Source organism: Polypterus senegalus, chromosome 13, assembly GCF_016835505.1.
Source record: "Polypterus senegalus isolate Bchr_013 chromosome 13, ASM1683550v1, whole genome shotgun sequence".
NCBI classification, from domain to species: Eukaryota; Metazoa; Chordata; class Cladistia; order Polypteriformes; family Polypteridae; genus Polypterus; species Polypterus senegalus.
The window spans coordinates 39,208,789-39,280,877 of record NC_053166.1 but is presented as its reverse complement, the minus strand read 5'-3'; the positions used below and the strand labels follow the sequence as shown (position 1 = coordinate 39,280,877).

Genomic DNA, 72,089 nt, shown 5'->3' with positions numbered 1-72,089 from the left:
ACCTCAGTGATTTTGACCGTGGCATGATTATTGGTGCAAGATGGGCTGGTTTTGAGTATTTATTTACCTAACTGCAGATCTCCTGGGATTTTCATGCACAACAGTCTCTAGCGTTTACTCGGAATGATGCAAAAACAAAAAACATTCAGTTAGAGGCAAGTTCCGTGAAGGAAAATGCACAGTTAATGAGAAAGGTCTGGGAAGAATGGTCAGACTGATTCAAGCTGACATAAAGGCTGCATAACTCAGATAACCATCTGTACAAATGTGGTGAGAAGAAAAGCATCACAGAATGCATGACACGTTCAACCTTGAGGTGCATGGGCTACAACTACAGAAGACCATGGTGGGTTCACCTCCTGTCAGCCAAGAACAGAATGCTGAGGCTGCAGTGGGCACGGGCTAACCAAAACTTGACAGTTTGGAGACTGGAAAAATGTAGCCTGGTCTGATGAATCTGAATTTCTGCTGAGGCACATAGATGGTAGGGGCAGAATTTGGCACCAATGGCATTAATCCATGAACCCAACCTGCTCAGTCCGTCAGCGTTTGCTTGTCACCCTTTGATCCCAATCATCATTTGAACACCACGGACTATCTGAATGTTGTTGCTGACCATGTGCATCCCTTCACAGACACAATTTACCCATCTTTTAGTGGTTACTTCAAGAATGATAATGCACCATATGTCACAAAGCAAAAGTCATTCCAAACTGGTTTCATGAGCATGACAATGAGCTCAGAGCACTTAAGTAGCCTTCCCAGTCACCAGATCTGAATCCAACAGAACACCTTTAGGATGTGGTAGAACTGGAGATTTGTAGCATAAACGTGCACATGAAATTGTAAGATGCAATCATGTCATCATGGACTGGAATCTCAAAGGAATACTTCCACCATCTTGTGGAATTTATACCATGAGGTTGTTTTGAGATTAAAAGGAGACCCCACCTAGTACTAGTATAGTGGTCCTAAGAATGTGGTCAGTAAGAGCATATGGAATACAATTAACAATTGTAATACAATTGATGTAGGCCATAAATATGATTAGTTATTTGCTGCTGGTGTATTTTTAGATCTGAATGGAAATGCAAAATATAGTCATTGGACTTACACACAGGAAGAGGGAAGTTCCATGATAAAAAATAAATAATTGTACAATAATGCTTTGAATTTACTCCAATCAGATATGGCAAACTGAAAATAATAAACATAGCCCACTCCAAAAAGGTGGCTGCAGCACAGTTGCTGTCTTTAAATGATGAGTGACCATCAATAAAAACCTTTTTAGTCTCATAAAGACACATCAATTATTGGGATATCACAATGATAACTAATGATAACAAGTTGTTAAATTAATTTCAACTTTATGTAAATGGGGAATAACTTTATCTCTCTATTATAATAAAAAAATCTTGGGACGAGACGTGACTTTCTCAGAGAGACACTTTCATGTCCCGTGAGATGAGACTTTGTGCAAGAGATTTAACCACGCCTGGGGCTGGAAATAAAAGACAAAGAGTAGATGACAAAGAAGAACGTCGTAAAGAATTCAAAAACGTTGGCGCGATACACATGCAGAGCAAGTTAGAAATAATGGAAGTACGGAAATTCGAAAGTGTCAAAAAAATTATAGTAAAGATCGCATTAGCACAAACAAACAGAAATTATTACTCAGTGAAATAAGGGAATAGCAAAAAGAGATCAAATATATTGTTTGGATTTAAACTTTAAGTCGAAGACTTGTAATCCGTCTAATTCATGTGGCCATCAGGGAAAAGTAGTGTTTCTTCCCAAAGAAGAGGCTTATCCACGAGAATTAAAAGATTTGTTGTTTGGTGAAAGTGAAATCCCGTGAGGCAAGACTTTATGCAAAGAGATTTGGACAAGTCATGTCCACATCTAAAACATTTACAACCACACACACAATTCAATCATTTCTCATTTGTGTGAATGCTATTGTCAGACTCAGTTTGTGTAGAGAGAAAGAAACGATATTCACTCATGGGCAGTTGTACGTTGCATTGTCACGATGTAATTCCAAACACGGAATCAAAATGTTGACGAAAAGGTAAAAGAGATCGAATTTATGGACATAGGCCAGTAGTTCTCAACCCCTAGGGGGGTGCAAAGTAACAAAAAGGGGGGCACAAAGATGTGAAAAAAAGAAAACAAGAATCAAAAATATGAAAAAAAACATCTGTTGAAACCAAAACAAATGAACATAAATTACATTCTGATACTAGAACAATAAATATAGAGTTAGATAAATGTCGATACAATTAAGTAGGTATAATAAAATATACATCTACATTTCAAAAAAATGTTGGGGGGGGTGCAATTAAAACTGTTATGAAAACTCGGGTCGCAAATACTTAAAAGTTGAGAAATGCTGACATAGGTGATAGGACAGAAGTATGTAGATATTGTTTCACTTTAAACTTTATGTTGGAGACTTGTAGATCGTCTAATTTGTGTTGCCATCAGGCAAAAGTAGTGTTTCTTCCCAATGAAAAGGCCTATACGCGAGAATTACAAGTTTTGTTGTTTGGTGAAAGTGAAATCCACATACGGGAGTGACAGAGACGTGAAGTTGCTGGCGCGTAGTTCAGGCAGGGGGGTTGGCGAGTGAAGTGAGCAGGGGACGGAGCCCCCTAGTTTTTCAAAAAAACAAATACTATATTTAAAAATAGGAAAACCTCAGATGGTAGAAAATAGTTTAAACAGTGTGCTGCTTATCAAAATACTTCTTAAAATGTGATAAAGCTCAAAGTTTTAATTTCAAAAACACATTGCTTGACAATACTAGTATCACAGTAATATATTTTAGATCATACAGCACTGTCTTTTTTTATTGTGAAAGAAACTCCAAGGCAATTTCCACGTATAGATAAATTACTGTAAATATATAAATATATATATATATATATAAATATGTAAATACATATATTACTCACTGTTGGAGCACAGACAAGACAATTGTCTCTCTTGGGATCACACAGTAGCATAGATAAGGAAATAAGGAAATTGAACTGGCTGTTGTATGGTTTAACATCCAGTTTCTTACTTGCTACAGCAGACTGTCAGCCTTTAGGCACCATCTTCTCACTTTCAGCAGCCTATAATAATTTATAATTGAGGCAGTCTGGACTGCAGAGTATAAAACTCATAATTCAGGCTTCACCAGTGACTCACTCTGCAGTGAAACAACTATATCTTTTTGATTTGTGAGTCGATGTGGATAAAAGTTAAAATATGTATACTCTCACACTACCTAGGACATTTGCATTTCTTAGATGAAGTCTTAAAGCATTTAAATTTTATTTTTGTCATTGATCAAAGCAAACAGACGCTAAATCTTCAAAACAAAACAAATTGTGCAGACCCATCCAAATATGAATAGCTTTATTCAAATCAGAGTCACTGGGAGATGAAACCCACACTCCTACAGTAATGGACGCAAGATCCTTGTGAATGATCACAAGATCACAAATCTTTCTAAATTAATTACACATAAACATACATTAACTGATATTTGAATAACAATTAGGTGCCAGAAATTCCATCCATGTGTCTTTAGGGTAAGTCTCTACCAGCTTTGCAAATCTGGACAATCCATCTTTTGCTCATTGCTCTTTGTAAAATTGTTCAAGCTGCTTCAACTGTGTGGGGGACTAGTAGTAGTTTTTTGGTCCTGCCATATATTCTCATTTTAGTTGACACCAGGGTCTTTTTTGGTTTTATGCCACAGTGGTAGGCCTTTGCCTGTATATTTTAGTTCTCTATCCTGTTGGAAGATTAATCTTTTCCTGAGTCTCAAGTAACTTACAGACTGTAGCAGCTCATCCTTTTTCCTTTCAGTTTTCACAGGTTTTCCAAGCCCAGAAATGAAAACTTTGTCCCATAGCATGATGCTTCATGTTAGATGTGCTCTCAGGTTGATGTACATTATTATTGCATGCAGAGTGTAAAACTGTTAGTCTTGTCATAGAACAGGCCTTTACTTGGTCTCAGAGTACCGTACATGCTTCCAGGCACTGAATAAAAATCTAGCAATAACTGTTTTCAGTAATGGCTCTCATAGCTCCAAAATATAAAATCAGAGCCCAGACCAGTGAATGGGCCAAGATTCAAATACAGTTCTGTCACCACCATGATCCTCCGTAATGAAATCATGACATTTTTTAACCCACTTGCAGACCAGGGTTGGGAGGAGGCTGGAGCCTATATACCAGCTGGCATAGCAAGGTATGAATAAACTTTGGACAGGGATCAGGATATTCTAATAATTCACTTGCTACTCTGCAATTATTTTAAAACATGACAGCAAACATAACAATTAGAATTATGAAGAACATCAATACTGTATATAGTGATTCCAGTTCTTACGTCACTTCATTGGCTTCTATTTAAGTTTAGATCTGATTTTAAAATCCTTCTTTTTATCTATAAACTCATGTTTTATCTTTTATCTAACCTTACATTACAGAATATATGAATGCCTATGAATACTCCAGAATGAAAATGAAAACCTCAATATGCAGGCCTCCCTCATATTCCAAGAATAAATTAAACCAGTATATGGGGGACAGTCTTTAAGGCACCCAAACTCTACCAACATTAAAGAAGACCATTTGAGCCCAGTATCGTTAATCAAGGCTAAATACGGCTTGTTAATTAATTGTAGTAACTACTTTGATTGTCCTCCACTACGTCATTCCTGCTTTTATCTTCACAGCCTTCGTGACAGCACTTGTTCTGCCTTGAAGTGGGTATGTCATCAGATATGATGAATCTAATTATATAAGTATTGGTTCAACTGAAATTATTGTATGGAGTGATCCATTTCAGAATGTGGCTGATGTAGTACAGCTGACTTAAAAATATTTCTCTGTATTTACTGCAAAAACAAAAAGAGTTTGTCAACCCAAAGAGCTGGGGCATGACATTTTTATACTCCATTTAATGGTTTAGCAAGCAAAAGTAGGAATATATACAGCATAATCCATCCATTCTCTAACCCGCTGAATCCGAATACAGGGTCACGGGGGTCTGCTGGAGCCAATCCCAGCCAACACAGGGCACAAGGCAGGAACCAATCCAGGGCAGGGTGCCAACCCACCGCAGATATACAGCATAATGAGAAAGCAAAATGTTGGCAGTTGCTTTAAAGGAAACTTGTCAGTCTTCCTCAGATATGGGACTGAAATGAACACTCACTTCCAGAGGCCTTCAAGGTTATATAGTGGTCTCCAGCAAAGGGGTGGGGCTTCTTTGACCGAGGCCACTCATCTTCCAGTTGACATCCTTCTGAAATGCAGATGGAAAAGGAGAATGGGTTAGTGATAGCACCCCCTCTTGACTTGGAGTGGTATTGTTTACCTGACTGGATCCCTGAAGATGTCCCAGTGCTAAAGAGGGCACATCCTCGACAATAAGTATTTGTCTTTGGATATAAAATATTTAATGATGTTTCTCTCTTAATTTTGTCAACATTCTATTTTGTGTTTTTGTTTTGCATGCTACATTTTATCCTATGCTATATTTTAGCAGTACTACATTTGCAATTCTTTTTAGTTTACTGGGCTGCTAAGAGAAAGTACAGATAATGACTGCACATCTGATAAAGGGTATACTGCCATTGTGTCTTTAACCGTCATTTGTTTTCAGCATGGAAATAACCTCTAACCTTTTTTTCCTGTGCAGATGCATGCTGATGTAACCTATACTAACTCAATTTATCACAATTGTTTGAATTCTTACCATATTATATTCGTAAACGTGTATCACGTTTTGAATTTCTAAATGGAAGCGATGAAATAAAACTTTTAATGAATTTCTGTCTTTAAAGAATTATAAGAAACACACAGCAGAGTTATGAACAGTTTGGGGACCTTGAAGGCAAACCCCATATATTTTGATGAAACAAAAATCAAAATGATTGCAAAAATAGCAAAATTTCTTTACAGAGGTGAGTCAATTGATTAGACCAGCTCAAGATGTACAATACAATACAGTTTATTTTTGTATAGCCCAAAATCATACAGGAAGTGCTGCAATGGGCTTTAACAGGCCCTGCCTCTTGACAGCCCCCCAGCCTTGACTCTCTGAGAAGACAAGGAACAACTCCCAAAAAAACCTTGTAGGGAAAAATGGAAGAAACCTTGGGAAAGGCAGTTCAAAGAGAGACCCCTTTCCAGGTAGGTTGGGAGTGCAGTGGGTGTCAAAAGAAGGGGGTCAATACAATACAATACACAGAACAGAACAAATCCTCAATACAGCATAAAAATAAAAATTGTAGAAGTACGGAGCAGAATTTAACAGTAGATGATATCACATAATAAGATTTGGATATTTTTAGAGTCCTGGAGACCTCATCCATCAAGCTGCCTCCCCCATTTGGCCATTCCATGGCTGAAACAGTGCTGAGCCGACCACTCCGATGAAAGGACCCCTGTTTTCCATGATTCCTGCAATCCTCTATCAGGGATGACTTTACGATAGGCAGGCAAACAACTTGGCAGGTGGGCCATGGCACCAATTGTCACATTTGAGTACAGGGAACAGAAACAGAATATGTTTTACTGCTAATGACTAACATCACAGATGCAGTCTGTACAGTTAATCAGCAGCTCTTGTCAGGATATGCTAAACTGAAGTAGTGAGTCTTCAGCCGGGATTTAAAAGCTGAGACCGAAGGGGCATCTCTTATAGTAGCAGGCAGACCATTCCACAGTTTAGGGGCCCTGTAACTAAAAGCTCGACCTCCCACTGTTATTTTATTAATCCTTGGAATCCTAAGCAGACCGGCATCTTGAGATCTTAATGTGCGCTCAGGTTTGTAAGTCATGATAAGTTCAGACAAGTAAGCCGGACCTTGGCCATTTAATGCTTTATATGTTAAAAGGAGGATTTTGAAATCTGTCCTAAACTTAACAGGGAGCCAGTGTAAGGATTTAAGAACAGGAGTTATGTGTTCATATTTTCTTGTTCTTGTAATAATTCTTGCAGCAGCATTTTGGATTAACTGGAGGCTGTATAGAGAACAGTTTGAACAGCCAGTGAACACCGCATTGCAGTAGTCAATCCTACTAGAGATAAATGCATGAATTAATTTCTCAGAATCCTGTTTATTTAGAAAGCGCCTTAATTTCCTAAAATTTTTAAGATGGAAGAAACATGTTTTGGACAACTTTGTAATATGCGCTTTAAATGACATGCTAGAGTCAAAGATAACTCCTAGATTGCGGGCTGATTCAGTAAAATTAATGGGGATTCCAACTGAGTTAAATAATGACAAAATATTGCTGTGATCAGCGTCATTCCCTCCAACAATTAACATCTCTGTTTTATCTGTATTTAAAGACAAGTAGTTCTCATTCATCCACTCCTTTAATTCACTAACACAACTAATTAAAGACAACATCTGAGAAACTTCATTTGATTTAAATGAAAGGTATAACTGGGTGTCATCTGCATACAAGTGAAAATTAACATTATGTTTCCTAATGAGAGATCCCAGTGGAAGCATGTAAAGTGAAAACAGTAAAGGTCCCAATACTGAGCCCTGCGGGACACCATATTGAACTTCTGTGTATAATGATGGAGTACTGTCAGCACATTTCTGTACATATTGGAATCGATTTGATAAATAAGAACTAAACCAAGCGAGCACAGGGCCTGTAAGCCCAACATCATTTTCTAGCCTGTGCAGTAAAATAGAATGGTCAATGGTGTCAAATGCTGCACTTAAGTCTAACAACATAATTACAGTGGAGTTTCCTTCATCAGAGGATATCAGAATGTCATTTACAACCCGTGTTAGTGCCGTTTCTGTACTATGACCAGTGCGAAAACCAGACTGGAATTTCTCAAATAAATTGTAATGCATAAGGTGTGACTGAAGCTGACTGGCGACTACTTTTTCTAGTATTTTAGAGAGAAACGGTAAATTTGAAATAGGCCTATAATTATTTAGTATGTGTGGGTATAGGTCTGACTTTTTAAGTAATGGTTTAATAACTGACACTTTTAGTGCATCAGGTACTGTGCCATGCAATAATGAACTATTGATAATGTTTAGAATAGGCTGCAAGAACATCCATTGCACTTTTACTAGTTTTGTTGGCACTTGATCTAAGGAACAAGTAGTGGGCTTCATTTTAGAAATTAAAGTTAAGACTTCCTGCTCAGTTACAGGATTAAAATTATTAAAGTGCTGAATGCAACGTGTGGCAGGGTCTGCTAAGCTAGTATTCTTATATTTTTAATTTTCTCATTGAAGAAGTTCATAAAGTCTGTACTACTAATATCTGTTGGTATTTTGCACTGTTGATCTGAATTTCCATTTGTTAATTTAGCCACTGTTTTAAACAGTACCAGAGGATTTTTATTATTGCTATCTATTAATGTAGAATAGTATTCTGAGCGAGCTTTAAAGAGGGCTTTTTTATATTTATTAACACTCTCTGTCCATGCAGTTTGAAAGACATGTAGCTTTGTTGTTCTCCATCTGCGCTCCAGTTTTCGACACTCTAATTTAAGTGCGCGTAGGTGGAATGGAGGTCAATGGAGATGTAGGTGGAACTGCTTGATAGGAAGCCATACCTGAAGAGGCAGATCCAGGGAACTGTGATTTGGAATTGACGTAACTGGTGCTGCTGGTCATCATATCTGTAAGGGAGTGAGAAGGAGAAGCATTAAGCAGCAATGCCAACCCTCTCCTCGGACCAGAATTACCATTAGTTTATCCCTCAAGTTGTCTTCAAAGCACACATGTGTGTAACAGAATAAAAGTAAGAACAGACATGATAGACTAGTTACAAGAGGCAATTAAATTCCATTTAGCAAATCTGTTGTATCAATGACTTGTTCCATGGATCCCTAGTCGGCCTTTTAAGTACTTGAAAACTACAGAAGCAGCAGGTGTGTTTCAAGTATTGTGAGAGAAGTTCAAACGGGGATCCTACTCTTTTTAAAAAATCTCCTCCCAGGACATTTGTAGGATGTTTTACGGTAAATGTTCTCATGCACCCATTAACTTGTACAGGTTTTCAATTTCCAGTGTAACCCACTGTAGCATACGAACAGATAAAAATATCTCAACAAAGCTATAAATAAAAAATAATGAGGGATTAACATTTGAATAATTATTTTTAATGGCCATTAAAAGGTCCATGGCTATTTCTTTGGCAAGTTAAGTCAGAATAATTAATTCTGGTTTCAACAATTATTTCATCTTCAAATCTTTGTTGCTTTAAAGTCAAAATTTAAAAAAAGAAATAAATTAAATATTCTGCATATTTGCTAAAAAAATGTTATCTTGCTTCACAAACTGAAAAATGTTTAAAAAAAGACAGTACCCCCATCTTTTTACTTGTAATATCTGCTTCTCTCATTTAAATCTAATAAACCTCAATGTCCTCTCTTTTTCAACCATGGCTCTTCTGATCAAATTTGATGTGCTGTGATTTTTCAGCTTCTTCTTCCATCTGATTCACTTCTTTTTGCATTGTTTTCAAAGCACTGTGAGAAGGATCTTTTGTTGCTTCCATTTGACTATGTCAGCTTCTTTTTTTACATTTATATGTGCATTTATTTGTTAAGCCAATGCTTTTATCTAAAGTGACATACAAAAGAGAGTAAACATAATTGAGTAGACATTAGTCTGGGGGAGTGCTTAGAAACAAATGTTGCAGGACAAGGTTGCAAAAATCATCACCACAAGTGTAGAACTCACAACAAAATACAAGTGAGTTACAATTCCTAGGTTAAAAAAACCCAATAATATCAGACAGACATTTACAAAACAAAAGAGACTTCAAACACTCCTTAAAAATACTGAGGTGGTCAGAAGTTTGAATGTAAATGGACAACACATTCCAGGAGCTATGAGCTACACATGAAAAGAGTCTGGATTGAGTTCTGATGCCATGCAGAGATGGCATCACCAAATATTGTTCATCAGCAGACCTGAGTGATGGAGAAGAAGCATAGAACCTTGCAACTGTCTCCATACAAATGGATGTTGACTCATTGAGAACTCTGTAGGCATTTGCCACCACTGGGAGAAAATGTAGTGATCTGAAAAGAGGGGTGCCGTGTGCCCACCTTGGCTGGTTGAATACCAGATGTGCTTCTTCATTTTAAATCATAAATTTTAATCATTTATATTTTTCTTTCACCTTTCTTCCACATTCTTCTTTTCATCCTCCAATTCCTACAAGCAGCACATCCATGCACCCCCCACATGCTGAACAAGACCCTTAGGTATGAAATTGATCTTCTTGTCGTCTACCAAAGCATCCTGGACTCAGTGCAGTGCAACGGCCATCCTCTTTTTTCGGGCTCACCCCTAACAAGTCCATATTAACAGACTACTAGATTCCCTCCACACTCCACTGTTACCAGTCCAGGAGACCATGACAATAGGCTCTTACTGTAAGTAAGTAAGTACATCTGGATAGCAAAAACAAAACAAAACAGCTTTACTAGAGTCCTGTTTATAGTTTACAGATCAACATTTAACCAGGAAGCTAATCACCAAACTCTTTAATTTAAGACTAAGCTCCACCATCTGAAACTTGATTTTGGATTTCCTAAATAACAAACCTCAGCATAGATGAAACTGGAGCATCTCACTGTCCACGCTGACCCTCAACACAAGCACTCCACTGGGTAGTTTACTGAGCCTACTTTCGATTTCTTGTTCATCAATGCAAGTGTGGCCAGACACAGCTCCAATTCTATCATTACATTTGCTGTTGAAAGCACAATCATAGACTTGATCACCAACAATGATGAGATTGCTTGCAGAGAAGAGGATTCCCTGCTGACTCAATAGTGTGAGGGCAAAAATCTTACCCTTAATGTTACTAAAACCAAGAAGCTGACCACAGACTTCAGTAAGCAGTAAGCAGACCATATTCCCATCTAAATTAGAGAAGATGACAGTTGAGAGGCAGAGCAGCTTAAAATTTCTTGGGGCAACTCTTACCTATTAACTAAAGTGAATACAATATGTTTTAGCTATTGTCAGAAAGGCAAACCAATACTTCCTCACCCTGACATGTCTGAGTAAAGCTCATGTTTCTCCATCTGTTCCCACAGACATCTACAGGTGCACATTGAAGACCAGTATTATTGGCTTTATCACATCCTAGGTAGGTAGGCAGACTTTATTATCCCAGTGGAAAATCTGTTTGCAGCAGGATAGTACAAAAACATAAGACAGTGTAACATAGATGCAAGAAAATAAGCCAAAACACCTGCTAGACTCAAGACTGTAAAGCACTGATGAGGAAGGTGAAGGCAGCACAAAATATTACCAGCAGCCATCTGTTCAAGACATATATAACACTCGTTGGCTTAGAAAGGCGAGCAGTATAATTAAAGACCTCAGCCATCTTGCACAGTCACTTTTCTTACTTGTGCCTTTTGACAAATGGTTCAGGACCATCGTCACTTGCTCTAATAGATTCAGAGATAATTTCTGTCCACAGCTAGCAAGGTTACAGAAAAGTCTATCATAATTAAAAATACTGTAATATAACAAACAGTATACACAGAGTGTTTGTTATGTTTATTTATACAATATCCATCCATCATCCAATCCACTCTATCCTAACTAAAGGGTCATGGGGGTCTGCTGAAGCCAATCTCAGCCAACACAAGGCCGGAAACAAACCCGGCACAGGGCGCACACACACACACCGGGGCAATTTAGAATCGCCAATGCACCTAACCTGCATATCTTTGAACTGTGGGAGGAAACCGGAGTACCCGGAGGACACCCACGCAGACACGGGGAGAACATGCAAACTCCATGCAGGGAGAACCCGGGAAGTGAACCCACTGTGCCGCCCTTGTATACAATATATAGGTTGTATATAAAAAAATACATATTGTGTATGCAGTATATATATGTATATATTTCTAATAACCGACTACCATTTAAAATGACTAATTTTGGATAAGATAATGAAGTTGACCATTAGGACACTGAAGGAATGAGTGTTGAAAATGGGACTTTGCAGTCATATGTGAATAATAAATTAAAAGATCAGATACCGTACTCCAAACAATAATAGCCATTAGCAACACTAGTAATCTATTGGGTGTATTTCTAAAATGAATTTAGTGGTATCTTGATAAAAAGGAATCAATTTTTATCAAAAACATGAAAATTTCTGAATGTGTCCGGACTTTTGACTGGAACTGTATGTATATATAATGTGTGTAAAAATGTATACTATTGCAATGGCTCTGGACAAGTTAATTCAGCCAGGGATATGTCACCAAAAGTATGAGTTGGCATTACATCATCAGTAGCAGGAGCGCCTATAAAAACGGCAGCTCTGCACAGTCGCATGTGAATTATCTAACTAGTGCAAGAAAAGGCAAGCAGTCTTTTTAAGGATAGCGAGCCACCTCAAAGAGCCATGTAAAGAGCAGAGAATCCATCTGTTGTGGTGATCGGTGCCGATGTTACATTATGTATGCTTTTGTGTGCATTTGTCTTTTCTGGTATTGTATTATTGTCAGCTGTTCCAATAAGGTATGCAAATGACAATTTCATTGTAGCATGTATACATGGCAATGAATGTGAACTTGTTAACTAATCATTGCACTGGTTACAGTGCTACACATCTTGTAATCTATGCCATGTGTTTATTCTCAATGCCTAGTTAATCTGGACACATTTTCAAAATATCTTGATTAAAGAGTGTCTGCTAAATAAGCAACAATATTAAAGTGATTCGAGCAACATAAAGAAGAAATACTTGCAGACGTCTGACTGAATACAATATTCCATCTCCCAGATTCTTTTAAAATGCCAAAGAGGAAAATGGTAAAAGATGCCACAATGGGAAAAACAGCTGCTCATTTTCAGCTCACGTTTATCGACAACTTTCCCATTGAAAGCCATAAATAATTAAAGACGCAGTTATAGTGGATCACAAGTGAAGAATTGCTGAAAAAGAAAAATGCATTCTAGGAATGTTGCAGTTATCTCAAGGTCAAGTGATGCTACAGGATTTCTTAAAAGGAATCTACCCTGTGTTTATGCATTGAGATCCACACACTGAAAACTGTTTAGCCTGTTTTGTTAACCTCTAATCGCGTTTAATATTTTCTTTTAGTCTACTAAAAACGCGACATTACATTTATCACTTTATCTATCAATACTTAAAGTATTCACTAAGCCGCTCCTACACAATTACACTCGCAGCCGCAAAGACTTAGCGGCTTCTGCAGGCCTGCTGGCTTGGCTTGTTATGTACCGGAAGACTGCTGTCACTCAACCACAGGACTAAACCATCTACTGGCTGTTGGAGGGAGGAGAGCCCTTCTGTCACTATCGTGAATCATTTATCAATATCCGCCATAAAAAGGGGGGTAGGTTATCTAAATAAGTGGGCGATTGCACTTACATGGGGTAAAATCTATGTGTTAAAATGTATGCTTTAGTTTAATATATACATTTTCTTCATATTTCTGCTGTCAAATAGTGGAACGCTTCATGGTGAAGTTTTTTTTTTTCCCCTAGCAGTTTGTGACGTCAGCCTAGTTGTTTGGAAGAAGGAGAAAAATAAAAGAGCTAAAAGAGGGGCTAGTGGATCTGCTTTTGCCGGTTTTGGACTCGCTTTTACGCAGAATATTGTGTAAGCTAAACATCTGGGAGATATGTCTACGCCAGCCAGGAGGCGACTAATGAGAGATTTTAAAAGGTAAGCCTTGCTGTGTTAGTGTCGGCGTTCATTTTACCGGCACTAGGCGGTAGAGTAGGCCCAGGCAGAGCAGGTAGGCAAGTTAGTCCAGAGGCTGCGTTCAGGCAGTTGCAGACTTGTCCTTTCTAGGGTAGAAGCGGACAGATAGCCAGCGGACGGACAGGCACTGTGGGGTGCTTTCCGTAACAAGGGGGCGTACTGACTTTGTCGTCTTGGCTGTTTGACTTGTAATGATTTAAGGCGGGGGGTTGTGTTTAATTTTGGGGCTGCATTTCCCTCAGTTCATAACGATGTTGGCTTCAAGCTTTGAAAGGACAGGTGTCCGCAGACATGCCAGCCAATACCGTTATTTGAAATGGGCACTTGGTCACGAAGCTGTGTGTCAGTCCCACCCCAGTGTAACTTCATTGCATGTTTATTTTGTATACCGCATTTCAGGGGTTCTCTTGGGGGAAGTCTGAGCGCGTGGTATTCTGAGAGGGTCAGGTACTCCACTACTATAGCTTGTAAGGTACCCTTAGCTTAACAGGTGACTGCATATTATTGTTCCCATTTCGTTAAATTTTAAGAAGTACATTTTACTGTGTTTTCTGGAGGGTATCTCCGTGGCGCAGTGTGTAGCATTTCTGGGTTATGATCTGACGCTTGGTCTTTGTGTGGATTTTAAAATAGTTTGCCAGTGTGGAAGGGGGCTTTCTTTCCTTATCTTAAATAGCCGCTCCCGACTTGGGTTAAGCGGGTTTGAGAATGGTATGTACTTTCTGGAGCAGGAATTTATTTTTGTCTGGTGCTAAATATCATTTCATTTCAATACAGTTCCAAAGTCAAAGGTTTAACGTGAAATAAGCATCCGTCTCGGGTGTTCTTGGAGTACGCAGAAGGGAATTGTGATAGAACTGGAGAGATCAAAGCCCAGTTCCAGATCTAACTGGATTAGAGACAGTCCTTGAAAAAGATTTCCCAATTAATGCCGAATACGTTAGAGAGTTATCCTGGTCTTTACTGGTATGCCAGATTTGTAGCCCATTGGAATAATAGAACTGCACCAACAGAACACCGGTTCATTCCATATACTCGGCAAGAGTACAAGTAAGCCACAGAGATGGATCAAAACACCAATTGATTTCCAGTAGTTTTCTTCGCATAATGGTAAACTTTTTTTTTTTTTGCGCTGAAGTGACTGGAGGAGACCGCTGCTTCCGGTATATTTTTTATAATTTTAGGCACTTTTGCTTAAAGCAGGAGGAATGGTAGAGTATAACTGGGCAGTATCGTAATCAAATTTGGGATTGCCTTTTATTTTTAAATGGGATCCCAGGGTTGTGCCAATGCTATCAAGATGATTCTAATTACCAAAATCCATCATAACAATATGTATTGTACGGGACAGTACTACGGCAGTTCATTTGATAAAGTTTCAATATTATAACATGTCAAGTTGTGTGTGTGTGTGTGTTTTATTTAACTATAAGTGTATTTCCTTATACTGTTGTAGTGTCTTTGTTGTTTTTGACTGCATTTCTAGTGGTTGGTGTTGCTTCATTATAAGTTGAGAGACCCAGGATTTTTGCTTGGGTTATTCCCAGGGTTCTTCACCTTTTAACTCCCATATACAAAAGAGGTGTATGTGATTTTAATAAATACTTTTAAATTGTTCCAGTAGGAGTAATAGTATGTGCATAAGAAGGTGTCCCCTACCTTCAATGGATTGGCAAATTGTGTTAGAAAATAGATGCATGGGTATGTTTAATGCAATAGTAGAATGCTTTTTCTTTTGTCATGCCATTGAAGTATTTTTGATTTAAAAGTGCAGGCATGCAGTTGGAAGTGATTTATGTCAAGTTATACCAGTTAGTTACTAGAAGTACAGTTAGTACTAGAGAATATCTCCATTTTTTGCTTGGCTGTAGTTTACATTACAATTGCTGATTTTTAATATTTTGTTTTCACATTTTTTTAATTTTGATAGAAAGTCTGAGATTTAATGAAAAGCAGAGTGAGCTGACACTTGTGGAAGTAATCAACAACCTTTTCTGATTAGTTTTAGATGCTTATCAACATTTATTTCATCAGGTACACTTTGGTTTTGTGGAAGAGTGTAAATGGTTAGTTACATTTGTAAATGCCGGCATCCTTCTCTTAACTGTACTCTCATCTTAATTCAGCAAGGTGTTATTTGTATATTTTTCACAACCATCCAGAAATTACGAACTGGCTATGCTGTATTTTTATTCTAATATGTGTTAGGTAAGAATTAACTAAGTATTTGTTTTAAATATTTTTTTTAATGAACGGTTTATTTAGACAATTATTTAATAATAAGCACACAAGTGAGTATTCCCAAAATAGTTGCTCCTTTTAGCGTCATTTGAGCTGGTGTCTGCTCTGTTCAGCATTGCCAATATTCAGATACAATTAAGAAAGCTAACTCCATGGAAAAAATAAAATCAAAAATTATTTAAAACTAAAGATACAAATATGTCTTAATTTTCAATAAGTATAAATCTGATGCTACTGCACCTTTTTAAGATTTTAAATGGAGAGGGAAGGGTCAGCTGATTAAAACAATGAGGTATATTGAATAATTGATAATTATGAAACTGGAAAAAAAGACGGAAGACTGAACGTTGAGAACCATTGGCTTAGGAGTGTATCACCAGCTTTCTGGAGAAATGTCCATGTCCTTTTAAAATTACAAGCCTGGTCTTTGTGAGTAAATTGTTTGCTTGTGAGTTCGTAGTTACATTTAATACACTATTTAACACTCCGTAACTGCTTCTGTAAAACCTAGTGTAAGTCGTCAGTCAAAATTAGTTAACCCAAGGGGTGTTCTAAAACATCAATTTTTCATTTTTCAAACCTTTGATACTGTAGGAAATTAGGAATTTTCAGTCTCTTTCATGATATGTAGTCATTTTGTTAATACTTTTTATTTATTTTTTGCTTTTTTTTTTGTTAAACAATGTGAGGATTGTCTTATGCCTTTTTCAGTAGAATTTCTTTTTATTAAGGTTTCAGATTTTTGTTGTAAAACAAGTCCAATCTAATAACATAAAGCATCAGAGAACCTGCATATATTCATGCCCAATAGCCTTTCTGTTAACAGCTCATAGGTTATTCTGTGAATAACCACATTTTATTAAATGGTGATTGCCAGGACAAACTATAATTTTAAATGGGACATGAATTATCGGTTTTGTTATGTTTAATATACAAACAGCAGCTTCAATGTTACTAATTATCATTAACTCATTCAAGTTGCATCAGAGTAAAGTTTACTATAACGTTACTAGCTTCAGACATTAATTTTCTCTTTGCCTTATGTGTCATTGTGGTATTGGCCATGTGAACTATTTGTTTTATCCACAGAGCATCTTTTCATCTGTCTCATTTCCTTTTCTGGTACTGTTGAAATTTTTTTTAAACTTGTAATGCTATAGTTTTAATAATTGTTTTTGGCAGGTGTTGGTATGAGGGGCATTGCACCATAGCCTAGTTAATTGAAATATTTAACATCTTTAATCTGTTTCCCTGGGATCCTATTCCTTTGACACTATTACTTTTGTGTACCTTTCTTAACCTTGACCAAATATCCATTCCTCAGTGCCTTTTATTTATAACCACCCTGTTCAGGTTAGAATTGTGTAATAGAAGAATATTTTTTTTAGATAGGGCAATGGTTGAACATGACTTTTTATGTTTAAAATATGAGATACTTTTAGTTAAGGTGACTTAAAATTGCTTTGTGTGTCTATGTATGTATGTGTGTATGTATGTTGTAATTCAGGATGACATTTTTGTGTAGCTTAAAGATAAGGATTAAACTGAGATTAGTATTTAAAGCACCTCTTGTGTGGCCAGAGTCAAACCGTGCAATGAAAATCCCATAAAATACAGGCTTGTTAAGTTTAAAGAAAATTAAAAATAAATTTTGCCAAAATGTAGTTCTGAATTTATACTTTTAAACATTTGTAGTGGCAGCAGCCATAAGCTAAGGGTGGGGGTTGGTTGGGGAGTATTTTACACATAGCAGGAAAATTGCTGCAAGCATACAAATGAAGAAATCCAGATTTTTGTTCTGGAATCTTAGAATAATTTTTCTTGCACTTTTGATTTATGCCCTTAGGGTATTTAGAATCATTTTATTATAATCGGAGGTTTTCTTTTTATTTCTTTTTTTTTTTTAACCAAAGCAATTTTCAAGCAAGGTCAGATGAGTTGTAAATAAAAATACATGGTGTTTGCATGAACACCCAAATACAGTGGACCCTTGACTTACAAACTCAATTCGTTCGCGAGGGCTGGTTGTAACTCAAGTTGGTTGTAAGTCAAGACTATTTTTCCCATAAGAAATAATGGAAATACCCATAATGCGCTCCGAACCTCCCACAGCAACACTTACTTAACCTTTTCATAATAAAAAGGGGTTGTATAATGTGTAATTTACCAAAACACCAAAAATTTTTCTAATGTACTAACCAAAGTTATAAAGTGCCTAGCCTACAAGAAACAACAATTTCATACTGTACTCGCCATTTAATTTGACATCTTTGGGCTGCAGGAAGAGGAGAATGAAACAGAAGGTGGTTATTGTTTAGAAGGAGCCTCCTTATGCAAAACTTTTCTTTGTAAAATTGTCAAGATGGTGGATTTCGACATGCTGTACATATCCGTGAGATCGGTCACACGAACGCCACTCTCATATTTCTGCACAATTTCCTTATTCGTTTCGATTGTGATCGCTGTTTCTCAAGTTAATAAAGACCGTAGTCAAGCACTCAGTTCAATGCTGGCTGTGTTGTGAACTGCTGTAATAATACACTCCAAAGCAAGCCGGTGCTGACTCAGACTGATGACATCATCATGTGCCGCGCCAGCCCACTAGCTAACATCCCTTAACAATCGCTTTCTTTACCTTCGTTACCTTCTCTTCCTTCCTTAGCAGTTATGCGTCTTGCTTGCCATGGTATTAGTGAATTATATATATAGATCACTGCACTGACCGAAATTACGTCCACAAACACATGTATCTGGGCTCCGACTGACGCTTACGAACGCTCTTGGCTGTTTGTTTACAATCGCACAAGCGGATACACGTGACCGCATTCGGGTCGTAATGCAAGACGTTGGTCATAAATCAAGTTGTTCGCATGTCAGGCCAGTCGTATATCAAGGGTCGACTGTACTGTACTGTACTCTTACCTTCCAGGCATTAGTTGATCCTTGTACAGGACCCTTGCATGTGCTATATCCTTGCATAATCCTTTAAAAGGCAAACCACTGATACTCCAGTGTCTCCTTTTTGCAGAGCCTTCGGTAAAGGGGTGTGTCTTTGCTATTTTATGTTATTTAGTTTACTTGTTTATCAAAATTAAGTGATGGGGGGGAGGATTGGGCAGTAGTGCCTTTTTATTAAAACTTTTTTTTTTTTCTTTCACCTCCTTTACCTCACACAGTGCAAATTACTACCAACAGCAGACCATATAATATGCAATGTAATTTTTTTTCCATTTAAATGTACTGATTTTTATTATGCAACCGTGCACTTAAACACACTGCAGACAGTACTCTATACATAACAAGTAACTAATACATTAGACTGAAATTTTAACTGCTTACTTGAATGAGTTATATAACAAGTACAATCGCACAATTTTATGAAAAATGTGGATGAGGCTAGTGACAAAGACGTGGAAGGCATCAGTGGAGCAATGCATCAGGGTGATTGTGTATTAATTGTGTTTGTAAAAAGTAGAGAGAGGGTGGAATTCCCAAAACAGATAAAGTACCAGGAATACCTGCCTAGTGGATGATGCACTAGGGATTAATGGATGGACCCATGAAAAAGTGGTTTTGGAAATAAAACAACTACAATGAATATTCCTAAATGAAATATTTTGGGGATTAGCCCTTTAAGTTTCCTGGCTCTTAGCATTTGGTCAGATATTGTAGTAATTCCAAACTGCAGATACTACATTTGGCTTTAACATTTATTGTCATGCGTGGAGTCACAAATGAGGCAGTGTCCTTCTGTTTTTCTTTTTTCTTTTTTAGGTAGCTGTGGCAGAACACAGTAATTGTATCTAAGGGCAGAAACTAGATGATTTTCACTTAGGACAATATCCAATTAAATGGATTTTAGGAAGTTTGGAACAACTTTACTGGTCCCAATTGGTCCCGCCAAGTAGCATTGGTGACAACTTTGTTGTTTTAGTGTTGCAGTTTTCATTACATGTAACACTTTAATTACTTTTTGAATATGTTTTACCTATGCAGGGTACTCTGATTCAATATTCAAGTATTGCCATCCCAAAAAAAAATGCAAATAATGAGCATGACACAATCGGGGAACTGATTAACTACCACAGGCCTACGTGAAGAGCAATTAGTAACACTAGAAGTAATTTTTCAATTATTAATATTATTGTGACAGATGAAAATATTAAGATAAACCAGGAAAACGCAGACCTCTGGTCCTCAAATAAAGGTGATTCATATAGATGAAGCTGAGCTTTTCCATTTTGCCAAGACTTTTTTTTTTTTCCCCTGTAGCAAAAATAAAGCTTCACAGATGTCACTGGTCTAATTTTTCCTTCTTTTTATTAGGGAATTGTTCACCATGGTCTGATTAATAAATATAATTCTTATAGTTGATTTTGAATTCAACAGATGTATGTAGCCTGTGTCGGGGGATTATCAATACATGGGCTTTTGACGGTTGAGATTTTATTACAATAATCTTTTTGTGCCCACCAGCAAGGCTCTGAGCAGATGGCACCATTTTATTTATTTTTTTTTTTTGCCATGTCAGTTTGTCAATTAGTTTAGTTTGCTAAGATTGGCACAAGCTCCAATTTTTTTTTTTTTTTATTTTTTTATTTTGTAAAATGTATTATGCCATAAACATTCGGTTAAGACTGAGAGCAAGGTTCTAGACCCAGTTTTTTGCAGGTACCAGCAGGGTGCAGAGCTGTAAGTGACTGACGGCCTGTGGATGCCGTAGGTATCATTCTTCCTATCATGTAATATGCTTCTGTAATGTGTTTTACACTCGGCCGGTGTTACTGTTGTTCATTTTATGTCTGCCATGGCACCTTCTTGATCAGTTTGCCATAAAAGAGACTCAAGCCTTGATACCTTTTTCAGAGGTTGCTGCCACCTCACATTTTTTTGCTTCACTAGCATGTTTCATGTCATAATTTCTGATTAAGACCAAGATTAATGTGCTAGCCCCAGCAATGTGCAAATAATCATGTGACAGACAGACACAACCTTTAGTATTTTATGCATATAGCCAAGGATTTGGGTATTTTTTTTTTTTGCTCAAATTTGTGAAAAATCCAAGTGGTTTCTTTACTTGCAGTTCTTCTATACGGACTGGCAGTTGTTGTATATAGGCTTGTAGTTCTGGAGTACTCGCAGGCTAATTTGTAGTCCAGCTGTTTTCCTGGTTATTAGTAAATCTATCATAATATGCAAGTAGAAGCATATCACATTTTGAATTCCTATGTGACAATCTAGATGTCTGTCACTCATTGAGAACATCAGAAATACATCTAAGAGGAACCTATATTTGTGCATTAAATTCATTTAGTTTTTTAGCTATTTTTTTTTTAATTATTATTTTTTTAATAGGTCATTTTTTGCCAGTGTAGAGATCACCTTTTTGCTACTATGACGCTGTGTGTTATATTCGTACATCAGTTGTGTGCTGCAAGGCTTGTGCCACCATGGCGGCTGGGTTTGCAAACTTTTCTTACAAAATTAATTTCATCCACAATGTACTGTATGAAAAAATCTCAAATCAATTTCATTATTTTTAGTTCAAATAGATTCAACAGTATTCTTGGCTTTACTTGCCTTTATATCCGTCTCCATGTTTTAGCCAGAGTTATTCAATATGATTTTGATCTGGAGTTTTACCATTACAATACTCTTTTCCTTCTTTTTTTTTTTTTTTTTTTACACTATTTAGTTGTGTTTGCCAAAATATTTTTGGATCATTATTTTATTTGTTTCATCTAGCATTGTCCTCAAGCACCCTCAACTTGTAATAAGTCGCCTTATTTGTCTATAGCATATTTCTCCAAAAATCCAAATTTGTAGTGTAAATTCATTTATGCTTTTATATTCCTCTTTGAGAGCAGGGGTTTTCTTACTTTCAAATGCAATGGAAAATCTTTCAATATGATATATTTCATTAGGTCACTTTTAACACAAAACAATATTGAAACAATATTTTGTGTAATAAGCTATGATGAATGTAACTTGTAATTGAAGTATAAACATTTCTAGACATTTATTAAAAACCAATTACAATAATTTTAATACATAGCCAAAAATAGATACAAATTGAATTTTAAAATAAAGAAAAACCGGCCTAAATTTAATTCTTGGTAGCTTGAATAAATATCCAGCTTAATTAGGATTTCAAATTTTAGTGGCAGGAAAAGAACTACATTACAGGTCAGTCTTTTGCGACTACACTGGGGCACAGTGCTGACAGAAGCTTTAATGCTAAAGTACCCGAAGAAGGGAATCGGGCCATATTGTTTGCCTGGCAGTGAAAGCTTTTACTTGCATGTTTTCTCAGAATAGTGACAGTAATACAATACCAACAAAAGAGACACACAAGAATACTTTTAAAGAATGACATTCTTATAACTGTTATGCTTATAATGTGCACATGAAAATAGCAGCTTTAATGAAGTTCACACTCAAAAGGACAGCCCTTCACAAAAAAACGGGAATCTCTGTGCACACTGCAGACTGACTTAATCACAGAGAAAGCATTCTGACAATTTATGCAATTTTATCCATTTGCCCTCCTGCTAGAAATTCTTAGATTTTTTTTTTTTTCTGAGGTAGCGTCAATTGCATGTGTGTTTAGTATTGTTGAAACGCACAGACCTTGAGGGCAAGTTAATTTCATGACTTTGGCTAATATAAATTAAGGTGCTTTATGTGCCTTAATAATAAATGTACTGGAGGTTGCATTGTGATTTTCTTTATTTCCTCTTTTTATTATCATTAGTTGTTGTTAATGACAATACAAGGTAACCATTCAAAAATAAAGATGCTTAATCTGTAAATAAGTCTTCTGATTTTTAAATTGCTAGTGTTACCATTAATAAAACCTGCACATACTCTTGAAATTTCTTCATTATCTAAAATACATTTTGTGGTGTTGTTTGTGTTCCATACAGTAGACTTAACTTTGTTTGCAATCAGGGTTTAGGTGTAGTGGCAGTGTATCTGAAATGCAACAGGCAAAAGAGTTAGACCCTTCGCAGAGCAGAGTAGCACAGGAGGCGGGTGGCCTTTATTGCCAATCCCTTTGGTGTTACGAAACAACTGCTAGGGGATAAGTGCAGTGGACATCTTGTGTGTTCTTCGGAGGAAGTGAAGTGCTTCCTCCAGGACACATTGAGCGATCCTAGGAGGGATCAAGATCTCGATGCCAGTAAAGCCCTCATCAACCCTGCCCTTCCAATAACAACATTCAAGCTGGGTAAGCCAAGTCTGAAGGAAGGTGGAGGAGGTCATCAAGGCAGCCCGAACAACTTCCACTCCAGGCCCGAGCGGCGTACCCTTCCTTGTCTTTAAGCGCTGCCCTGTGCTTCTCCAGCAATTGTGGAAGAACTTGAAGGTGATCTGGTGAAGAGGGAAAGTTGCTGACCAGTGGAGGTGTGCTGAGGGAGTTTGGGTCCCTAAAGAGGAGAATTCCAGGAACATCGACCAGTTCCAAATGATCTCCCTGCTGAGTGTAGAAGGAAAGGTGTTTTTCAGCATCGTATCCAAAAGACTGACAGAGTTCCTCCTCAAGAATAACTACATCGGCCCCTCTGTACAGAAGGATGGGATTCCTGGAGTCCCTGGCTGCCAGGAGCACACAGATGTGGTAACTCAGCTGATGAGAGAGGCTTATGAAAACGGAGGCGACCTTGCTGTGTTGTGGTTGGACCTGCCCAATGCCTATGGGCCTATACCACACAAGCTGGTTGAGCTTGCACTACATCACCACCATGTTCCAAGGAAAATCAAGGATCTGATCCTGGATTACTGTAACAACTTCAGGATAGGGGTCACTTCTGGGTCAGAAATATCAGACAAGGGAATAATAATAATAGGGTGCACCATCTCCTTTATTCTTTTTGCGCTTGCCATGAATATGGTGGTCAAGGCAGCCGAGGTAGAATGCAGAGGGCCCCTGACTAAGTCGGGGTACGACAGCCCCCTATAAGAGCCTATATGGATGATTTAACCATCACGACAACATCGGTCCCAGGGAGCAGGTGGATCCTAAAAGGACTTGAGAGACTCCTCACCTGGGCAAGGATGAGTTTTAAGCCTTCCAAGTCAAGGTCCATGCTGCTGAAGAAGGGGAAGGTGACTGTTCCCGCAATAGCAAAGCGGTACTTATCAGTCATCCCATCCATCATAGAGCAGCCAGTCAAGAGTTTGGGGAAAGTCTTTGACTCAAGTCTGAAAGACACAGCTGCTATTCAGAAATCCACCCAGGAGCTTGGGACATGGCTCACCAAAGTTGATAGGTCTGGCCTGCCTGGTAGGTTTAAAGCCTGGATCTATCAGCACTCAATCCCGCCCCGGGTACTATGGCCTCTGCTGGTATATGCAGTCCCGCTTTCAACAGTTGAGTCCCTTGAAAAGAAGATCAGCAGCTTTCTTCAGAAGTGGCTGGGACTCCCATGCAGCTACCATTTAGCGGCCTTACAGAGGAATTCATGTAGCACGCACCAGAGAAGCCCTACAGTACAGGGACTTAAAGGATCGTAAGGTGTCAGCATGCAGCTGGCATTGAGGTGAGGACAGGCAGGAAATGGCAGGTGGAGAAGGCTGTGGAGATGGCAGAGTCTCGCCTGAGACAGAAGGCTCTGGTGGGCACCGTGGCAACAGGTAGAGCAGGTCTGGGCTACTTCCCAACGACCCAGGTCAGCAAGGCCCAGGGCAAGGAGAGTATCCATCTACTCCAGGAAGAGGTCCAAGCAGGGATGGAGGAAGAGAGAGTAAGCAGGGCAGTAGGACTCCAGCAACAGGGTGTGTGGACAAGGTGGTAGAGTACTCTCCAGCGAAGGATCACCTGGTTGGACATAATGCAGGGAGATTTCTTTCATGTCCGGTTCCTGGTGCAGGCGGTCTACGATGCCCTGCCAAGCCCAGCAAACCTCTACGTCTGGGGAAAGAGTGAGACACCATCCTGCTCACTTTGTTCAGGAAGAGGCTCTCTAGAAAATCTCCTCGGCAGCTGCCCTAAGGTACTGGCAGACGGCCGCTACTAGTGACATGACAAGGTGCTCAAGGCAGTTGTTGAAAGCTTGGCTGCAGCCATCAAGACAAGCAAACTCCTCCATGGCCCATAGAAGGCAATTATCTTCATTAAAGCGGGAGAGCAATCCCAGGGAACGGGAGTAATAACAGGCCTCTTCCACACAGCCAGCTGCAGGCTGACTTGGGAAACCAGCTAAAGTTCCCGCAGCAAATTATAACAACACCACTCCGGCCAGACATGATCATTACATCTGAGGCCTCAAAACAGCTGATCATGCTGGAACTGACAGTGCCCTGGGAAGGGCGTATCGAGGAAGCTAGCGAGAGGAAACACGCCAAGTACCAGGAGCTGGTGGAGGAGTGCAGGGACAGAGGCTGGAGGGTACTCTATGAGCCCATAGAAATTGGCTGCAGAGGTTTTGCAGGACACTCGCTCTGCAGGGTCCTCAAACGATTGGGCATAACGGGAGCTGCCAAGAAGAGCGCCATTAAATCCGCAAGTATAGCCGTAGAGAAAGCCTCAAGGTGGCTTTGGATGAAGAGGGCTGATGTGTGGATCGCTACTGGGATACAAGTTGGGAACTGATCAACCCTGGCTGGGTCACCTAAGTGAGGGAGTATGATGTTGTGAGACCTGAAACGCCCGATGACCTCATGATACATCACTTATGATGTGTCCTAGTGCATCCAGGTGATGTTTCTTATATAGAGACAGTTAAAGGCGGAGCAAGCAAAATAAAAGTGTTTGGTGGTAGCTTGTAAATTTCAGGGCTCCAGCAAACTGTTCCGTATATTTTATGTTTTATTTGTAAAATAATAGTACGCTTACATATTGGAAGAGATTTAAATCAGTTTGCCGTGGGAATTGGCATAATGTCTTTTTGTGATTACAAAAACCAAGCTGTTATTTTTATATTAAATATTTTTATTGACATTAGTACAAGATTGCTTCCCCATTAATGGCATCTCCACATTAAGGTTGGCTGCAGCCTGAATCTGATTATGCATTTAATCGCACAGGGATGTTATCCAACAAGTAACACTGTATCAACTGCAGTAACAGTTTGAAACTTTTAATTTTGTTTCAAATATTAAAGAGTTGTTTAAAATTATTATATATATTTAACTTCAACTGGAGTAGTCACATACAAATTTGAAATCCTACACAAACACAAAGATCAAGCACACAAGGAAATTTGACTGGAACACGAGTACCATGTGCTTTAATGGGGATTGTTTTGTATCGCTAGTGTTTATTTATATGGTGTTCTTGCTCATATTCAACAGTCTGCAGTTTTGGGAGATATGCATTACTTAAGTGATAATTCAGTGTGTATTGCCTACTCTGTGCCACATCTCATAGTATGTTTCAGTTATTTATTGAACAAACATAGGTACTGGGTGGGTGTGTGTGTGTGTTTATTTTTACAACAGTATAAAAAAAAAAATAGCATAATTATTCCTTCAGGTACCATGGATTACTGTATATCGGCAGCTTTAAAGTGGAATGGAGTCAGTCTTAAATTTTAAGTAGTCAAGTATAATTTACAACCAGACATGAGCTTTCTGAATGTCAACAGCAACAAAAAAAATTGCTCTGTCAAAAACTGGTAATAACTTTTTTTTAATCGCTGTTCTGTATAAGCGGCCAGTCCAGGGTCAATTTTACCTACAGCTATTTGAGTGAAATTGAATTTAGACATGGACATGGACCAAAACAAAAGTACAAAATACTGTTTTTATGTACTATACTGAACTTTAGTTGAAGTTTTTTTTCTGTGGCATTGAGGTGTTCCTAAGTCTTATTAAAATCATGTTTAGGGGTGGTAACTCAGTTTTTATTGTTTGCTTTCTTCTTGGCACTAGTGATCTGTTGCTATATCACCTGGATATTGTATGAATGCCTAGTTAAGACACTGGTTGAACCTTAAAAACCTAAAATCTTAAATGGAGTTTGTTTAACAAAGATGTCCCCTTATATCATATAAAAACATGCTTTCAGGTTCTTTGCTTCATCTTGTTGATATCTTAATGTAAGATGAATATACCGGTTTACTTTTATATGATAAAGTGCTTTGTGTTTTTCATCTCTCCCACACTCCCTCATAATATTTAAATGAAAGAATTCAATAGTTTCAACCTTAAAAATGCGTTCAAGAGTTTTGATAACCTTAGTTAAGTTCCTCAACAGATTCAGTTTCTTCTGTTAATCAAAGCAGATCATCCCATTTAGTTCAGTGATTCATTTGGTCACTCATCCATGAATAGACCGGTGCTGCTCTGTTTTTCTATTACACTCCGATGAGAACTGCACATAGTGGCCCAGATGCTTGTGCATGTTAGAAATTCAGCATAATGACCCTTGAATTACAGTCTCCATTTTTTCAAATTGTGTTTTTGTCTGAAAATCACTTGGTGCATCAGCATTGCATCACCTTGTCTATCCAGCTTGACAGTTTTGTTTTTATGATTCTCTATAGTGAGATATATATATATATATATATATATATATATATATATATATATATATATATATATATATATATATATATATATATATATATATATATATATATATATATATATATATATATATATATATATATATATATATATATATATATATTAGTAGACTTGATGGGAAGAGTGTGAATTTAAAGCATAAAATGAATTATTTATTTTCTTTATTTTTACACAAGACTGTAATAAGGCATCTTCGGATAAGGACTATCATCCAACAGAAGACTTAATCTGTATTTAAGAGTTCATCTTTGACTTCTTTAAATTTAGAATAGGGAAAGACAAGCCGGTTAAAAGGGGAAGAGTTACTTCAAAAAATGCTAAATATTCTTTCACATCCTCCCCACACCTTTAATTTGAATGTGGCTTAGAGACTTATTGTGATAGCGCTATTTACAGTTTCTTCCATAATCAAAGGAACTGCACCCAAAGCTCCTTCTGCTTCTGGTGAACACTGCATAAACATCTACCACGTTCAAAAGAGGTGCTGCTGGGGAAAAAAACTTGGTAAGATCCCTTGCTTTGTAGAGTATTTCCATATTTTGAATCCCACTTCACAAAACACATAAACTAATCTAAATTCTTTGTTATTAAAATGTGCATGGCTGTCTCTGTGGTATTTTGGAAAGTATTTTTTTGCAGTATTAGGTAATGATATTCACAAATGCTAACGAGTGGAGGCCAATTATCTCATAAGCTTGCTCAGTGCTTGTCCTCCTGCATTTCCATTTAAAGCTTCACATCTAGTGATATTAAAGCACAAGAAAACAACTATTATTCACTGTAACTGAATAAATGTAAAATTTAAGTGGCTGTACAGTGAATTCATTTCTCAGTATTTAAAGTTAGCAAGGTATATGCATATGCCAGTACAGTCACTTTAGTAAAGCACTATAGTCAATAATGCTAGTTTCAGTACACAATGTAATCCACAAGTATATGTACAGTGACTCGGTTTTTAAGTCTGGTAAGCATTGACCTGAATCAAATCAAATGAGCAGTTAGACTTTTAGCATTAACTTGTGAGTATTTTTATATAGGAAATGGATGAATATCCTCTTGTCTGCTCAGATTCCACAGTACATGTCAAAACTCATTGGAGAGCTCTTTACTCTGCAGCAGGACAATGATCCAAACCATACTGCTAAACCTTTGTAACAATTCTGGGTCTAAAAGTGTAATGTAGAAACCCGTTACAGTAATCCCTCCTCGATCGAAGGGGTTGCGTTCCAGACCCCCCCCGCGATAGGTGAAAATCAAGTAGAAACCATATGTTTATATGGTTTTTATATATTTTAAGCCCTTATAAACTCTCCCACACTGTTTATAAATATTCCCCGCAGAGTTATACAGCATAATCCCTTTGTATTCTCTTAGATATTAGGTAAGATTCATTGAAATTATGTATATAAACACACTGTTTATATACAGTAAAACCTAAATATTATTTTAAAGATATTGAGTGTCTCTGATATCACATGTTACAGCCATTACGATAGACATGCCACCAGCAATAAATACGTACAATGCAACAAAAATAGTATACAGTAAATGTGTGTGCACAGTGACACTAAACGTACGTACATGTACTAAGTACTCTAAGTAGAAAATTAATTATGGTTACTCACCAACAATGACACGATGACTTGTCCGATAACAATGAGTTTAATTTTACTGCACAACAAAGGAGAGCGTTACAGCCCTTAAAGGAGCCACTTCAGGCGATTGTGTAGCACTTCCGTTGTTCTTCTTCTGACAGTCTTCAATCCAAATCCCTAAAGCAGATTCCATCCAGACTACTGCCTTATTACATCCACTTACAACTTGTTTTGCACCCTGGTTAAAAGGATACTGCGCCGTAGATCTTATATTCCTTTCCTACTTTTTAAATAAAAGAATCGTAGCCTTCAACAAATCCAAAACGTGTACCTTTTCGGCAATCGTTAACATGTTCCGTTTGCGCTTGGGCATCGCCCCTGAAGCAGCAGCAGATCGTTTTGGAGCCATAATGAAGGGCTTGACTATGCACAAAGATAAACACAAAAGAGCACAACTCTTTACACAGCGAAACACGTTGATGCTGAATGAGCGAGACGAGACTTCCTGGTTAACACTGCATTCAGCAAGCAGGAACTTAACTGCGTGCTCTGATTGGATAGCTTCTCAGTCAGGAGAATTAAATGCGTGCTCTGATTGGTTAGCTTCTCAGTCATCTGCCAATAGCATCCCTTGTATGAAATCAACTGGGCAAACCAACTGAGTAAAAAGACACATTGTCCGCAGAACCCGCGAAGCAGCGAAAAATCCGCGTTATATATTTAGTTATGCTTTCATATAAAATTCGCGATAGAGCGAAACCGCGAAAGTCAAAGCGCGATATAGCGAGGGATTACTGTATTTAATTCCATGGTTTGTTGATGCTCTCATTTTGCCACAGCAGACATGTCCCAAGCTATTGATTTCCCCCCCCTATTTTTTTTTATTTTTTTTTTTATTTTTAAGAACACTGTCAAAATGTTTTTTGGTCCCAAGCAGATCAACCTTACCGAGACCTTCACCTTTTCTTTATTTTAGGATATTGTCTGATGGACTCGGGTTGGTCATGTGTTGGCTTGTTTTGTATTATTGTGTGGCTGAAGACGACTAAAGGCAGCAAGACCCTGAAATAAATGGAAACTTGAAATGGCTACAGTACAGGCCTAGAGAAGAAACCCAGTGCCTTGTGATGTGTGTGGATTGAAGACTTTAGTAGTAATTGACTACAAAGAATTTGCAACCAAGTATTAAATATTACAGTTATATTTAAGATAGTATAAATCTGTCCTGTTATATTTGGTGCTGTAAAATACAGTAGAAAGGGCCCACATACAAGAACTGCTGCATTTCCTATGCTATTCTCTCAATTTAACGCTGAAAGTCCAATCTAATATCTCGTACGGTATCCTTTGTTTAATTTAGTACCAATATGGCTGGGGACAGAGCCACACAAATAACAGTTATATGACCATTCACATACTTACGGAATGTAACTTTAACAAAGGTGTTGAATTGCTGTTAAGCGGATTCTGGATTGTTCTGTTTGGGTTGTATGGATGTACCCATGTGGTATTTTTTTGTTTGTTTGTTTTTGGTCTAATGTAAAAATACAAGTTGGTAGCATTACATCTGGTTTAACAGACAGTGCATCCGGAAAGTATTCACAGCACATCACTTTTTCCACATTTTGTTATGCTACAGCCTTATTCCAAAATGGATTTAATTCATTTTTTTCTCAGAATTCTACACACAACACCCCATAATGACAACATGAAAAATGTTTACTTGAGGTTTTTGCAAATTTATTACAAATAAAAAAAATGAGAAATCACATGTACATAAGTATTCACAGCCTTTGCCATGAAGCTCAAAACTGAGCTCAGGTGCATCCTGTTTCCCCTGATCATCCTTGAGATGTTTCTGCAGCTTAATTGGAGTCCACCTGTGGTAAATTCAGTTGATTGGACATGATTTGGAAAGGCGCACACCTGTCTATATAAGGTCCCACAGCTGACAGTTCACGTCAGAGCACAAACCAAGCATGAAGTCAAAGGAATTGTCAGTAGACCTCCGAGACAGGATTGTCTCTAGACACAAATCTAGGGAAGGTTACAGAAAAATTTCTGCTGCTTTGAAGGACCCAGTGAGTACAGTGGCCTCCATCATCCGTAAGTGGAAGAAGTTCGAAACCACCAGGGCTCTTCCTAGAGCTGACCGGCCATGTAAACTGAGTGATCAGGACAGAAGGGTCTTAGTCAGGGAGGTGACCAAGAACCCGATGGTCCCTCTGTCAGAGCTCCAGAGGTCCTCTGTGGAGAGAGGAGAACCTTCCAGAAGGACAACCATCTCTGCAGCAATCCACCAATCAGGCCTGTATGGTAGAGTGGCCAGACGGAAGCCACTCCTTAGTAAAAGGCACATGGCAGCCCGCCTGGAGTTTGCCAAAAGGCACCTGAAGGACTCTCGGACCATGAGAAACAAAATTCTCTGGTCTGATGAGACAAAGATTGAACTCTTTGGTGTGAATGCCAGGCGTCACGTTTGGAGGAAACCAGGCACCGCTCATCACCAGGCCAATACCATCCCTGCAGTGAAGCATGGTGGTGGCAGCCTCATGTTGTGGGAATGGTTTTTCAGCGGGAGGAACTGGGAGACTAGTCGGGATAAAGGGAAAGATGACTGCAGCAATGTACAGAGACATCCTGGATGAAAACCTGCTCCAGAGCACTCTTGACCTCAGACTGGGGCGACGGTTCATCTTTCAGCAGGACAACGACCCTAAGCACACAGCCAAGATATCAAAGGAGTGGCTTCAGGACAACTCTGTGAATGTCCTTGAGTGGCCCAGCCAGAGCCCAGACTTGAATCCTATTGAACATCTCTGGAGAGATCTTAAAATGGCTGTGCACTGACGCTTCCCATCCAACCTGATGGAGCTTGAGAGGTGCTGCAAAGAGGAAAGGGTGAAACTGGTCAAGGATAAGGTGTGCCAAGCTTGTGGCATCATATTCAAAAAGACTTGAGGCAGTATTGAGGCAAAGTATTGAGCAAAGGCTGTGAATACTTATGTACATGTGATTTCTCAGTTTTTTTTATTTTTAATAAATTTGCAAAAACCTCAAACTTTTTTCACGTTGTCATTATGGGGTGTTGTGTGTAGAATGAATTTAATCCATTTTGGAATAAGGCTGTAACATAACAAAATGTGTAAAAAGTGATGCGCTGTGAATACTTTCTGGATGCACTGTATGTTTCTAAGGTAGATTTAACAATATGATGCATACCAAAGTGGTTCTACTTGTAAGCAGCTGGTTAGTTGTGGACCATAATATTATTAAGCTGCAACTACAGTAGGCTGATGGACTAAACCTCATTGTGATAATTTAGCATTCTTTTTATGGTCCCATGTATAGCGAAAATGATAATCACAACATAATTCATAATTTCCTTATGCTTAAACAGTGACACACATACAAAGCTGAGAAATGATAAGGTTTACCAGATATTCAACACAAAATGTAAATATTAAAATGGATAGTTGAACAGAAGTGTATATAAATACAAAGAAAAATTAACACTTAAATATCATTGAAAAAGTAGAAAACATTCTAGCTTCTCTTTAGTGTGATGCAATTTTATATGAATCAATTTGGGCAACCCGTTCAGTTTTCATGTTTCACTGAATGCCAATGTGAGTAGAAGTTAACACTTCCTCTGTGGGGTACAAACTTAAAACGTCAAACATTTCTACACATTTTAATACTTTTTTTTTCTGAATTTGATAATAATAATGATTGTTTGAATAACTAAATAAAAAAGATGTGTGCACTTTATCATTAAGTACTGTAATGATTTATATGGCAGAAATTTACAGGGGTGTCCAAACATTTGTATTCAGGTGTACACATGAATAGATATGGAATTTTGCAATTTTCTCTTTGGTTAATAGTTGCAGGAGTCAATACACATGGAATACACACTACACTGCACTGAATATGTAAAAGTAAGATAATAAACCTGTTCATAATGTAAAGTTTAATTTACTAAAATGGTAGGAAAACATGGTGTAGCCAAATGGTATATGTTGTAAATTTCTAATGGCAGCTGGTTGATAAAAGTGCTTCTGAGAGTGCTCTGTACATAGGTTAAGAGACTGCAGTCATCTGCTTAACTTTTTTTCTTCTTTTTTTAACTTGCTTTAATAACTGGTAATACATATTTTTTTCCACTTAATAGGTAATGCTAAAGTTTATGCTTCCCATATGCTGGCAAAAATATAATGTAAACACTTTCCTTTCATGCCTATTTCTTACCTTAGCAACAAGCAACAGTTTGAAAGCCAATACTTGATGTAGGCCCTATGAATAATTGCCCTCAAGCCACCTGGATGACAGGTACTCTGAGAACTATTCGAGGGCAGATGCTAAAGCAGACACTAAGTTGTATTGAGAAGTAGCTCTCTTTGTGTTCTTTTCCTTTTATGCACTTATTGTCTGTGGAAACTAATAAATATTAAAATGGATTGTCCATGCCAAAACAGCAAATATCTGCTTCTGTGCTCACTTAATCCAGTCAGTGCTTTTTTGTGGTCTGGAATCTATCTGAAATGGTGGAGGATTAAACAGCCCAAAATGTAGTGCTAGCCTGTTGCTGAGAATACTTCTGCACACACACAGTCCACACCCATACTCACTCAAACCGATCACTAAGGTGTCAGCTTGCATTCCCTGTTAGTGTATGCCTGCTTATGTCTGCCCCACAGTGCCATCGCTCATCTTGCTAAATCATACAACGTGGGCATTTCTTAATTAAATGAGTGAATATAACCAAAACATAGGAATTTGAATCATGGATCACCGATATTGAAGCATGGTTTAATAAAAACAAATAACTAAACTATGTGACTATTTATTTATAAGTGGTTTACTTTCTGTCAATGCCAGAGACCCATAGTATCTGAGGTGAAGTCTCTTAAAATGCCATTGGCACTTCTTAGACAGTTCATTTTATGCTTCAGAATTCTTTGTGGTTCCTTTTTCACAAAGATCAAAAGCTTAAATACAACAAAAATTTACAAAGAGCAAGAAGCAGCTGTACAGCAACAAAACACAATTTATGTTCGATTGAAAAGGCAGCACGTAAAAGTATGCCAACAAATGGGCCCTGGCAAAAGCATGAGAAAATTTAGTTGTGAAATGGTTATAAGCACTTCAGGCAGCTTTGTCAGATACAGATAACCGACACCAATCACAACCCATGATTAAATGTAGCACAAAGAATTTGTCTGAATACAGAGGCTTTTACACAAGTGTGGTGTTGAGAGAATTACGCAATTGACTTTTGGTAATAACGTAAAAAGGAAGAGCAGACCTAGCTACGCCAAATATTGACCACTGTGATTTGAATAAGTGCTCTTAATGACTATGGGACATGGCTTATAATGAGGACACTTTTGGCTGCAGTTTCAATAATGAAGACTACTTAACTTTGTACATAGTCACCACTGTTTCACAAGGTACTTTATTTTAAACAATTGTCAGTATAAAATTGACTGTGTCTTCTGTACATTAATTTGAGATGCAAGGAAAAACAACAAAGTATCTCGTTATCATTTGGGAGTTATGCCAGTGTAAATGGGATTAAGAAGATTAATAAATAACAGGTTCTTCAACTTTATAGAGAAGGATACTGTGCTTGACTGGTGGTGCATGAACCTGTTGTTACGAGTAAGGGGTTAGATTAGTGTTAAGTGTGCAGCACAGAATTCACCTTGCAAGCATTCAATTGAAAATGAAAAGTTGAGCTGACTTACCAAAACCAATACAAAAAACCGTTCCGTCTTGATCCAACACTACCATCATCAAAGCATTCAATAATTGAATTTTTCATTAAAGAAGGATGGATGAAACGCCAAATAAAATTTAATACGCTTTCAAAAATCTATGCTAAGCCACACTGAAGCTGTTGTGCTGACCTGTGATGGGCCGACACCCTACTAAGACAAATTATAAAGGTGTGTGCTTCATTTTTATACTGACTGTACAGGGTGGTCCAGATCTAATTATGCAGATCCAGATCGTCTGGATGACTTTGATTTATGCGGGGACGATTCCAGTTCGGCACGAAGGCGATTCTTCATGTCGTCAGTTCACACACTTCTCAATGGTCCGGGATTTTTCAGGTGCATTTCTATGTAATACACTTAAGTTCTAGCGTAATGAAAATTGCATAATTAGATCTGGACCACCCTATATAACAATGCATAATTTGGAAAGTAAACTGAGCTGTTCGATTGTGTCATGCAGTGTGAAAAAAATACTTGGAATTTTACTGTCTAACTTTGTTTACTCAAATATACTAAAATATTGTTGGTACTAGAAGAAGTAAACTCTTTGTTTGGGAGTGAGTTAGGGATGAAATTAACATGTGGTTGCACCATTCCAAAATGTACTGTATTGAGGTGGCCAGCCTTTAAAAAATAATTATGCATGCATTTCTGATAGCCTTAAACTGACCAGTACAACTTGTGACATTACGTAGCCACAGTAAATCAAGGAATGCAGAATAGTCATTTAGTATATAACATGTTATTCCAAGCAATATGGTATATATGTTGAGCAGTGTTTGGTATAATGTTCAAAGTACAACATTTGGTAGTTATGATAGTAATGGACAGAAGTCGGAGAGCTTTAAGCTGTTCAGGACACATCAGTTGAGCAAAACAAAAATAAAATCCTGGTCCTTTTCCAGTTTTGCACTATTGCATCAGAAAGTAATGATTTTCATGTTCCTTTCTTCAGTACGACCTTAGTGTTCAGAGGCAAACCTAAGTTCTCCTAGATCTGTTAGCTGAACATATTTTCTGTTAATTTGAACACTTGAGTTTTTCTCATAATGGCACCAGGCAAAAGAAATAAACACTGCAATGAAAATACTGCAGTAACTACAGTTTTCTTTTTGGCGGTTTGTTTCTTTTTCTAGGCTCCAAGAAGACCCTCCAGCTGGTGTAAGTGGAGCACCTTCAGAAAACAACATTATGGTATGGAATGCAGTAATATTTGGGTAAGTGTTGGCCTTAGAATTTTGTTTTTTACTACATAAACCAAATCATGAAAGGTTCTATTTACTGTATGTATTTAGGAGATATAAATGTATAGTTGACTTTTGCTTTCAAGTAGAAATGGGAGAGACATTTTAAAGGTTTTATTAATATTTTAAGAAAAAAGGGGTAGAAAAATAATGGAGTGTATTGTCCCATATTGATAGAATAAGGTAAAGTTAACCATCCATCCATTTTCCAACCCGCTATATTCTAACTCAGGGTCATGGGGGGTCTGCTGGAGCCAAGCCCAGCCAACACAGGGCGCAAGGCAGGAACAAATCCCGGGCAGGGCACACACACACACACACACACACGGGACAATTTAGAATTGCCAATGCACCTAACCTGCATGTCTTTGGACTGTGGGTGGAAACCCACGCAGACACGGGGAGAACATGCAAAGCGTGGGAAGCGAACCCAAGTCTCCTTACTGCGAGGCAGCAGCGCTACCACACTGCTCAACTGTGCCTCCAAAATTAACTATTTAAAAGTAATCATTTTCTTAAATACTCTGATCAAGTGAATCAAAACCTTTCATGTTTTGTGATTTAATTATTTCATATGATTTTTAAGTTCTGATAATCTGCAACAAATGAAAAGATTAGCATGATATATTTGATAAAAGATTTCACGTAATTAGTTATGTTGTTTCTGAAAAGTAAGAATGGAAGTTGGTATTTTAGTAACATTTTCCTTGCAATTACATAGTTACCTTAAGAATTTTCAATACAGCTTCAAATTTCCAAAGTATTGCAAGCTCAATGCATTTTGACGGATAATTTAATACCCAGCCTGATGCGCTGATGGATATATAAATGTTTTCCAGGTATGGCGATTTTAGCCTCTTTTTTTTTCTCCTATTTACATTTTGTAATGGTTTGACAAAACACTACATGTCAGACATTTTTGTGGTTATTTGCATAGTTGAAAACGCCTGTTTTCTTTCTTTCCTTATGGCTGCATTGTACCTTCAAGGGAGCACTCATTGGTTGTCAAGTCTCGCACATATCGGAGCACAGCCCTACACCAAAGACAAACTCACATTTGTTTTATTACTGCGATTTGTTGACTGCTATGATAGGGTGTCTGGACATGTCACATGCGATGAAAAAATTATGTAAACCGAGGGAAATACTAAAAATTATTGGGAGAAAAAGTTGTGTAGTGTGAAGCCATTGTAAAATTCACGCTTTTTAGAGTATTATTAACCATTTAAGTGGCAAATTAAAGTACTGGCTTAGAATTACTTTAAAAAAAAAAAATGCCATAAATTATGGCTATATATACTGTATATTTAGATGTCCCTGCCAACTGGTGGCCATTTCTAATAAGTTGTGCTAGGTTTGCAAAAAATCAAATTGAAATTGTAAAGCAATTTTAGGCAGAGCTTCCAATTTGTGATAAACACCATGTTCTTTCTAGCATGGCCTTCTCTAAATGCCCTTTTCATATAAACAGTCTTTTTTGAAATTAACATGTAGTCCCTGGTTTTCATCTAGATTTCGGAACTGGGAATAAAACCAGGCTATAATTACAGACATTAGCAAAGATTTGTAAATTCCCATGTTACAACAGTATATGTATGTGTGTGTGTGTGTGTGTGTGTGTGTTAAATATCTTGTATTTGATTCAAATATACAGAGCTGAACCTGTGCCAGTCTCTAACTGTTGATGGTGTGTTTGCTTTATCATTGAAGTTTATCAAATGACTTTCAATAATATGTTGGAACAGCTTACTTCTTTAATTATAATTGAGTATATTCAAATTCATTTTATTTGGGGATGAATGAATAAGAGTAGAATGTTGTCGTAAGGCCCTCTATCTTGATACTGGGGTGTATGTAGCATTTTGTTTCATGCCATTCCTTTGCCATTCTCTAACCTGTTGCCTTTTTGCTTCAGACAGATATTCATATTTTAAGCTTTTAGTTCTTTCTCTAGCATAATTCACCCTGTCCAATATAACATCTCTTCTTTGATTAACTACTGACATTAAACTCTACCAAAAAAATGGCGTATGCTTTTGTACAAATGAGTGACTGACCTCATGAAGAACACAGTTTAGCACTGCTGTTATTTCCCTGCTTACAATTTAACTATGGTTGTAACATTGTTAGGAGTCAGTCACCAGTTATTTCCCTGGATCCCAGTCTCTGCTAAGCAAAGACAAGTTGGGGTGGTTGGGATGTATTTACAACAAATATTCTAATGCATGTCCTTTTTTATTTTTTTTTTTTTTAAAAAGGCCTGAAGGAACACCATTTGAAGATGGTAAGTATTATCACCCTTATGCATGTGGGAAATTTGTCTGTAATACATATGGAAAGATCTCTTTAACAAAGGCATTGGAAGTTAAATCAGTTATATAATTATTAAAACCATTATTTGTTAGAATGTAGTTGGTTTACATTGTTAGGATGTATCTTCATAAATGTGCTACAGTATATATGAACTTTCAATGGGAATTTGTGTTCTAAAGTTAGGCATTTCCTGTCATTTAAAAAAAATCCTGCCACCCCACCGGTGCTAGTGGGGCATCAAGTTTGCCCATCAACTGGAATAGTTTTCAGTTTAAGGAAATACTGTATGTCTTGCGTGTATCCGACACATGTTTGTGACAATTTTAATTCATTTTTATGTAAAAAAAAAAATGAAATGTGTAAACTATTTTTCAAGGAGTGTGTAATCACAAGATGTGGCTCAATACTCAGCAACTTATTTGGATACATTCCTTAAGGTTTTAAGCTTTTATTTAAAACACAGGATACTGGGGAGACCTGGGTTCGCTTCCTGGGTCCTCCCTGTGTGGAGTTTGAATGTTCTCCCCGTGTCTGCGTCAGTTTCCTCCCACAGTCCAAAGACATGCAGGTTAGGTGGATTGGCAATTCTAAATTGGCACTAGTGTGTGCTTGGTGTGTGTGTGTCCTGCGGTGGGTTGGCAACCTGCCCAGGATTGGTTCCTGCCTTGTGCCCTGTGTTGGCTGGGATTGGCTCCAGCAGACCCCCGTGACCCTGTGTTCGGATTTAGGGGGTTAGAAAATGGATGGATGGATACTGAGGCATTACTGGGAAATTGCCAGTGAGGGAAAGATATTATTTATTTATTTATTTTAGAAAATGCTTAACTTTAGAACACAATCTTGTGTTGCAAGTTTATTTATACCATGTTTGTGAAGAAATAACTAAGACTTAGACAAATACCAAAATTAACCTTTAATAAACTTGTCAAATTATTTTAGAATCATGTATAAGATTTTTCTGCTCTGAAAGTGCTAATATAAATAGGATTGCTTTGTAAAGAATAGTGTTAGAGATGTATTTATTTTGCACAGTATTAAAGTCCTTTTTTGTTTACCCTTTTTCCCCCCCTTCCTAGGAACATTTAAGTTAGTGATAGAATTTTCTGAAGAATACCCAAACAAACCTCCAACAGTCCGATTTATCTCAAAAATGTTCCATCCCAATGGTAAAGTGTTTTTCATTATTTAATTGCTTCATAATGTATTCATATTTAAAGAAATAGAACTGTTTGTGTGCATTTGTTGGTATGTATAAGCAGGTTGCTTAAATTGAGGTTTGTGCAATAATTGCTTAATTGACCCTTGAAGATTTTCTCTTCCTTCATTTGAGCTTACCTGCAAGGATTTTTAAAAGACAAATCAAAAAAAAAAAAAAAAATCTACTTAATGTACAAGCTTTCATTTTTTTTTTAAAGGAATGAGGTATAAGTTGTATTGTTTTGTGGTGGGAGCCAATTTGTGAGGAATGCTGAAGACACAGTATTTGTAAACTTGTATCCACAGAATAGTTTATGGTACTGAATACAACTGTTGGGTATTTTATTTTTAAGCCACTGGAGGGTTGGCTAAATGTTTAATTATAAAATGCATTAAAATCTTGCATGTTCTTTTTATTAACAGTGTATGCTGATGGAAGTATATGTCTAGATATCCTACAAAACCGCTGGAGTCCTACATATGATGTTTCATCTATTTTGACCTCTATTCAGGTTGGTTTTAGATTAGGGTGGTTCTTTTAGTTTTGCAGAAATTCTTGCTTTACTGCATCAGTGTGTGCTAAACTTGAAGAATCAATATACCATACAAATTGTAAATTAAAAAAAAAGGTTTTATTTGTGCTATTTTTTTTTTTCTACAAATAAACTTTGAGTTTGTTTATGATTCCATTTTTACTGTAACTACTTGCACTAGTTCAAAGTCCTTATGTGCATGACAAAAATCCTGACCACATTCATGCAAACATTATTTACACAGGTCTAATTTAAAGTCCTCTAACACCCCAACCTGCACATCATTAGAATGGAAGGAAAAACCAGAATAACTTTAGTACAACCTTTACAAATATACAGAGAATGTCTAGACCCAGCACACACAATGGACCCACTATATCTTTAGAATTACCATTAAGGTAGCTTGATCTCATAATACAGCCTGTTTAATCAAGTTTGCAAGGTCAGCCACAGCTGAATAGATTTGCAAAAATGTATTATGAGATCACAAAAATACAGTATATTTTTAGATAATTTTTCATTATCTCACTTAAACCTAGTGATACAATGGAGTACTTAAAATCTGGTTAAGTCAGAGTTTTCTTTTCCAGCAATGTCATTGATTTAACACCTGTTAAAATAATTAGTGAGGATGGGTTTAATATATTAAATTATTCTTTAATTCTCGGACATTGTTTGAATGGTTCCTTTAACTGCATCATGTGTAGTTTGCCTTTTTTCACTGAGGACTTCCCAGGTGATACTAAACACCTTTTTTTTTTTGTTTTTCAGTAACCAGGTTTCCATCCAAGGAGTTTTTGCGAAAAAATATTTAGCGCTTCAAATTTTAGCTGATGGAAATGCTAATTATCGATAAAATGTTGTACATGTCGACATAATAATTTTCCGTTTAACTTTAGCACATAAATTCCATATCGATACTTCAGATGTCGCAAAAACTACATTGGAAACACTTTTTGCCGGGGGGAAAAAGGGCTTTAACGCAAATAAATGTGTCACATGATACATTTTCATCACGTGCAATCAAAACGAGAATAGCGGAGCGGTTCGCATTGTCTGATGAAGAGACTCGTTATTTCTCGTGATGAGCCAATGCAGTAGCGGATAGGCTGGGTCTCCTGCTACTAAAAGGGGTACCTGAACTCCCTCCACATCAACTGTAGCCAGGGGGTGTCTCTCAGGATGTCTAAATAATACAATAACCGCAAAAATAATTTACTGTGCCAGTGAAAATATTTAATAAATCGTGTGTTTCATTATCTAAACATTTTTTTCTTATTATTAAATGGCAGATGTTTTAGCATATATGAGAAATTCTCTCATTAATATTAACTTTAGTTTTTTTTGATTAAACGTCATTATTTTGTATTAATTCAAATTTCAGTTTTAATTAAAAACCTTAAGGGAAGCAGGTTACAGTACTAATTCAGTTGTTATCGCACTGAGAAGGGATGTTGAAAGGTAGGCTCGTCTGTACAGATCCAATGCTGCAAACACAGCTGCATCATGGGCACTTCTAGGAGTGCCAATGCAAATGTCTCATATCATGCACCTGTCATCAACAAGGGCCTGGAGAACAATAGATGGCCACCCTTTGCGATTAATGTAATCACGGTAGCCTTCCGTCGGGGGAAGAATAGGCACATGCGTGCCATCCAGCGCACCGTAAATCTGTGGCACAAGATGCACCAAGGAATTGCGGTATGCAATTTCATTGGCCTCCGCTACAGTCGGAAGTCTGATATAACGCCGCATTAATTTTTCTTTAATAGCGGTGCACACAGCATATACACATCGATGGACGGTAGTTTTACTAACCCGAAAGTTTCTCCAACTACTCTATACCGGCACAGGTTGCCAGCTTGTAAAGAGCGATGGCAATCCGCTTTTGGGTTGGAACCGGTGGTCGGTGGCAACCTGTGATGGGTGCAACATCAGGACTGGTGAATCCACACAACATCTCAAACGTCGGCCGTGTCATTCTAAAATGTTGCAGCCAGAGAGTTTCTGTGAAGTGTCTCCCCACCACCTCCTCCCTGAGGTCTTATTCCGTCGTCTCTCCCATACCCGTGGGTTTTGTCGCACTGGGGTACTTTCTTCGAGCTCTAGGGCTATCGGACAAACAACTGCTTCATTCTGCTGTTGTCTTCGGATATTATGTACAATTCCAATTATTTGTGAAACTGAAATAACAGTAAGCTGGCAAATTAAAAAAAAAAAAACTGTCTGAATAATCTCTCCATTGCTTTGTTTAGTGGAGGGGGTGTAACGTGGAAAACAAAAGGTAGATAATTTGCGACATAAACAAAATTATGTATGGAAACGGCTCAAAGGTAGATTTTTTTTCGCGATACAACAAAACTTATGCGACAGTTCGTTTTGGAGGGGATGACGTCCTCACGCACACCATTTTATCGATAAAACGCCAGTTGGATGGAAACAGGCTGAAGACAGCAAATTTCGCACATTTTTTTTTACGTATATTCTGTTTGTCGATAACAAAACGTCGCAAAAAAACTGGATGGAAACTTGGCTATTGATTCTTTGAGTTTTTGTTTTGAAGCTTCATGGTGGACTGAGAAAGTTTATCTAGTTAATAAAAATAAGAATTTCTGGAACATCCAAATCCCTTATTTCTTTTCTAGAAATCTCTTTTTATTTCAAAAGTCAAAGATGGCATATTTGAATGTTTATAGCAAGTTATCGTACTCAAGGCAATGGAGTTTCCTCATGATGAGTTAGACCTAGACAGTCCATAATGTGTTGTTCTACCTTCTGTACTTGCATATTCTGGTGGGACTGCGGAATATCTGGTGTGTGTTCAGCTGCAGTCAGACATGCTAAATAACTTAGTAAGCAACCAACACTAACTTAAGGAACGCTTTTTACACACAGCTTAAGAATTAATTCAGACTTTGAGCAATGTGCTGCACCAGTTCCACCCGTTTCAATGTCATTCTTGGTATGACTTTACAAGAAGCCCACCATTTACCTCTTTTTTTTTTTTTTTTTTATGATGTCAATGGTCGTACCATTTATATCTGCATCAGCAGTGCTGCATGCGAATTGTGTTGCTTTTGATGAAGTGTTTAGTTTTTGTATTTAAACAGCTGAGTATAGTCCGACTTTCAAAAGGTCCCTAAAGTTTAATTTGATTGATTTTAATCACTGTTTATGTGTATTTGTAACTACAAATATGCGTGTTTAGATATTATATTTCTACCTCTCTTTCTGTCGCATATACTTTGTGCTGCTTAAAATTTACCTTAGTCCCTATTTGCGTTGCTTTACTACATTTTTGCTTTGAATTCTTTATTTTAATGAAACCTGTTCAGCATGTTTCTGAATCAAATGGTTTATATCTTCAAATGCTATAGCTTTACAAGAACTAATGTAATACAAAATAAATTGGGTAAACGTGAACTTATTGCAGAATTAGGTGAAATTCATACAGAAGATTTCCAAAGGGGCTTGAGAGCTGCATCTGACGTCCATATTTTCATCTCCGTATACTGAAAAATAATTGTTGTTGTGGAATGCAAGAACATCATTTTTACATGTAATTAGTTTGCCAAGAACCATCTGGGTAATCCTGTAGATTCTGCACACATTGCTTATTTAGGGATGACTGCTACTGTTCCTTCTTGGATTTAGCATTCTAGGTTTGAATTTCATGCCCTGTTGCTGTCTGTTTGGAATTGTCCAGTTTTCATGTCTGCTCTCCTGAGCCCCAAACATATACATTTTATTATAATTTGACTCTAAATTGGCCCAATGTGACAAGTATTTTGTGACTCTGTAAGTGAGTGGATCCTGCAATGGATTGGGTTCCTGTCTTGTGATCAGTGTAGCCAGGGTCACAATTTGCTCTACCCTTTTTATTGTGAATTCTATTGAGCAGAATGAAAGAGAGTTTATTTTATGAGCTTCATTCATAAATTGGCAAAGGTGCATATGAACCACCTTCACTTTCTATATTTTTTTTCAACAAATAACCATGCTTATTTACTTGAATAAACAAAATATTAGTTTATTCATAATGGTAGGATTATAGAAGACCAATGTATGCTTGTGTGTATATGTAGACACACAGAATAATAAACAAAAAAACATATAAAGCTGACTTGGTTTCTTTGTCTTCTAGGATGGCACTAACTTAGAAACGTTGTCCACTATTCTTGTTCAAAGAATTGCCAAAGAAAATGTTATTTGTTTGGGACTGGCTTTAAAATGCTTTGGTCAAATTTCAGTTGTGTTAGCTAGTTAAGCGTGGTAGGTTCTCGGTTCCTGTGTTCTTGGATGTACTTTATGCATTTTCTTTTATAGCATGTGTGTTTAACACACTGTTTTGAAGTTGTATTTATCTTGTACATTCAAGAGTTTTTCTATTCATTTTGGATTGAAAAACTTGTAAAACCTTAAATCAACTCAACACACATTATTATTGCTAGTGCATTTTTTGCCAAACATGTTCTTAAACTATCTGATATTTGTACTGGTTTTAAACCGAATTAGCCTTGACACCAAAGTACACAGCAGTGCTACTTGGTTGTCTTGCTTGTATGGTCTGTCATTGGTCTGTCATTAAGTCTTGTAACATGATGGAGGGGCGAGGTGAGATGAAAGACGTAATGTTGCGCTATACCAAGTGCAGATAGACCCCTTGCCTGTGACTGCATGCTATTAGTATCATCGAATGCAAGTTTAATTTGCACAGCCAAAAGGTTTCACCTGATTAGAACTAAACGCCATTAGTAATTAAAGTCTAACAAATGCATATTGTAGGGCTGGAAAACAATATAGCATTATTTTTGTGTCGACAGCAGCAGATACGAATAGTGCTTCTAGTAGTACATTAATTGCAACATCCATTATAATCGCAACACTACACAAATTGAACTTTCAACTGAAGAATGTCTTGATGTCGGTCTGCCTCTACGAATCTCTATTAACCAAAAATAAATGTATTTTCTTAGCCCACAGTTGCTTGAAGTTGGCACTTGTCCATGTGACATTGGTTTAAAGGCAGGGACCAATTCTGGATGAGATGCCATTTTGGGGTTACAATAATCCGGACACGTGTGCTTGCTCATACTTGAACAGTTTAAATTTGTCAGTCACTTTACATCATACCTTTTAGACTAGGATACAAGTGGAATTTCTGCATGGACCAAGATTACAAAGCCACATATGAATGGATGCCTTTTAAACCATCATGTAGCACATCAGTGTAGCTTCACATGAAGCAGAACTTGGGTAGTTACCTTTTTAAAAAATGAAATATATGTAGACTAATATTCAATTATGTTACAATGGAGCTATTTCAGGCTAATGAAATTAAGCCTGCAATATAGATGAGTAAAAACATTTTATTGAGGATTACTCTGCACTGGCAACATAATGAAATGGACACCAAAAGTAAGCATAATTTTCGATTAAACATAAAACTTTCACCTACTCATTTATTTTGCTAAAACAGAAAATTAAACTGAAACAGTAGATATGTATTAAGAAATATAAATTATCCCTGATAAATACCTAGTTAGCTGTAGTTGATTTTGACAAATAGCCGCAGAAGGCCTAATCGCCGAGCCCTTTTTTTTTTTTTTTTTTTTTTTGCATATTCTTTCCTTTTTTTATTTTTAAGAACTCATTTACAAAAAGCAACAAAACAAGTAACACAGTGTTACAGAATAAAGTTTGATCAGGTCTGCTTTCAATTAATTTGTACTATTACTTCTTTGACTATTTTCGGGACACAGAATTATAAAGAGTACAGTAATCCCTCCTCCCGCGATAGATGAAATTCCGCGAAGTAGAAACCATATGTTTGTGTAGTTATTTTTATATATTTTAAGCCCTTATAAACTCTCCCACACTGTTAACATTATTAGAGCCCTCTAGACATGAAATAACACCCTTTAGTCAAAAGTTTAAACTGTGCTTCATGACAAGACAGAGATGACAGTTCATTCTCACAATTAAAAGTAAACATATCTTCTCTTCAAAGAATGCGTGTCAGGAGCAGAGAATGTCAGAGAGAGAGAGAGAAAAAAGCAAACAATCAAAAAATTAATACTTGCTTTTGGGCTTTTAAGTATGCCGAAGCACCGCAATAAAGCGGCATTTTTTAGAGGAGCATCCGTATCTTCTAAGCAAACAGCCCCTCTGCTCACACCTCCTCCGTCAGGTGCAGAGAATGTCAGAGAGGGTGAGGTAGAGGCAGAGACAAGCAAACAATCAAGCATATCTTATAGCATTGAGGAGTTTTAGTTAATATGCAATACATGCTCTGATTGGGTAGCTTCTAAGCCATCCGCCAATAGCGTCCCTTGTATGAAATCAACTGGGCAAACAAACTGAGGAAGCGTGTAGCATAAATTAAAAGACCCATTGTCCGCAGAAATCCACGAACCAGCGAAAAATCCGTGATATTTATTTAGATGTGCTTACATTTAAAATCCGCGATGGAGTGAAGCCGTGAAAGTCAAAGCGCGATATAGCGAGGGATCACTGTAACTGGAAATCCCATTGAGGGTGAATTCCTCTGCCTAGTTTGGCCTGTAACTTGCTGTGACACTGCTTTCAACTGAATGTATTTGTCACAAGTATGACAAGCATTGTCTGTATTGTACATGTCTGATTGTGCTCTTTATTCTTACCAAAGCTGGCTAATTTCTGTGTCAAAGTTTCTTCTGAGCTAAGTGCTTCCTATTCTTAAGTAATGAAATTTTAAACTTTTATTTTTTTTAGTCACTCTTGGATGAACCCAATCCCAACAGTCCAGCCAACAGTCAAGCCGCTCAACTGTACCAAGAAAACAAACGGGAATATGAGAAAAGGGTATCAGCGATTGTAGAGCAAAGCTGGAATGACTCCTAACAACAACGAAAGTACTTCTCACCACTGTTAGAAACTCAAATCTTTCATTTACCTCATTGAAAGAAAAAGTCAACAAAGAGTGCCACAGATTTAAAAAGTGACTTTAACTTGCTTGCCAACTTGTTTGACAAATATCAACCATTGAAGTTTGTGTTTTTAATTTGTTCTTTTTATTGCATGATGTGAAATAAGTTATTGCTAACAATGTGTAATATATCTTTTTTTTCTTTGTTGAATTGATGCTGTTACTGTTCATTTTCTACAAAATCATTTTAATGTTTCTGTTCAATTCTGACTGGAGTATACTGATTTGTCAGATTTTTTTTTTTTTTGTTTTAGGTGTAATGGCAGATGTGTTTTTGTTCTTAACCCAAGAGCAAGATAATAATAATCCAAAAAGATATCCAATTCTTTAACTCCTGTAAAGCCAAACTAAGGTTGGTTGTCTTCCACATTTTTGTGTGATATTTAAAAATACATTTGATTTCAAGAGTGCACTGACGAGACACACCATTCGTATTGAAAAAACAATTTTATTACACTTTAAAGCACTTTTTTTCAATATAATTTGATAAATGTTACCCTTTTCTCCAATTAGTCTAATGTAATTAAATTAAATTTTAAGAAAATTACCGTCTAATGCAAGAAGAAATGCCTACCATGTGCCCTCCTTTTCAGAGGCGGCTTCTAGGTTGATTTTCACCTTCTCAGTGCCTCTGTGTGTGTGTGAGTGAGTGAGTCCTGTGATGGCCTCAGACATGCTACTTGCTAGGTAGGCTTCAGGTCCCGCATGAGTCCAGCAGGTACATAAAGGCGATTGGAAATGGATACATGGATGAAGAGCAGTTTGGAGTGTTTTCCGCCCTTTTAAAATGCTATGGAAAGGAAGGTTTTTTCGATTGACCTGACCTTAACGTAGTCTGTAATGGATGTTGCATCTGTTTATCTCTCCCGTCTCTGCCCAATTTCTGGGTTCACTCGTATTGGTTGGTATGCCAGTTGGGGGATATTGAAGCCAAAATGTTTAACTAGATTCCCTTTCTGACCCCAAGCTGTTTAGTTGCCTCTTACGGCATGAAGGATGGATGATGACTTTATTCTCACCCCAATGTCGGCATCATTGAGCAGTTAAGCGTGCTAAATTCAAGGAAAGTTAATTTCATGGCCCTTCAAATTCCTATGTGATATAATCAATCTGAAAATTAGATTTGTGTTCAGCTTGAAGCTGTCTACCATAGTCTACAAAACTTTTCAGGAAGCAAAACGTTTGGGGAATTGTTGCCCAGTATAATTTATTTTTCTCCATATAAATAAGACAATCGTGCAGTGGTACCAAGCTTTCATTTAACATGGGTTTTAGGAATCAGCAATTTCATACTTTTATAGAATACGTGCTGGCCCTCTGGAAGATCAGAGTGCATATGATTGCTATCATTGCAAAACTTTTTCTAGAAGAAAAACTTTTTAAATTAGATTTGAAAAACATTCCTAGCTAAGATTACAAACTAGTTCATCACTTCACTTGCGTGGATTATTTGTGTCAATATCTGTATTAACAACATGCTTATAATGCATTTTGAATTATTAGATGATACTAACGACTCCTGAATCCTTCTCATAAGGTGTATTCTCAATTTTCAGACCTCCCAATGTGTATTCAAACCTAACATTTTTACTTCCTATGTGTAATATTTTACATTTATGGACATTAAATTTCATCTGCCACAAATCTGCCCAATCCTGTATGCTGTCCAAGTCCTCCTGTGATGATTTAACGGATTCCAAATTATCTGACAATCCACCTATCTTGGTATACTGCAAATGTAACCAGCTTGTTACTTCAGAAGAAAGCAAACCACACAGAAAAAGAGTGAATAATAGGAAAACATCAAAAGAGATTTAAGCATTTAAAACTACAGGAAAAATCCTTTTGAGGATTTAGAGACCTGGATTAGGACTCCCAAGATGATGGCGTCTCTGCTCATGCCAAAGAAAGTTTAATTCTCTTAGCCTGTCGGAGTAGGATGTGCACTTTATAATTTAGTGTTAACATCTATCCAGAGTCTTTCACGATACAAATGTGCATATATTTCCAACGCAAGGCAGGGCGCTGGGTTTGCACTGCTACCTTGTAATTTACAGTTGAACCTCCAAGCCCTATGGATTCACTGTGGTAGTTAAGCAAAAAAATTGTTTTTCTGCTAAAAATTGTGCTTATGTGTTTTTTTTTTTTTTGTTAATTCTTATGTGAACACATTGATGGTCAGCTAAAAAGTACTGTCGTATGTTTAAAAAGTTGAGAAGCAAATGCTAAAGGCTACGCGGGAGAGATTTTCTTTCGGGTGTCATCAGCTCACTCTTCCTGGGTGGCTCCAAAAATGAGACCCTGGAATGGCCTAAGGCAGCATGCCGTAGCGTCCCTCAGAAGAGTTCACGCCGATCATACTGCTGTTACAAATGGCCCTAAAAAGAATTTTAAGAATTAAACTGACAGAAAATAGTAAGAACATTGCACTTACAAACAGGATTCATTTCAGACCATGATGTTTTGTTGCCATCTTAAAGTTAATAGATGAAATACAATTAAACAAAATCTAAAATGCCTAAAAAGTAACTTACCGCAAAATAGATTTTAACCAAGCAAATGGAGTTAGCCAATATCTCTAACAAAGCTGTTTGAAGAAGTAAACTAACATATGTGAGGGTTGTAAAGGGAAAAAAACCAATGTGTTGATAAATTAGAAAAGGTTCTAAAATGTAAAATTGCACACAGGCAAGAACATTTATGAGGAAGATTTGCTGATTAACTGCTGACTTGCTGTAGCTCCTTGGGAGCTGGTCTCATGTGCGCATTAATGGTCCAATGAGCTGCATTGATCATTTCAAATGTTAACGTTTGAATTCTCAAAAACACATCTGCTTTTGCACGTCTTTTTTTTCTGTATTGTTTCTTGTGGCACACACTTTAATATGGTGAGTTAGGAGAGAAGTATATGTGCACCCCTTCTGTCTAGCTGACAGTGTATGAATGGCCAAGACATGCTTTTCCTTTGAATCAAAGACTTTATTTTGAGAAAATATATTGCTGATTACGTGCATACAGTGTGTATGAATTCCACATGATAGACAGGAAAGGGAAATATTATAGTAAGTTTTGTGAATTTATTAGAATACAAAATGTATATCTCTCTAATATGCTGTAAAAATATAATAAAGTACATTTTGCAGACTTTGAAAAAATCACTGTCACTCTGGATTTCTTTTTAAAGGTTGTATATCAAAGTGTTTCCTCACAACAGGATTTCATTAAAATAAAATTTCAAGGTCAGTCTCCAGGTGAACTTTTTTTGCCTTTGAATGGGGAAATTCAACTTAAATGTACAGATGGTCTCTTATACAGTGTCACTATTAAAAATAAAGTGAAGAGAACAGAATGACTGGTAACATTTAACAGTATAAGCGTTTTAGGACAAACTCTGTGTGATGTTTTGGACATTTCCAGTGACTGTGTTTGCTGCATTTATTGCGTACTGCAGTTTACCTTAATGAAGGTGCAGACATATTTTCTAAACACAAACCAAACCACGGGCCACTGTATTTTTCAATGAATATTTGGAGAATACACTGGCAGCCATTATCACTAATTTTATGCAAAAAATTTTTTTCTGAGATTTCTGAACAGTAGTCCTGGCACAAACAGACAATCTGAGTTGGATCAAGTGTGGAGGTTTGTAGGTTATACAGTGGATTCAGAAAGTATTCAGACCCCTTCACGTTCTGCACATTTTTATTCATTTGAAATAGATAAATGTCATTTTTTCCTTTAGTCAGCACTCAGTAACGTATAATGACACAGTGAAAGCATGTTTTCAGGAGGCTTGCAACTAATAAAATCCAAAACTAAACTCTCTCATTCATATGTTGTAAGTATTCAGTATTTTATAGAAGCCAGTATGGCAGCAATTACAGGTTTGGGTCTCCTTGCATAAAACTGGATTGGGCTTTCTTTTATCCTGTTCTTCCTGGCAGATGTTGTTCAGCAAAGAAACGAAACCTCTATCTACCTGTGTACAAGTCTGAATGTAAAGGGGGTGAATTCTCAGGGAAATGGTGTTTTAATGTGAGCGGTTCAAACCATCTTATGGGGACAGTGGTTAAGATCAAGCAATCTGATATTTGCCAATTGTCCTTTACACTTTTTTTTTTTTTTTTTAACCACTGAAACAACTTTAAAAAAAAAAAAAAATTCTAAACATTTTGCAGCCGATTTCATTTGGGCTGCGGTGGGTTGGCGTCCTGCCCGGGGTTTGCTTCCTGCCTTGGCTGGGATTGGCTCCAGCAGACCCCCGTGACCCTGTAGTTAGGAGATAGTGGGTTGGATAATGGATGGATTTCATTTGGGTTACAGCTTTGCTCAGTTTTACAAGTTTAATTTGTACACAGGGACACTTCTACATTATCAGAAGCAGCTGCAATGCACCTTAATTGTTGAGAACATTTTGTCTTTTCTGAAATAAAATTCCTAAGTGGCCAAATCCAAATACTGTATTCACATTACAATCCCAGGCACATGGACTTTACAATATCTATGCTCTGTTTTGTTGTACTCACTTAAACCCCATAATTTATAAAACTAATCTGTAACTGTCTGGTGTGGTTAGAAGTTACCTCTTTATTCAACATAAGCCGGTGGCAGGCACCATCCATTTAAGTCAGTGCCATCCAATAGAAGATCTTGCCTCCTACAAGGACAATTATTGCTGTGAGTGCCCGGTGCCTGCTTAATCCAACTTGGGACCACAGGGAGTAGAGCTGAACAACCCTTGGGTAGAGTGCCAGGCCATTTTTGGGGACAATTTAGAATTCTCAATCACCCAGACTTGCACGTCTGTGACATGCAAATTCCACAACAACACTGGCACAATCTGTGAAGCTTTAGGGCTAATCCAATATAAAAACTATAAATCCATTACAAAGCTGAAATACACCACAGGTCAAGAGTTTGGCATCAATGGGACTGTAGAAGACAGCGTCCTTAATTATTTACATAAAAAGAATGAACCATTGACATGCTATAAAATTATTTGTCAATGTGACAATAATGGCCCTATAAAACTCTCTTTGCCAACCATGTGGAGAAAACCTTTGCAGAAACAGGGTGAGTGTGCAAACCTCCAAAATGACAATGACTTTAGCCTGGAGTTTGAACACAGAATGCCACAAAGTATAATTTCTGTAGAAACAGTAAATTAATGGTGTATTCCTCATTCATAAAGACTGTACCTTTTGAGACATTAAAGTTTAACTTGGTTCTTTGCAATGGGTAGAAACTAAAAGTTAAAGAAATTTACATTGGGAAGCTTTACAACGGCACCTTTTAGTAAGTAACTTCTTAAATAATCAATAAATGAATAAAAGTTTCATGATATTTACATTAAGAACATGTCTGCTCAGAAACCATGTGTGAAATACTGAGCCAATGAAATATCATTTTCCATTTCTGCACAATTGTATGTTATGTTCACTCTGTGAAAGTTTTAACTCATTTCCTGCAACAATGATGCAGGTCACACAGATTTCTTTTGTGTCATTGTGCTCAAAAATAAAGGTGAAAAATAAAAACAGAAATAAGCACAGTGCATATATTTGACATTTTACAAAGATAAAGCCTGTTGACAAACGTCACTTACACTTACTGATAAGTCCAGCAGCGGTCCTCGCTTTAAATTCACATCTCGCCCAGCACTTACTACATAACCTGAGGGTGTAGATATGTTTTCACGCCATTTAACGTACATTGTGGTCAAGAAGGACTGTTTGTAATAATTCAGGTAAAGTGTTAACATAGCTACAAGAAAGTTTTAAACACTTATTCTTTCGAAATTTGTATTTTATTGTCAATGAAATGGCATAATGAAATGAACAAGTGTTCCAAACAAATCTAGAGCACACTTGATTACGTCATTAAAAATATGCAATAAACATTAAAAAGTAATAAAATGACATTTTAAAAAATTAAATACCAAAATCTGCATCATCAGGAATAATTTAACTGCAGCATCTGGAGCTCTATGTATTTGGACATTTGATTTGACAAGCTTTAACATCAGCTACAGATTGAACCGACATCAAAATACAAATACTAAAAAATGGCAAAATGGTGGGCAGCATCTGTTTACTAACCCATTTGTTAAAATAGAAAAGCATATGTACATATGTTTAAAAAAGTCGTACAAAAAATTCCTTTAAAAATATGGGCTGTAGAGCTGTTCAGTCTTGCCACTCTTGAGTCTTGCTGGGCGTCAACGTTGCTGCACATGTGTACAAAGAAGCAGAAGTAGTAACAGTTATAGCAGAATACATTTTGCAAAGGAGGTTAAACTGTTCTTTTGCATCAATATAACGACACCATCTCTAAAAACACATTGATTTTGGTTTCGAAAACCAAACACACTCTTATTCTTGTACTTAACAATAAAACTGTTATGGCTGAAATATCCACCCACTTTCCAATCCCGCTGAAGGCTCTCCCAGCAAGCAACTGGCACAAGGCAGGAACAATCAGTTTACAGAGTGCCAGTCCATCACAGGGCGAGTACACACACACATTAAATCCAGTTCAGCATCACCTATTCACCTAACCTGCATGTCTTTAGACTGTGGGAGAAATCTGGGGCCGACACTGTGAGAACATGCAAACGGCATGCTGGGAGTGAAGCCTGACCTCCTCATTGCAAGGCAGCAGCTCAACCGCTGCACCACAATGGCAACCTTAATCAGAGGTGAAATTCTCAATTTAATGAAATCTTATGTTTTCCTGCTTCTTCACACACACATGGGCCAATTTCTAGTTTGTTTGAAAATAAACTTCAGTCTCCGCTTTCCTTATAGGCGTCAGTGGTTATTAACAGTACAAAGGAAGAAACTTCAGGCTTTTTAAAATGGAAAGGACTCCTTTATTTATTCTTTTATAAGAAACAGGAACAGAATGTCCACAATGGACTGGCACCTTGCCCAGGGGCTGTTCCTGCCTTACGCTCAATGCTTGCTGGGATAGGCTCCAGCCCACCGAGACCCTGCCCCCTGATTAAGTGGATTATAAAATTTGAGGATGTGAGCAGAACATATTTAGGTAATGCCAGAGACAAGTTGGTTCCACTTCTTCTCCGAGCCATCTTTTTGGCAGCACAGCAACATGTATGTAATCCGAAAGTATAACCTACCTTTATCCAAACTACTCGGAATGGAAAAAGGATAAATTAATAAATCAATAAATTCCTGAAAATCCTAAAAAAAAAACATTTGATGCTCAGTTTAAGAAACTGAGTAGCATAAAAATGTAAAATTAATTAAAAAACAAACAAGCCACGAAACATTTAATTCCAAAACAAGCGGTGAAGATCCAAAGAAAATGCTTTTGATAACAACGGTAAACAATCACTTTAACATTGTTGTATTTATTTATACATTACCACAATACACTGTGTGCACAATTATTAGGCAAGTGAGTATTTTGACCATATCATCATTTTTAATGCGTATATTCCAACTCCAAGCTGTATTAACTTGAATGCTTATTGGATTTAAGCACGTCAGGTGATGTGTATTTGTGTAATGAGGGAGGGTGTGGCCTAAGGAGATCAACACCCTATATCAAGGTGTGCAGAATTATTAGGCAGCTAGTTTTCCTCGGGCAAAATGGGCCAAAAACAGATTTAACTGACTCTGAAAAGTCAAAAATTGTAAAAAGTCTTTCAGAGGGATGCAGCACTTTTGGAATTGCTAAGATATTGGTGTGTGATCACAGAACCATCAAACATTTTGTTGCAAATAGTCAACAGGGTCGCAAGAAACGTGTTGAGAACAAAAGACGCAAATTAGCTGCCAAAGATTTGAGAAGAATCAAACGTGAAGCTACCAGGAACCCATTATCCTCCAGTACTTTCATATTCCAGAGCTGCAACCTACCTGGAGTGCCCAGAAGTACAAGGTGTTCAGTGCTCAAAGACATGGCCAAGGTAAGGAGGGCTGAAACCCAACCACCACTGAACAAGAAACATAAGTTGAAACGTCAAAACTGGGTCAAGAAATATCTGAAGACAGATTTTTTTCAAAGGTTTTATGGACCGATGAGATGAGAGTGACTCTTGATGGACCAGATGGATGGACCTGTGGATCAGTAATGGCACAGAGCTCCACTCCAACGTGGAGGTGGGGTACTGGTATGAGCTGGTATTTTTAAAGATGAGCTAGTTGGACCTTTTGCATTGAAGATGAACTCAAAATCAACTCCCAAACCTACTGCCAGTTTTTCGAAGACACTTTCTTCAAACAGTGATACAGGAAAAAGACCATGATTTTTATGCAGGCCAATGCTCCATCACTTGCATCGAAGTTCTCCACTGCGTGGCCAGCCAGTAAAGGCCTTAAAGATGAAGGAATAATGACATGGCCCCCTTCCTCATCTGACCTAAACCCTATCGAGAACTTGTGGGCACTTCTTAAACGCTAGATTTACGGGGAAGAAAAACAATACACCTCTCTGAAGAGTGTCTGGGAGGCTGTAGTCACTGCTCCACAAAAAGCTGATCGTCAACAGATCAAGAAACTGACAGACTCCATGAATGGAAAGGCTTATGACTGTTATTGGAAAGAAGGGTGGCTATATTGGTCATTGATTGATTGATTTATTTTTTTTGAAATGTCAGAGATGTTTATTTGTAAATTTTGAGGTGTTTGTTTATTATTCTCACTATAACAGATGAAAATAAACAAGTGAGATGGGAAAATTTTCATTTTTCCTTTAGTTGCATAATAAATCTGCACACTAATAGTTGCCTAATAATTGTGCGCACATATGTATTCCCCTGATGATGTTCACACTCACATTTCCATTGTGAAACATTCAGGTTTCAGGTTTATTAACATTTTGGATTGACTGATAGCACTGTGTTTGTTCCATATTAAAATTAATCCTCAAAAATACAACTTGCCTAATAATTCTGCACTCCCTGTAAATGCGGCTGGCTGCTCACCTGGTGATACCTGTGGTGTGTTTAATGCTTAACCAAGAGTTGTATGTCAGACTAAAAATCTCTTCTCTCGATTCATCTGCTACAGTAACTCCAAGTATTCTTTTTTCTGAAATAAGGAAAAGGAGATTACCTGTTTCATGATTTCATCCCTTGTCTTAAATACTGGTGCATCATGTACATCAATGCCTTCTGCCATCAGTTTCACTTTTTCCATTAGATCTGGGCTGTACCTAAAAACATAAATTATATTCAACATTCAATCAACATTTATTTATATAGCACATTTTCATACAAAAAAATGTAGCTCAAAGTGCTTTACAAAGTGAAGAATAGAAAAATAGAAGACACAATAAAAAAATAAACATAAGTCAACATTAATTAACATAGAATAAGTAAGGTCCAATGGCCAGGGGGGACAGAAAAAAAAAAAAACTCCAAAGGCTGGAGAAAAAAAATAAAATCTGTAGGGATTCCAGACCACGAGACCGCCCAGTCTTACTAGAGATGCATGGAAATAAGACACAATGTGGAATTAATACGAGCAAACTATGCAAACAAAGGTTCACAGCGGAGCCCGGATTCTTTCAAGCACTACAATTTTTCTTTGTACAATACCTGTTACTCATCAGAACACGGTGACCTCAAGGCAAGTAAAAGGACCCAAGATGAAAGTGTACCTTGTTTTAAAAGTAGGACGTCATCAAGTAAATCTACTCGAGGATGTTGTTTGTTCAGTTCATTCCTGCTTTTAGTGTTGTAATTTCCCCGTTAGTTGGATAATAAATGTGGTCAATTGGGCCTAGGAACTTTGCTCTATATTTGGATTATAGATTTCTTAACCAAAAGACCCCAGAAAGGCAGAGTTTGAAGTTACAATTCTTTTACCCCAATTCTGATTATGGGAGTGACTCAGGGTTGCGCTCTCGGCCCTCTTCTTTTATCCCTTCTTATACACGACCGACCGTCTTCCAATTCATTCCTCCAACACTATAATTAAGTTTGCAGACCTCAGTGAGTCTAACATCGGATGATAATAAAACGGTAAACATGGTGGAGGCACGATACTTGGCTGAGCCTTGCATGGATAATACAGCCCTTAATACCTCCAAAAGCAAGGGGATCGCAGCAGGTTTTAGGAAGACCAGCAATATTAAACACTCTGCCTTTTACATACATGAAAATAAGGTGCAAAGATTATAAAGTTTTACATTCCCCCGGTATGGATTGGATTACTACATTACGGAAGATCTGACATGGTGCCTGAACATTCCCCATGTAGTAAAGAAAGTCTAACAATGGCTATGCTTTCTAAAAAAAAAAAAAAAAAGCTAATTTACAACTGCAAATACATTTCTATCGTAGCCTTATGGAATGTATACTCTTATTATGCAACAGTGTGGTACGCTAGCTGCTCTGCTGCAGATCAGAGACATTCAGAGGATCACTGGGACTAAACTTTAGAACTTGGACAAGGTCTACACTTGCCAATTACATAAGAAGGCCAGCACACCCTGGACACGGTATGTTTGCCCTTTTACCATCTGGCAAATGGGACAGGAAAATTTCTGCTCTGACAAATACATTGTAGAAAAACTACATTCCAGAAGTCTACTCTCTTAACAATGCCATTACTTTAAAATGCTCATTAAGTAATCCCTAACAGCCCTGGGAACAAGGATAATAATGTACACACCCAATTTCCAAAAAATGTTGGGACACTTTGTAAAAATGCAATAAAAACTAAAATGGGTCATTTGGTAATTCACATGAACCTTCATTTAACAGGAAAAAGGACAAAGAAAAGGTTTTCAGTGTTTTCACTGACAAACTTAATTCTATTTGTTAAAAATAAACAAATGTAAAAGTTGATGCCTGCAACACCGGCGCAGTGGTAGCGCTGCTGCCTCGCAGTAAGGAGTCCTGGGTTTGCTTCCCGGGTCCTCTGTGCGTGGAGTTTGCATGTTCTCCCCGTGTCTGTGGGTTTCCTCCCACAATCAAAAGACATGCAGGGTTAGGTGGACTGGCGATTCTAAATTGGCCTTGGTGTGTGGGTGTGTTTGTGTGTGTCCTGCGGTGGGTTGGCACCCTGCCCAGGACTGGTTCCTGCCTTGTGCCCTGTGTTGGCTGGGATTGGCTCCAGCAGACCCCCTGTGACCCTGTGTTCGGATTCAGCGGGTTGGAAAATGGATGGATGCCTGCAACACACTCCAAAAAAGGTGGGACAGAGGCAAAGTAAGACAGTAAAGGTTATACAAGTTACATTCTGTAAGGCTCCTCATTTAGCAGGCTAACTGGTAACAGGTGTGCGTATCAAGATTGAGTATTAAAGGAGTACCCAACAGAGGCGGAGTCTCTGCAAAAAAAAAAAAAAAAAAAAAGGATGGGTCGTAGCTCACCACTTTGGGCTGAACATCGTGAGAATTATCTGTCAGCTTAAAACAATGTTTCTCAGTGCAGGATAGCAAAGAATTTAGGTCAGTCACCATGTAAAGTTAATTACATTGTGAAAAGATTCAGGAATGTCAGGTCAAATCTATGTGTGTAATAACCAAAGGTGGAAACCACTGCTCAATGTGCGGGACTTTCGAGCCCTTAGGTGCTATTGTATTAGAAACTGTCATGCTCCTGTGACGGACATGGGCTCAGGGCTACTTTGGGAAATCATTGTCGCTTAACACATTCCGCCTCTGCATTGAGAAATGCTCCCTAAAATTGTATTATGCAAAGAGAAAGCCATACGTCAATTTTGTGCAGAAACGTCGGCAAGTTCTCTGGGCTCAAGCTCATCTGAGATGCACTGAAAGACAATGGAAATGTTCCGTGGTCAGGCGAGTCCACGTTTCAGCTTGTTTTAGGGAAAAAATGGACATCGAATTCCAAGTGCCAAAGATGAAAATGACCATCCAGACTGTTATCTAAGAAAGGTGCAAAACCCAGCATCTGTGATGGTATGGGGATGTATCAGTGCTGATGGCATGGGGATCTATCTGTATATATGTGAAGGTACCATTGATGTGGAGGCTTACATTGGAATGTTAGAGAGACATATACCCCCGTCAAGATGATGTCTTTTCCTAGGAGTTCCATGGCTTCATTCTGCACAAATTACAAAAGTGTGGCTTCACAGACATAGACTCCGTGTGCTTGACTGGCCTGCCTGCAGTCCAGATCTTACTCCTATTGAAAATGTCTGGCACACTTAAAATCTTTCCTTTGTCTGTTAAATAAAGGATCAAGTGAATTACCAAATAACACGTTTTAGTTTTTATTGCACTTTTAGAAAAAGTGTCCCAACTTTTTTTGGAAATGGGATTTGTATATCATTATCCTTGTTTCCAATGCTGTTAGGGATTGCTTAATGAGCATTTTAAAGTGATGACAGTGGAATATGCTTATAATGTTTAATTATTGTTGCTATATCTGGTTATCGGGCCCTAATTATTTTAATATATAATTATATATTTGTTTTGTATTTAATATTGTTCAACACTGTATTTCACTTGTATTGATTGCTGGCTAGATAACTAGATACTATTTGCCCCCAGGGGTACATTTGGCTTTTTACAGCAGCCCAATAAATACATTATGACAAACTCGTCTCAAATATGTACGACAGTGAAGAAAAAAAAATACAAGACTTCTGACTGGGCAGTTACGATCGAATTATTGGCCCGTCTTTAGATACGGTCATACAATACCATAAAAGGTAGTTCTTTAATGTAAAAGATTAGGGGTTCCATGTGCACTTATTGTATGAAAATGTGCTCTTGACCATCGTGAATACTGTCGCTGTATTACTGATCACAAACATGAATAATTTACTATTAATAATTACAGTTGTAAGTGACAAGGTATTAAGATATATTTAAGAGTTTACAGTTACTCGAAAGTACGCAAAAATAACGTAAACTTTAGTAAATCGGTCAAAGGATGAATGCATCTACAAACACATTCAAAAAACAGGCTGTCTGGAGATAGAACGCTGGGAGCAGTAAAGTTAGATGAGTTTATACTGTCAAACCAAACCCCGTCGCGGAAAGGTTAATGGCTAAAAACAAAGATTTGCATTTGTAAAAGTGCATGTTTGTGGAAAGGCGGCACTGTCCAAAAAAAAAAGAGAGAGTGGCATCCCCATTCTTAACCCCAAAAGATAATCCCACTGCACCCGAGCGTCGTAAAACAGTACCATTTTAGGAAGCTCAGGTACAAATGCCGGATAAATTTACATCCCACTTTCATTAGCTCACCGGCAGCCCAAGAAGACGTGGTTTGCCCAGACCATGGACAGGGACAGGAGATTGTCAATGTGCGCTTCTTCAAATTCCGTAAAGTTCCTAAGAATAAACTCCTTTCTCGACTGCCAATGTTTTTCGCTTTCGGACAAAGTCTTAAACGTCTCCACAAAATCAGCAATTTCTCGGTTCTGTTTAATAAAATCTTCAACATCTGTTGCCATCATTTTGTCAAAAGACGAAGATAAACAGCTCAAATCTGAAGAAAAGGAAACCAACGACGAGACGTACTACCCACAATACACAGCGAGAACAACGGTTCCTACGCTACGCCTGCGTAAAAATAGAGCGCGTAGCTTTTGGTTATGACATCATCTCTATGAGACATCGATTTGAGGCGCCGTCTAGTGTTGTCTGATAGTAAGACATTCTGAACGTCTACAGAGGATTTCACCGAGAACATGTCGTGTCAGTAGTTTTTTTTTCATAATTTGTTTGGCATAGTTCGGCTTGATATCTTTACGTAAGCTTTACAAATAATGATTGAAAAAATTTTTCTTCCAGCCAGTAATTTTGGATATGCGACAACGACAATGCAACACTTAACGCTTATTCTTCTGGCTAATGATTTTATATACATTTTGTGTGTAAGTTTCCATAGTTCTTCAGAACCAGAGAAACTAGATACCTTATTGCTTTCTATGGGACGTTACCGATCGACTATCTATATATTATATGATCAAACACACTAGATGTTAAATACTAAGAAATAAGGGATATATCGTAAAATTGTTCAGAATCCGTTTATAATAGGGTGATGACCAGACAAACGTGCCGTTATGAGAGTATGAAATACAGTTAGCGTATTTTATAAGTTGTTATGATAGGTAACAAGCTGAAAATATGAAAATGAACATTTTTTGCACCAGTGTACCCCAGTCATGGTTCAGACGAATTGATGTGTCTTCAGGTTTTCATTTTTAACCAGTTTCTTATTAAGAGGGAATTTTCAGACTTTATCATGAATTAAATATATTTCTTGATTTTTAGATTTCAATGAATTAGAATGTTTCTATTTAGTCTTCTGTTAAAAGCCTTCATTATGCATAGATTAGTAAAAATTATGTAAGATAAGGCATGTCTGCATAAAATTCATTCTGCAGTACTGGAGTAATTTAGCTGTTTTAAGATCTTCTGTAAAAAGCTCTATCTATCTAGAATTCTTTCATAGTAATGTTCTCTTTTTCTAGAGGGGTGACAGTCCTGTGTCACCATTGCTCTCTTAACTTTGTCAGCCACTTTATGTAACTGACTATGTTGCACCTTTCATTGATGTCATCAGTCCAGCTTCTTCTCGGCTGGCCCCTGTCTCCTCCTCCATTTAGTTTTTCTCACAGGATCTTTAGCCTCATGTTTCTCACTGAACCCCTCATGATGTGGCCAGTAAATAACATTTTCCATCTAATTAGTTCTTTACAAAGATGCATTTTGGTGCATGCCCTCTTCAGTACTTAAGTGCATGTGTACCTTTTGCTGCTAGTTGATATTTAAACTGTTTGCCAGTAACACTGCTATGCTCTTGAGGGTCTTTTTGTTCACATCATAAACATACTCTTGAGAATACATAATAATGATATAGTCTCTTTGTCAAATCCATGTTCAGGTCTTTTCTCATGAATGCCTTTTGTTTCCAAAAGACATTCTAGTTTATATGCCCTTTTCACATCTACCATCATTGTAATCCAACTACCAAAATACATGTAATGTTTTACCTGGTTTCGATGTGTTCCTATTTATTATTATGTTATAGCTATGTTCTATTCTATCTAATGATTACCGTAACTTTGGTTTTATTCAGGTTGAGTTCATTAAGTTCCATTCCTTATTCCTGTCCCTACCTGTACAATCCTCTCTATCAGCCTTTGTAGGTTCTTTATATTTTCTTCCAGAAGGATGATGTCATCTGCATATCTTATGTTGTTTTTATCCCATCCTATATTTAATCCCTTTATTGATTCCAGTGCCTCAATCAGAATGAATTCACTGTATAGATTGAAAAACATTGGTGATAGTATACATCCTTGTCTGACTTGTCTTCTAATTTTGAAGAGTCACTAAACTTACATCTTGTTTGGTGTGAACATGTGCTTGCTCATCGTTAGGTTCAGGTGAATGAATTCAGTTATATATAAAGCACACACCCATGTTAAATTCTGTAAAGAATTGACAAATTACGTGTTGGTTACTTCTTCACTGCAACACTAAATGAAGAAGCAGGAAAACATAAAATTTCATTGAATTGAGAATTTTACCTCTGATTAAGGTCGGCATTGTGGTACAGCGGTTGAGCTGCTGCCTTGCAGTAAGGTGGTCAGGGTTCACTTCCAGCATGCTGCTTGCATGTTCTCGCAGTGTCTGCCCCAGATTTCTTCCACAGTCCAAAGACATGCAGGTTAGGTGAATAGGTTTTGTTGAACTGGCCCTAATGTGTGTTTGGTGTATGATCACCCCCCATCCTTCCCAGAAGGGGGTGGGCTGTGGCTGATTTCACCCTACAGTATTTTTAGTCGACCAATGAGGAACATGTGTACCAAGTTTCATGAAAATCGTTCCAGCTGTTCAGACATGATGCTGGAACTTGCATTCACACATTGACTTTTTTTATATATATATATATATTGTGAAAGGCACTATATAGCGCCTGACCCGACACAGATTGGACACAGGAGGCACGTGTAAAATAAAAGGATTTTTATTATTCTTCAGCTGGAGGGCACGTCTTCCCCGTACTCCCCCAGCCACAGCACAGTCCCAAACACCAGTACAGCACAAGCACAAACACTCTTCTTTTCCCTGGCACCACCACTCCTCCCTCGCAACCTTGTCCTCCTTCACCCAACTCTGGCCGATGAGTAGTGGTTGCTGGCTCCCTTTTATAGGTCACCTGGAAGTGCCCGAGGTGTTTGATCACCAAGATCCGGCGGCACTTCCAGGTGTGATGAAGCTGTTGCCCACACGGGCTTAGGAGTCCCAAACACAGCATCCCCTGGCGGTACCTGCGGGACCCAACAGGGCTGCCCCCAACTCCAATTCCCAGGCAGCCCTGTGGGAAACCGAGGCACTACACCAACCCAGGGGGGTGGCCATCTAGCGTCCAGGGGGAGGTATTGCACTGTCCAGGGCTGCTCCCCCTGAATACAGTGTGCAGGGGCGTCCCAGCTGGGCATGGACGCCAGGCGCCTGTCACTATACTGTATATATGAAAATATATATAGTGTGGCAGAAAAGTAATGAGACTGGCAACACTGCAAGCGATCTGGCAACGTTGCGCTGTTGTCCTTGATAGAGCACGTGTATCAGTACCCTCCCATAGCTCAGTGCGAGTTTCAACTCCTTCCGTTAACTACGTGATTTTTGTGACTGCTATTAGCGAAGTTGTGTTTTTGGTTGTGCGTCACGCAAAATGGAACAGCAGAATTTGGAGCAACGTTGTGCCATTAAACGGCATGTGTGACGTTTAAAAAGTTAAAACAGGCCTATGGGGAACATTCTTTATCCCGAGCTCAAGTTTTTCGCTGGCACAAATCATTTTTGGAAGGCAGAAAACACGTTGAAGATGAACACCGTTCAGGGAGGCCTTCAACTTCGAAAACCAATGAAAACATCGAACGTGTGAACACTCTTGTGAGATCAGACCGTCGTTTAACATTAAGAATGTTGAGTGAACAATTAAATTTGAACAGATTTACCGTTCATCAAATTTTGACTGAAAATTTGCACATGCGAAAGGTCTGTGCCAAAATGGTGCCGGAAAACCTCACAATTGAGCAGAAGGACAATCAAAAAAACATGTGTCTTGATCTTCTTGACAGAATCGCTAATGAGCAAGATTTCTTTAGTCGTGTGATCACAGGTGATGAATCATGGATTTTTGAATACGATCCTGAGACCAAGAGGCAAAGTCAGGAGTGGCACACTGCAAACTCTCCTTGACCAAAGAAAGCTCGAATGAGCAAATCGAAGATCAAATCAATGCTGATTTGTTTTTTTGACAAAAGGGGAATCGTCCACAAAGAATTTGTTCCTCTAGGACAAACTGTCAACCAAGTTTTTTATAAAGACGTCCTTGAAAGGCTCAGAAAAAGGGTCATTCACGTGAGACCAGACATTGCAGACAAATGGATGCTCCATCATGACAACGCCCCATGTCACACTGCCCTCTCCATAACAGAATTTTTGACCTCAAAAGGCATTCCTGTGGTTCCCCAGCCCCCTTATTCACCTGACCTCAGTCCGTGTGACTTTTTCCTTTTTCCTAAACTGAAAAATGTCCTCAAAGGACGTCATTTCGGGACTTTAGAAAACATCCAAAAGAGTGTAACGGACATGCTGAAGACCATACTGGTTGAAGACTTCCAGCGCTGCTACCAACAGTGGGAACAACGTCTCCATTGGTGTGTAGCTGCCCAAGGAAACTACTTTGAAGGGGATAACATTGATGTTTGAAAAAAATAAAAACTTTGGTAAATAAAGAATCAGTCTCATTACTTTTCTGCCACACCTCGTAGATATATATATATATATATATATATATATATATATATATATATATATATATATATATATATATATATATATATATATATATATATATATATATACTAGCTGTCCCCCAGCAGCAGCAGCTCTGTCCGCATGGTAGTGAAACAGAAAGAAAATTAAAAATCAATTAAAAAAAAAAAGTAATATTTTTTATTGACTGCGGTGGGCTGGCGCCCTGCCCAGGGTTTGTTTCCTGCCTTGCACCCTGTGTTGGCTGGGATTGGCTCCAGTAGACCCTTGTGACCCTGTAGTTAGGATATAGCAGGTTGGATAATGAATGGATGGATATTTTGTATTGAGAAGAATTTATATTAATAGCTTTTGTATCTGAGGGTCTCTTGATATACCATATCAGGGGCAAGAATGTAGCTGTGATCTCTTTGGCAAAAATGTAAAAAGTTGGCAAGGTATCTCTGGCCAAACGGAAGGTAGGTACGCTCCAACGTCAAACGTTGCCACTGTATCTGATCATGTTCAGCTCTGACAAGAGTACTTCCCCTGTGTGGGGAAATGATTATGTGGCCGTGATATCCCTGCCAATGAGCAGGTACCCTCTAAAACACACGTAGCTGTGATTTCTCTCTCAAAAACATCAAACGTTATTCTTTAACAATCACTAGATAATGTCTGCTGAGCAAACAGGTATCACTAGCTAAGCAGAGGCAAGGTACGCTTCAACACGTGGCGAGAGGTAGAGTGACTCAAACGGAGGCTGGTGCTTGAGTGAGGAGGGCCCCGCCTGGCTCCCTACTACTGAGGCCCCACCTCCTCGTCCCCTCAGCCCTCGCAACTCGCAAAATCAACCGGAATGTTCAAGCAAATTATTGAAAAAAACTCGATCTAAATACATTAAGTAGTTTTCTCGTGAAAAGCAGACAGACAGACGCTGGATTTTATATATAGAGAGATATAGAGAGTATGTGTGTGTGTATAATCTAATAATAGCAATATTTTTATTGAATTCAGCATATGCTTTCTAATATTTGTGGTAAATGTTTGCATTGACCAATGTTGGCATCTCACCTTTTAAAATCATGTTCTTGTTAATGTTGCTATCTTCATTAATCAAAGCATTTTATTTTTGGCTGCTATGAGAAGTACCATTCATGAGCAGAAGATTTTGTGGTATAGTGAGAAAGACACTTTACCCCGTTAAACTGATGAACATTGTGGTTGTAGAAGTTACTTGATAGGATGTTTTTATTCATACTGAATGAATCATCTTGAGAATGTTTTTAAAACTTTACACTTATTTCCTTTGTTTAGTAGATAAAATAGTATTTTGTAGCAACAGAAGTAAACTCTACTATTTAAGAAGGTTTAAAACATAGTTTTTAATTTATTTCAGTACAGAATTGTATGTGTGGGAGCTCTTTCATTTTGATTTGTGTTAATGACTTAATACTTTATGCATGCAGGATATTGCATGTTTTGTAGAGAAAAACTTTCAGCAAGACCTATAAAATCCCAGTTCCATTGTTTCTTTTTTTCATGCTAGAGGTTCAGCCACCCAAAACAGACAAGACACTTTTCCACAGCAGGACAGACTGTCCTGAGATGTCTGAAGTTGTTCCAAATAGATTTGCAGTGTAAAACTGCTGCCAAAAATGAGCATTTACTGTGGACCACCTTCCGTCTCACGCCATTGCAAAGCAAGCCAGAACAGCATTTTTAAGAACAAAAGGATAGTGTATTTTTGTGGATGGTAGGTGGGGGTGTTGGTTCCTACACATTTATTAAAATCAGAATGAAAAATAAATGTAAATACATAAAACACATTTTAAAAGTAACACTAATATATTCTATTCCTGTGAACACAGTTGGATCTAAAAGTATTCAGATATAATAGTATACTATTCCTTTGAGAGCTCTGCTGAGGTAAAATGTTGAGTTTTGCTCCTTCTTGTCTCTGCGCTACGTTTTACAGTAAGTAGGACAAAGTGCTCAGAGGTTTAAAAATTGAATATTCATAGTGCAATTTTTGGCAACAATCTTGTGTCTCAAGTGGTGAAAAAGGCAATGATCATTATAGGGTGAACTGATGTTGACATCAGCTTCAGTTCCCTTTGGAGTAAGCATCACTGTGGCAGTCAGTGTAGGTGTCCAAGGGATTCTAGGCAGTCAAGCTCCTGATTCTTTTTCATTTTAAAATGCTTCCTTACTGTATTGTAGCCATAAATGCCAAAAACAGTTTTAAGATTAGCAAAGTTTGTACAAGTTAATGTATAGATATTGAGTTGGGGCCACTTCTGTGTGAAACTCTTACCTGAACAGAAATGTAAAAAACACTGTCTTTATCAAAATTAGCCATTTTTTACTATACTAAAACAGATTTTTGAGAACAGAAAAATAAATATGCAGAAAGAAACTTTCTTTCCTTTCCTGTGCAAATTTACAAAAATCCGGGTCCTGTCTGTTATGTGGGATGGTTTGTCCACCGACCCACTCTTTAAACACATAGCACAAGTACAATTAGTCAAAAGGCTGTCTTCCGCTCATCTCCTAATTCCACTACCTGGCTGAACTTCCTCCCTGCCACTAGCCCAACTCTGCTCCTGATTTCAAACTCGCAGACCCAATCGCCATGGACAACTTAATGTCTCAACTTGGAGCTACTTCTGAACCTCAGAACAATTTCCCTCTGGTGGTCATAGGACTCCTTGCATCTCTAAGCACTGGTGCCTCATTTGAATGACAAAGCACACTTAGTAAGCCTAGTCTTTCTATCAACTTAATGATCTAGAAACTATTACTTCCAAGCTATTCCAGGGCATTGATGTTTGAGGGACAGAGTATCTTCTAGGAAATGCCCTTCCATTTTAGGTTGCCAGTGGATTTCTGTTTTTAGAGAGAGTTGGCTCTCAAGCTGTCTATGACGTTTTACTCAAACCACAAGTTAGATAGATAGATAGATTGATATTTTATTAATCCCAAGGGGAAATTCACATAATCCAGCAACAGTATATTGATACAAAAAACAATATTAAATTAAAGAGCAATAAAAATGCATGTAAAAGCAGACAATAACTTTGAATAATGTTAGCGCTTACCCCCCCGGTTGGAATTGAAGAGTCGCATAGTGTTGGGGAGAAACGATCTCCTCAGTCTGTCAGTGGAGCAAGACAGTGACACAAGTCTGTCTCTGAAGGCCGTTATATCAAGTCCATGCATTATAAATTTCTTGTTTTCTATGACTTCTACCTCTGACACTTCCTTGCCAATGTGGGACCCTGCAACCCTGTTACCTACTGCTCATTTGTTTATGAGAACCTAATATTGTTCATTTACCATGAAATCCTTGCTTAGTTAAAACTAGACACAGGATATAATCAGAAATCTCTTGACCCAAAACTGGATAATTAGCAAATACATAGCGTGTTATGTATTTGTTCCAAGCTCAATGAATAAATAAGGAAATACATATTTTAATAAAAAAACAACAACCCCCTAAAATACACACCAAAATTACTAAAAAGAATTGAAAACTTCTGACTTAGCCAAAGAGACAGTAGAACAGTCACGGTGAGCCATTATAAAGGTGTATTGCTGTTAGTATAAAGGAGCCCAGTAGTGTTTCTTCATGTTCTTCTGCTAAATAATGAATTGGCTGGGATTCCTCACTCTTAGTGTGTCATAGAGAGAACGTGCAGAATTGTTTACAACGGCCAGCAGTTGTGTCTTCATTCTCTCCTTCACTAGTACCTCTAGTGGGTCAAAAATGCAGTTCTTTGAGTTTGCTAATGTTAAGTTGATAACAATTTTTTCTGCACCAAGAAACAACGTCATCCACATGACTCCTTTACTCTGTCTCAACCCCCTTATTAATAAATCCCATTAGGACAGAATCATCTGAAAATTTCTAAAAATCCTTGTAAAACCTAGTAAACTGTAACATTTAGTAGCTGAACCAATAAGGTAAATACACAGAGCAGGTATTTTATTAAGTATGTTTGCCCATGCCATATGTTTAACTGTTCACTTGAAGATACATTTTATAAGTGGCAAGTGGTCTTAAATGAAGGTAGATAGGTAACAAATGGTTGTGTGAGATTGACCTGGTTTGGATTCAAACAGGGATGTCAGATCCATAAGATGGTATTGCTACCCACTGTTCCATTTATTATTTTAATGTATCCTTCTGTTAATCAAAGAGAATATCAAAAGCTATCATGGTTTGTGTGAAGTAATGGTCAACATACACATCTCTTTAAGACAACATATATGCTGTTTAGTTTTTTTAAATTTATTTTCTGATTAAGTAACAGAGGTTAGAAAAGCTGGACTGTATTATAAACTATAAATAAGACAAGTCAGAGTTTCAGAATCAAAAGGGTCAGACCATTTAGAATTTCTTAAAGAGGTAAAACTAAATTTATAGTTATAAAGGAGTTACTGTAAGTCATAAATATGAAATTCTTTAAAATTATCATAGATCTCTTCAGTAAAGACACATTTTTCTCCTGTTTAAATTTAAAATTTCAACAATCAAATGTCCACTGTTCTTTGCTCCTGTGCATCACCAAGAAGTGGAGGTGTCTTAGGAAATAAGCACAATGCAAACCATTAAATAAAGTAAAGCAGGCACAATAGTAAGTGATGAGAAACCTAAAGTTAAGAACTAAATTGCAAATATACAAAAAGGTTGAACATCTGTGGGTCCTAACAGATGACAATAGTGATACTGAATGAGGATTATCAGAATGTAGAACGTGGCATAACTTGTCATGGGTGTGGTATGATAAATAACAAACCAGTTAAGTCCCATTCCTTTGAACTTAAAAAATAAGGTTGCTGTAGACTAAGGAATAAAAAACATTTCTACCTTGAGGAGTACTACAGATTTGTCCTGGTGACAGGACCAGTCTTTGGTGAAAATGTGATCAGTGCAGAGATCCATCCTGCCAGGTCTCTTGATTTTGGTAATAAAAAGATTTGGTCAGCGTTTCCATGCCACCCAATGGATACCGTGATATCAGAAGACAATGTTTGTATGGTAATGGCACTTTTGTACTCCTCTGTGAATTGACTTTTTAGTTGGACAATGCTTTGTGATGCAAGTGTAGGAATGAGCTGCATTGGGTTCATTGAATTGTGTTTAATGCAAGTCCCTCATAAATGATCAGATTTTGATCATGCCTGTGTGAGAGGAGAAGGAGGAAGCTGTTTATAGTAGAGATCCATCACCAGCTAATGAGAATCATCTATGAGACCCTCAGTCATGCACACTGCCAGGTTAATACATTTTTACATTTACATTTATTTGCTTAACTGACACTTTTATCCAAAGTGACTAATAAAAGAGGTCAACATAATTGAATAACATAAGTCTGTGGACTTTTAGGGAAGAAGTGATTCAGGACAGGGGTGCAAAATTAATTTCCATAAACAAAAAGCTCAAAGCAAAATTATAAGCTAGTTACAATCATCACTTAGACAGAAATTCGGAGGAGCTGATAGAACTGAATGAAAAATGACCTGGGAGAGAGGAGAGCAACACATCCAGCTCACGAAGGAAGTTCTTTAGTGGGCATGGAGTGTGTTAAAGAACAACAATGTCAATGTTAAAAGTGTAGGAGGCAGTAAGTGAGTGGTATTAAAAATAAGTGTAATTTCCACATTGGGACTTATTAGCTTTGGAACGAATGACACATGGGTGACCCTGAATATAACCTAGACGTAAGGCTACTTTGGTCTGTGAGAATAACCTAAACACAGAAAGTATCACCAGTTATAAGCCAGACCTAAAGGCCGATGTACTTTGATCTCCAAGAATAACTTGGATACAAGAAGGCTAATGTACCTCAGTCATTGTTTTAGTCATAAAGACCAGAAGTTCATGTTTATCCTCTCTACAGAAAGGCATTTTTTAAAACATTTTAAAATGTTTCAACTTTGAAAGCCTTAACCCCCTTTGGGGGCTGTGCAAGCTGAAGCCTGCCTGTTCAGTTTGGGGTTTAATATCCAGATGCGAGGCCTGATTTTGTGTTTCAGACCTGAGGAGCACTTGTCTGGTTTTGCGTATTTTGATGACTCCACCCTTTTCACTATTTTTTGTGGAAAACTTCATAATAACTAGAGGGCAGGAAGCTCAGAAAGGGATAAAATGCCAGACCATCTGTCGAGAAAGAGAGTAAGGCCAAGGAGAGTTGACAGGAGGTCAGAATACCTTCTGGTAGATAGGGAGCACAACATGGTTTTAACTCGGGAGTGGAATCGTGTTGCACTGTAAACTGTAGACTCAGGGAGATTTAGGAAGAGGCTTGTAATTACCTTCTTAGTCTGTTAGATAGGGGACACCACGCAGTCAACGAGTGGAAGGCATTGGGTCATGTTTTCCTCGTAAAAGTGGCAGGAGAGAATCTACCTAAGAGGCCAGTGCTTTTAAGGGCTACACAAGGCTCAGGATTTCAGTGTTTATTTGTGTCACAAAAGGGCACTGCTCAAGATTTTATAAACCTACTCCAATCTAAGAAGTGATTTTGGGCTAACTTGGAAATGATTGCAAGGTGGGGTATAAAGCTGTTTTTCTCAAGAGGCCCTTGAACCTAAACCTGGAAAGTGAGCGTTAGGAACAAAAGTCAGGATTAAGAGTATGTGAGAGAAGCAGAGAGGAAAGATGATAGAAGAGAGTTTTATAGTACTTTTAGGTGAGGAAGGGGACAGGCTACCCCAACAAACCAGCACGGGTTCAAAATCTGTTCAAGGCCAACAGTGACAGAGTGGCTGTTGTTTTGAAACATACAGTAAATATAAATTCTGTAATACTTGTTCCCAAACAGTCCCCCAGACTGACGTTTACTCAGTTATATTGGCCTCTTTTGTAAGTTGCTTTGGATAAAAGCATCTGCTAAACAAATAAATGGAAATGTGACTGTAAATGTTCTCTGTTTACTTTGTGCCTTTCTTGTCTCCCTTTGTTTGTATCTCACTGAGTTCCTTCTTCTGTTAACAAAAACACATATTTGTACCTTCTAGCCTCATTGGCGTGCATGTGGGTTGGCATAATTGCTACGAGAACATCCTGACGTATTATGCCTGGATCATATCTAAGGATCTCCAATATGTTTCTTCCTGCACTTAATTTCCATTCTCATACTGTACATCAAAAATACAACACAAGCTAAAGAAGGG

At 37.7% G+C, this 72,089-nt stretch overlaps 2 protein-coding genes across 2 annotated transcripts; one reads left to right on the top strand and one right to left on the bottom strand.

The window, feature by feature from the left end:
- The first annotated feature begins 13,544 nt into the window (after positions 1 to 13,544).
- On the top strand, positions 13,545 to 47,419 carry ube2b (ubiquitin-conjugating enzyme E2B (RAD6 homolog)). Its single transcript, XM_039774814.1, has 6 exons — positions 13,545 to 13,730; positions 36,057 to 36,137; positions 38,423 to 38,448; positions 39,554 to 39,643; positions 40,098 to 40,186; positions 46,961 to 47,419. Exons 1-6 carry the CDS (start codon positions 13,687 to 13,689, stop codon positions 47,087 to 47,089), a joined length of 459 nt encoding a protein of 152 aa, XP_039630748.1. The 5' UTR covers positions 13,545 to 13,686; the 3' UTR covers positions 47,090 to 47,419.
- Positions 47,420 to 52,968: 5,549 nt separating this feature from the next.
- Positions 52,969 to 60,679, bottom strand: cdkn2aipnl (CDKN2A interacting protein N-terminal like). Its single transcript, XM_039775702.1, has 3 exons — positions 60,372 to 60,679; positions 56,255 to 56,354; positions 52,969 to 53,400 (listed from the first exon to the last, which is right to left on the bottom strand). Exons 1-3 carry the CDS (start codon positions 60,581 to 60,583, stop codon positions 53,392 to 53,394), a joined length of 321 nt encoding a protein of 106 aa, XP_039631636.1. The 5' UTR covers positions 60,584 to 60,679; the 3' UTR covers positions 52,969 to 53,391.
- Between the last annotated feature and the right edge of the window lie 11,410 nt (positions 60,680 to 72,089).

Bases quoted from the DNA above. Each gene is read 5' to 3' on its own strand.
- cdkn2aipnl (XM_039775702.1), bottom strand. From the start codon at position 60,583: ATGATGGCAACAGATGTTGAAGATTTTATTAAACAGAACCGAGAAATT. The intron at 56,355-60,371 runs GTGAGCTAATGA...TTATGTTTTTAG, and splicing joins CACGTCTTCTTGGGCTGCCG to GTACAGCCCAGATCTAATGG.
- ube2b (XM_039774814.1), top strand. From the start codon at position 13,687: ATGTCTACGCCAGCCAGGAGGCGACTAATGAGAGATTTTAAAAG. The intron at 36,138-38,422 runs GTAAGTGTTGGC...TTTTTTAAAAAG, and splicing joins TGGAATGCAGTAATATTTGG to GCCTGAAGGAACACCATTTG. The intron at 39,644-40,097 runs GTAAAGTGTTTT...TTTTATTAACAG, and splicing joins AAAAATGTTCCATCCCAATG to TGTATGCTGATGGAAGTATA.